This window comes from Peromyscus eremicus, chromosome 16_21 (genome assembly GCF_949786415.1).
Source record: "Peromyscus eremicus chromosome 16_21, PerEre_H2_v1, whole genome shotgun sequence".
NCBI lineage: Eukaryota > Metazoa > Chordata > Mammalia > Rodentia > Cricetidae > Peromyscus > Peromyscus eremicus.
In genome coordinates this window covers 37,658,219-37,730,307 of record NC_081432.1, presented here as the reverse complement: position 1 = coordinate 37,730,307, position 72,089 = coordinate 37,658,219, and the positions used below count along the sequence as shown (strand labels likewise).

At 46.0% G+C, this 72,089-nt stretch overlaps 1 long non-coding RNA gene and 2 pseudogenes across 4 annotated transcripts; 1 reads left to right on the top strand and 2 right to left on the bottom strand.

Annotated features, from left to right (window-relative positions):
• Positions 1 to 42,171: 42,171 nt before the first annotated feature.
• LOC131926118 (small ribosomal subunit protein uS5-like) lies at positions 42,172 to 44,142 on the bottom strand (annotated as a pseudogene).
• Positions 44,143 to 47,379: 3,237 nt separating this feature from the next.
• Positions 47,380 to 47,460, bottom strand: LOC131893997 (small nucleolar RNA U3; annotated as a pseudogene).
• A 3,992-nt stretch (positions 47,461 to 51,452) lies between these two features.
• Positions 51,453 to 54,875, top strand: LOC131926476 (uncharacterized). Of its 4 annotated transcripts, none has more exons than XR_009383495.1 (3): positions 51,453 to 51,611; positions 52,740 to 52,840; positions 53,506 to 54,875. It is a non-coding gene; the product is annotated as an uncharacterized LOC131926476 (long non-coding RNA). The 4 variants fall into 4 exon arrangements; XR_009383493.1 differs by having other exon boundaries at positions 51,453 to 51,916; XR_009383494.1 differs by having other exon boundaries at positions 52,740 to 54,875.
• Positions 54,876 to 72,089: the final 17,214 nt, after the last annotated feature.

Sequence of the window (72,089 nt, the reverse complement as noted above, 5' to 3'; positions counted from 1 at the left end):
TTTAAATCCCTCACTGGTGTCCTGGGTGGAGGACCGGTGTTGAAGAATGACTGCCTGAGGACATCTACTGACAGAGAGAGCTGCTGTGAGGGAACTCCGGGCTCACCAGAGGCCCACTAGAGTAGAAAGTATGGCTGCAGAGGGCTGCATACCAGGCCTGCTCGCCTGTCACGCCTGCATTCCTCTGTGCACAGGCCCTTCACAGCCATGGCAGCCCAGTCGTGAGGGGAACACCGCGGAGCTTCCTCACTCCCCTGTGCCTGCCCGCTGCACGTCCCAGGACGAGGACTTCAGTACCTGTGATGGCTGATCTTGATCAGTTTGACGGGATCTAGAACATTGGTTCTCAAACCTTCCTAATGCTGCGACCCTTTAACACAGTTCCTCATGTTTTGGTGACCTCCCCCACCTCAACCATAGAATTATCTATGTTGTTACTTCTTAACTGTAACTTTGTTACAGTTGTGAATCGTAATGTAAATATCTGTGTTTTCTGATGGTCTTAGGTGACCCCTCTAAAAGGATCATTTGATCCCCCAAAGGGGTCGAGACCCACGGGTTGAGAACCACTCATTTAGACCCCCCCCTCTAGGAAATAGGCCTCTAATGTGTCTGGGAAGGAGTTTCTAATTGGTTCAACTGAGGCAAGATTATTCACCCCGCCTGTGTGGCAGCACCACACCATGAGCATCCCTGGGTGCATAGAAACGAAAAAGCAAGCCGAGCACCATCCTCCTTCCCTCTCTGCCTCCTGGCCCTGGAGGCGACGTGACCAGCTGCCTCACTTTCCTGCTACCTGCCTGCCTCACCATGATGGCTGTGCCCTCGAGTGCTGAGCCAACAGTCAGCTGTGTGTGCATCCTCATAGGTGTGCATGAGTCGTGTGAATCTTCACACGTGAGTGGATCGGCACAGGCGTGTCTGTGTGCACGTGGACAGGTGTCCGAGTGTGCACCCTCACAGGCCTTCTGTGTGGTTGTGCAGGCTTGGTTGGTCCAGACACACCATGGAGCGTTCAGTCTCCTCTGTATGCTCAGGACCCCTGGGTTTCTGCAGCCACAGAGTTAGCCTGCACAATGTGCAGCACCTGGGAAGATCTCAAAATGTCTTTAAGGGTGCTGGGAGCATACATAGCTCAATTGTTAGAGTGCTCGCTTGGCATTCAGAAAGCCTGGAGTTTGATCCCCAACAGACAATTTACGCCAACAAAATGATGCGTTCGTTCACCTACTCACCCCCAGGCGCTGGGAATCTAGAGCTAAGCCCATTTGCACAGACATTCTCTCTCCTTTTTACAATTTATCTTTTATTTAGCATGTGTGTGTGTGTGTGTGTGTGTGTGTGTGTATGTGTGTGTGTGCATGCGTGCGCTGTGTGTCTGTATGTGGGTGGTGCAAGCGTCCCACAGCACACATGTGGAGGTCAGCAGACAACGGTCCTTGTCAAGGCAGAGCCTCTCATTCTGCCCCTTTGTGTTCTCCAGTCTATACAGCTGACCCACAGTTTTTCTGGGCGGTTCTAGCGTCTCTACCTCCTGTATCAAAGTCGGCATCCTGCAATTCCAGCTGCTCACCTGGCTTTCTATGGGAATTCAGGAGGTTAAGGTCAGGTGGTCAGGCTTGTATGGTAAGTGGAGTTTTTGTTGTTGTTTATTCATTTATTTGTTTGTGTTGGTTTGGTTTGGTTTGGTTTGGTTTGGACATGGTCTCATTGTGTAGCCCTAGCTAGAAGCCTAGAATTTGCTGTGTAGACCAAGCTGAACTCATAGAGATCTATCTGCCTGTCTCTGCCTCCCAAGTGGTAAATCCTTTTATTTGCTGAACCATCTCACTGGCCTCAGATGCAATTAGTATGTTCTCATACATAGGAGTACGGTGTGTGTGTGTGTGTGTGTGTGTGTGTGTGTGTGTGTGTGTGTGTGAACAGACAACCTTGGTGACATTCCTCAGCCATCATCTACCTTGTGCTTTGTTTTGTTTGTTTTAGAAATGGTCTCACTGGCCTAGAGCTGGTCAATTCACTCAGGCTGGCCAGGGATCTACCTCGTCTATTTCGCCAACACTGAGATTGGAAGTACATTCCACCTGCTTTTATGTTATTTTTTAATGTGGGGTCTGGGGATTAATCTCATGTCTTCGTGCTTGTGCTGAAAAGGGACTTTACAGACTGAGCTATCTCCCCATCCCCTTGGATGTTATTTTTATAATAAAAACACCAGAGAGAAAAGCTTTGAGAAGGAGGTAAGACTGAGGGGGAACTGTGGTTGGTATGTAAAATGAAAAAAATTAAAATAATAAAAAAAGAATACCAGGACTCCATTTTCTCCCTGTTTCACCTTTGCTAACGGCACAATAGGCAGTTTCTAAATATCAGAGGTGACTCCACGGTGTGTGGAATAAATTATGCAGTAGGTGGAATAATCACAAGGCCACTCCTCCCTTCACACCTTAAAATGCATTCTGCCAGGGATGCTATGTCAGAGTGATCTAAATGTACTTGGATCCGTTATCTAACTGCTCTCAACCACAGAAGACTAATCCAAGCCATTTCTGCTCATCAGCGCAGGGTCTGAAACGGTCGCCGGACAGAGGTGGCGGGCCTGAGGCAGCTTCCGCTGCACCTGCCACTTAAGCTCCTATCTCTGCCACTTTACCTCCGGGAAATGATGCAGCAGCTCTGGGGCCCCAGCCACTGGACAGCTACGCACCTCCTTGGCAGACCTCAGAGATGTGGGGACAGCTTTTTAGTGGCCATCTCAAGGTCCTCAGAAGGCAGCATTTGCCTGCGCAATAATATAACACAAAAGAAGGTCTCAAAATGTCTTTGAGGGTAATGAGAATGTAGTTCATTTGGCAGAGTGCTCCCCCAGCATTCAGAAAGCCTTGGGCTTGATCCCAACAGAAGGTGTGGTGGTGGCATGTGCCTGTTATGCCAGCACTCAGGAGGCAGCAGCAAGAAGAGCATAAAGAAGTCCAAGGCCATCTTGGCTATGTAGAAAATTCAACAGAAATCCGGACTCTGCCTCAAAAAAATAATTGATTAATTGAGTGTGCTCAATCTGACTCACATCACCTTGCTACAAAGCTATTGCATAACGGCTCTCCAACAACAGAAGCATGGGAAGCAGGTGATGCCCAGGTCAGAGACCTGCTTCTGGCCAGTGATTGATGCATTTCAGTAAGGTTAATAATCACAGCGGGTCTCACTCGGAAGACACCTGCAGCGTCAGGCAGAACTGCCCTGTCTTCTAATAGCTCTTGGCTTCCTTGGACCTGATTTATTATCCCTCAGTTACCTCGACTGTGAAATGACAGAAGTTTGTATTGGCACGGTTATGTTAAGGAGTAGATCAGCTCATGGGCCAAGGGCAAAGTAAGATAATAATGAAAACAGTAATGGTGATGACGGTGATGATGATGTTGATGATGATAATGATGACATTGATGGTGTTGATGATGGTGATGGTTCTAGTGATGATGATGATGTTTGTGGTGGTGATGATGATGAAAACAGTGAAGGTGGTGGTGATAACGATATGTGATGGTGATGGAGGTAGTCATGATGGTGATGGGAATGGTGGGAATGGGGAAGGTAGGCATGATGGGAATGATGGAGAGAAAGATGTTGCAGGTGATTGGGATAAATAATAGGGAGATGATAAGCATAATGAGAATGATGGGGAAGGACATAATAGAGATGAAGGGGGTGATGGGGAGGGAGATGGTAGAGATGATGGAGATAATGGGGGTGATGGGAAGAGTAGTAGAGATGATGATGTGTAATGGAGGTTGTGGTGGTGATGATAATGGTGAGGATGGGGGAAAAGGGGTGATGGAGATGATGGGGAGAAAGATGGTAGGATGACTGAGATGAATAGTGGGAAGATGATAAAAATGATGGGAATGATGAGTATAGAGATCATGGGGGAGATGGGGAGGGTGGTAGGGATGGTGGTGGTGGTGATTTGTACTTCACAAAGTCCAAGATGCTGAGACCTGCAGGGCTCTAGGAATTGACCTAAGTGGAGTAGCACAGGAATGAAGAAATGACAGACACACAGACAGAAAAGGTGAGATCGAGTGGTATGTTTTCTGTTAGAGAAGCTGCTGCCCATGGAAGCTTAGTTCTTTTTTTTTTTTTAACGTACAGTTGAACAGGAAGGCAAGATTGTTGCATACAGATAAACAAGGAATTTTGGTGGTTATATATAGCTGAACAAGGAGGCGGGTTATTATATACAGCTGGACAAGGAGGCAGGGTTATTATACACAGCTGAACAAGGATGTGGGGTTATTATATATAGCTGGACAAGGAGGCGGGGTTATTGTACACAGCTGAACAAGGATGTGGGGTTATTATATACAGCTGAACAAGGATGTGGGGTTATTATATACAGCTGAACAAGGAGGCGGGGTTATTATACACAGCTGAACAAGGAGGCGGGGTTATTATACACAGCTGAACAAGGAGGCAGGCTTAGCTACTCTTGGTGGGCTCAAGTCTCTGTTGGGGAGCAGTTTTCAGGCCGGAAACACATGGAAAGACAACACAGTGGTGGATATTTCTTCGCACACTGTCAACCCTTGAACTCAGACCCCTGAGGAAGGCTTGCCATCCCTCTGAGCCTCACCCAGGGAAGGTTTTGCCATTCGCGTGTGGCAGAACGGTCCTTGGTGTGGCAGTGACCGTGCCAAACAATACACATTCACTCAGGACTTCACGCTCTCCCCACACACAGATACAAAGAATAGCAGCATGAAAGATCGGACTCATTCAAAACCCAGCCTCTTTCTACATACCCTATTTCCTCTTCCTGATTGTCATTTCAGTGCTCAACATGTTTCTCATATCCTATTACTGTCTGGGCAGCTTGACACAAGTCCTCCCCCTGCCCGCCATGGTTTTATTTACTCTCCTTTTGTTAAGCACCTTTGTATCTGACCTCCACACCACCCCAGATGATGAGCTGCTGCGAGGGAGACGCGCTGGTGTGTGAATAACCAGAACTGCTCACATCCGCAACATCTGGCCCCACAGCACTCTGAGGAGCTAATGAAATATTCAGAGGCTGGCCGCTACAAATTGGGATACAGAGGTCCCACCCTCCCCTTGCTTTCAATTTCCTTTTTTCAGAGTTTAGTTCTCCAATATCAATTTATGTTGGTGATAAATATTTAAGCACTCTGCCTGCCAGGCTGGCAGCACAGGGATGGGGTGCTCTAAGCTGCCAAGCCCCAGAGCTTCTGACCACTCAACCAGCCAACCTGGACCCTGCACAGAGAACATTCCCAGGAGGGCTTTACCCTGCATTCCCATGCTACTGAAAAAGACCTCCCCCTTTAGCGCATCCTCTGTGTCCAACCAAAGACCATACCTCAGCCCTAACTCCTCCTGAACAGCTCTTTCTACCCAGCCTGGGACTCCTTCCCATTGCCAAGTTACCTGTCACATTGACTGAGATCATGGTCACTGGCTCCTTCGCAATTTCCATGTCTTTAATTCGCCCTCCCTCCAAGCCACCTTCCCCCATAATGTGGCAGCACATGCCGGGAAGATGGCTCGGTGAGTACAGAACTTGCAGCACAAGCGTAAGGTCCTGAGTTCGATCACCAGAAGCCATGGGAAAATGCTGTGTGTGGTGTGTGGATCTGTAACCTCACCACTGTGGAAGGAGAAACATAAGAATCCTTGGGGCTCAGTGGCCAGGCAATCCATCTAGCCTAGTTGGAAAGGTCCAGGCCAGTAAAAGACCCTATCTCAATAAACAAACAAACCAAGGATGTTGACACGTACATGATTCTCGCAAATACAGACAGACAGACAGACAGACAGACACACACACACACACACACACACACCCCAACAACAACAATAAATAAATAAACCTGACAGTGTCATTCCCCATCCATCTTGAAGCTGCCTCTCCATAATCTGAAACCCAAACTTCCCCCACTCCACGCAGGTCCGTTTAGCCTGGCCAGCAGATACTCCAGTACCAGCTTGCTGTAGGTCTTCTGGAGGCCTCCCTGCTCCTCTTTCATGGCAGGTCCCTGAGACGGGCTCCATCTCTACCTATATCTCTCATCACACTGTCCTCTACCATCACCCCTCGCCTAGCTGAAGACTGGTCCAGGGCCCAGCAGGATATCAATATGTGGTTATCAAAGCAGCTAGACCAAGACCAGCAGAGAAGCCTGTTGCAAGACCAGAGGAGTTAACCTGGGAGCTGAGGCCTCTTCTGAAGCCTGGTCCGTACTCCTTCCCTGTCCGTTTTCCCGCAGATGCTCAGGGCTCCCTGGTTTTACCCAGCCAACTCTGCTTCTCCTCCTCATCTTTCTACCTTTCCTCCTCTTCTTTTCAAAACAGGGTCTCATGTTTCTCACCAAAGCCTCAAATGCAGCACTATGTAGTCAAGGATGGCCTTGAACCTCTGACCTCCTTGCCTAGAGTCCTATGAATACAGATGGCTAGTAGGAGAAGGGGCATGCTTCTAACATACTTGTTGATGTGAGCATCAAATAGTGTGGAGGGAAGGACTGCCCCAGGTTTTTTCTCGGAGCCTCTGGAATAGGGAGATGGTCTCCACTGAGAGGAGTTTCCCACAATCCACTGCCAAAATTGAAGAGAACCTACATCTTCTCTCTGGGATTTTGTGCATCCCAGTGCATGCAAACCAAGGTCCCATCTGGCAGAAGCTGCTGTGGGACAGGGTCGCCTGGCCAATATCTGCAATAAGGCTGAAAGAAAACACAAAGCTCCGTAATACCGACTCTCGGCAAATGCTTACTTCTACTGCAAAAGCATGCATATTCCACACTTACTTTTATAATCAGCTTAGTGCTTTGCAACCACTGCTGAGGTGGCTGACACATACTGGCAATTAGCTGTATGCCCCGCCCCCAGGAAAAGGCAGGCAGTCCACGTGTGTCTAACACATCTTGATAAAGCCATCTGCAGTCAAAGGAGAGTTTACACAGGTGTCAACAGCTGCACAAGCACCCAAAGACACCCTAAAGGCAGGTGCAATCACCCATCACAGGGGTGCCTGTGTGGATGTCCCTGAGGGTCCACAGCTGGATGAACAAAGAGAACCATCACCATCAGCCAGATGGTGTGGTCCCCAAGCCATGTGCTGCTCACATGGCCAGGGCAGACCAGGCAAAAAAGCCAGGAGCCTACCTGCCGTTGCTTGACTTCAACTGGACTGTAGAGCTCCCCAAGGTCTGCTACGTCCGTCTGAATCTTCACAGAGACCCACAGTCACTGACCCCTTTCCAGATGTTCTTGCCTTTCCATGGTAGAAGAAGTGCAGATGCCGCCTACAAGGCAGTGGAAGCAGGCTCATTTTTAGGGCTCAGCCCTGCAAAGTCTCCCTTGGACACTGTTCTTTTCTCCTGTTTCCATTCTTTTATCCAGGCCCCTGGGAGCTGGCCATTCTGCCGCCATTCGGGGACTGACTTTCAGCTTTTACAAAAGAATTGCCCTGCTGTTTATCTGCCCACTTTCAGGTCTCCAGGGCTCTCTGGGCTTCGATTGTCTAAGGCCATGGCCTCCTGGGTCCTTGATGTCCTTAGAGGTTTAGACCTTTCTGATCCCTGTACTTGCCCTCTGTCAATGAAGTCAGGGACAGAGCGCATTTCCTTGGTCACCCACAGTGGCCCGAGGAGTCCCTTTAATCTTTTAGGGAACTTGACTCACATAAAACCATATCCTTGGCCGTGACTAAAAGCAATTTCTGAATGGGCCAGCAGGAAAGAGAGTTGGGGTTTATTAAGAGACATTTTTAAAATGTGTTTTAAGCATGAAGGTTGATAGAAAAGGGCTCTTGGGAAGAAGTGATGGTGTACCCAAGAGCATGGAAGAGCCCCGATTCAGGCCTGAGCAGCTGTCACCCACACCGTTTTGGTGGTTCTCCGGTTACTCCCCAAAAAGTTGCCGGGAAACTTTCTTGCATTCACCCTTTCCCTTTAGATAAATGAGATTACGGGTGGGTCTGGAGATGCCTTGGATGGAATTACACCCTGCTAAAGTAAAACCAGGAGAATAGAGTTGCACCAGGGAGATAAGACATGGCCTTTCACTGTGAAGGTTTTTGATGAGAATCCTAGGAAACTGCCATTTTCAGCTGGAGAGGAAAAAAAGACCTTAAAAGTTGTTAACTGTGGCCAGGCGGTGGTGGCACACACCTTTAATCCCAGCACACGAGAGGCAGAGCCAGGCAGATTTCAGTGAGTTTCAGGCTTCCTGGTCTACAGATCGAGATCCAGGACAGTTGCCAAAAACTACACAGAGAAACCCTGTCTCGGAAAACCAAACAAAAGAAGTTGTTAATTGTGCTGGAATTCATGAGTCTCAGCTGGTGAGATGCCTCAACCAGACTTCAAGGTGAGGGGATCGGTTCCTTTCTCATGTCTCCCTTCATGTCCCTTGTTTTCTTTCCTGCCCCACTTCAAGCAAAATGTTAATAGAAGACGCCATACTGGCTGAGTTCAGTTTCCTGAATTTGGAAGGGATACATCCCCTTCTTGCCCCTGGTAGCATCTGTGGAGAGCATCCACCCATGCGCCCAGCACACGTATGTCAGGTGGACAGTGGAAGCCAAGCCCTTAGATCAGATACCAGGGGACTCAAGGAGAGACCAGAGGTAAGGCGACTCATCCTGGGGAGAGCAGATGGGGACATGCAGCTTAATGTGGCAGCTGTGAAGGGCATCATGTAATACAGACCCTGCCCCTGGCTCCACACTGCCAAACTAGGGCAGTAAGGGCCTACCAGACACGTCCGATCTGCAGCCCATGGGCTGCATGTAGCCAATTAAAGCTATGACCATAAACTCACTTCAAGTCTTATGCGATTAGTTCTTGCAATGATTTCTTTTTTCAGTTTGTGTTTGTTTGTTTGTTTGTAACTCAATTGAATGGCTCACCAGTGTCAAACTGTAGACAGCCATACTGTATCAAAACATCAAAAGATTGGCATCCCTGGGACTCGCTCCTCCAGATAGGGAAACTGAGGCCGTGATGGCTGCCCAGGCTTGGGTCTTTCTCTCCGGCCCGTTGACTTGTCTGTCTCTTGTTGCTCTGAGAACCCTCCCTCTCTTCCTGTGTTCTCCGCCCCCTGCATCCCCTCATCCCCTCCCTGCCCTCCATCAGCAGAAGGTGTCTGTTCCTACTAAGTCAGACCTGGGACACACTATCTGGTCAGCCAGAGGCCTGTCCTGGTGGCCTGTAACTCAGACATCCCCTCCATTCTGTCCTGCGTCCATGTCTGACCAGGAGACCTCCAGGGTGGTCCATCCTGGGGAGCCTCTTGCCAGCCAGCCAGCTAGCAACGTGAAGGCTGCCTTCCTCCTCCCGTGCCCGGATGTCAGCTGGCTGGTGGTGCTGGTTCCTCTGCCCACCTTTCCTCGGTTCACCTTTCTGAACTCTTCCACCTGAGCCTCTGCCTCAGTCTCCCACTTATGCCTTCAGATGCTGCCTCCCTCTACCTTTGGAAGAGAGAAAAAAAAAAAAAAGGATCTGTAGGCGTGGAAGCCAGTTTCTGTGACGGCCTAGGCAAAATGCCTGGGCCGCCTGTCACATTTGATTTCAAAAGATAATTCTATTTTGAGCGAAAGAATAATGAAAAGACATCCCCAGCTGTCCTGGAAAGAACCCTCTTCCTTCTCCCCAGAAGCCTGCGTTCCCCAGGCACCCTCGGTATCCGTGTTGCCACAGCACTGTGCCTTCCCAGGTATTAGGCTCCCATTGTTGTGTGCTCACACCTGAGCCCCTGCCAGCATGGACTGTCCCCTTGCCCTCAGTGAGCTCCTGGGACTCCCTCCTTCAAGAAAGATCAGGTCCTGTCCTCTTAGGTAACCACACAGAGGCCTTTCCTTGAGACCCAGCCTGCTGTCTGTCTCTGTCACTGGTCTTAAGGCTCTTCTGGGCTGGCACATGCAGGGCGGGCTGGTATATGGACACACACAAGCAGCATTCACCAAAGGAATGAGCCTGTAAGTGGACTGACTCACACCAGCCCTGAAACAGGGAGGAAGGCAGGGCTTCTCATTGGTGGGTTAATAAAGAACAGAAGCTGTACATGGATGGTGGATGCTCTGCTGGGAGTTTTCCCTACAAACCTGAAATGCAGGAAGAACTCAACATACTGTACCACAGTGTATGCTAGGGGACTTGGAGCCACTGGCCAGCCACTGACCACTCCCATCTCTGAACTCAAGCCCCAGCTCGGGCTGCTGAGGATGTGTTTGCCAGAGGAAGTAAGATTCCTTCCATCCAGTGTGCACGGCAGGAACCGAAAGCTGTGGGAAGGGCTAAGCCATGACTCCGCCCTCAGGGCACCTGTTCTGGCCATTTTAGGTTAATTTGACAAAGGTAGAGTTATTTGGAATGAGAAAATGCCCCTACTGGATTGGTCTTTGGAGCATTTTCTTGATTAATGATTGATGGGAGGTAGCCCAGCCCACAGCGGGTGGTGCTACCCCTAGGCCTGTGGTCCTGGAGACTATAAGAAAAGAGACTGAGCAAGCCACTAAGCTGAGTTTTCCCATGGCCTCTGCTTTGGTTCAGCCCTGACTTGACTTCCCTCAATGATGGGATATTACCTGAACTGAAAGTTGTCCATTGAAATAAGCCCTTTTTCCCAAGGAGAGCTGAAGTATATCACATAAGGAGAGCTTAGGTGACAATACAATATGAAACTTTGAGGAAGAGGGGACCTGAGGAGAAAGCTTAATCAGTGAAACACTAGCCATGCAAGCGTGAGGACCTGAGCTTCATCCCTGGGACCCACGTAGAAAACAGCCAATGCTTGTAATCCCAGGACTGGAGACAGGCAGGCCCATGGGGGGTCCCTGACAAGTCAGCCTAGAGGAATCGGTGAGCTCTAGGCCATTAAGAAGGCTAGTCTCAAAGGCAGGTGGATAGCACCTGAGGAATGACATTTAGATTGGTCTCCAGTCCCACATGCATGCACACATGTGTATGTAAACCTTACATTTACACATGTGCACACATACCACTTTTTTTTAATGTTAGGGCCTGGAGAGACAGCTCGGCAGTTAAGAGCACTGGCTGTTGTTCCAGAAGACTGGGTTTGGCTCACAACCACCTGTAACCCCAGCTCCAGGGGATCCAGTGCCTTTCTCTGGCCTCCACAAACACCAAGCATCCACATGATGTGCTGACATACATGGAAGCAAAAACACCTATACATATAAAACAATTTAAAAAAATCAAGAAGAGGAAAAGGCAAGGGTGTATTTTTGCTACATCCCAAGAGCTATGTTCTTTGATTTAACATTTTGGACAGAATGCATGAGTTTGGTAGGTAGAAACTAGAGCATTTTTGATTCCTTGTTTATTACAAATTATTTATAAAAAAAAATTCAGCAGCTGCATAGCACCTGCCTACACAATTTATTTAAGACGTGTTTAGCTAGACTTTTGTGAGTACTGAACTGGAAAACTAGAATTACTTTCCAAGGGATTTAGATTTATCAACAACTCTTCCCCAAAATAAGAGAGACACTTGCCAGAAATGCAAGTTACAAACAGTTAATGATGAGCTTGAGAGTGGGTGCCATAAAAAGACAGTCAAGTTTGCTTTTTAATGTTAGGACAACTTTATTATTTTTCTTTTTCTATTGTTCTAAATTGTTTATGTATTCATTTAAAGAAGTATGTATTTCTCCATGTGTATATGAGTGGGGGGCGGTGATGTGTGCCACCTCTGACATATGAAGGTATAGGTGCAAAGTGTTGTTCAGCACCCAAGAGAACCTCCCTGTAATGGTGCTGGTGCTGAATGGAACTCAGTGCTCAAGGAAGTCTCTGGTAATGGTGTATGTGGAGAGTGGAGTACAGTGCCTGAGAGGACATCTGATAACAGTGTGGATGGTATGTCAAGCAAAACAAACCTATAAAAACATCGTTCTTAATGGAGAGCATGAATACACTCTCCAAAGATCAAAGAACAAGAGAGATGTTCATTTAGCACTTCTATTGGGCCGGGGGAGCTAGTCGATGCAATAAGACAAGAAAAAGAAATGAAGACACACAGATGGGAAAGAAGGAACTGAGTTAATTCTGTTCACAGATACCATAATTGTCTACGTAGAAAATCCCACGGGGAGAAGATTCTAACAACTAATGGAGTAAGTACGTGTAGTAAGTTCTCAGGTTACAAACAAACCAAGGCAAATGTGTTTCTATAAATCATCAACAGGTGATGGAAAATAACATCATATGCTTGGAAATAAATCTGACCAAAGATTTTGAAGCTATAAAGCAATGCTGAAAGAAACTGAAAGAGACATCTCATTTTTACTAGCCTGAAGACCTGATATCATCAAGATGTCAGTTCTCTTCAAATTCATCTATGGATTCCTAACTATTATTGCAGGCAAGCAGACCTATTTGTATATGTTGGCAATATGGTTCTAACATGTATGTATAAGTGCTCATAATCTAGAATGCCTAAGACATCTTTGCAAAGAAAGACCAATCCTCCTTGATATGAAAGCTTACAGTAGTACTATAGTAATTCTAAGACAGGACGGTGGGTTGGGGAGATGGATTCATCGTCAAGTACTTGCCGTGTGTCCTTCTTAGTTTTAACTGTCAGCCTGACACAATCACCTGAAAATTGACTAAGAAGGTAGTCTCCTCAATTGAGGGATTACCTAAATGAGTTTAGATCATGGGCATATCTGTAGGGGACTGTCGATTGTTAACTGACTCAAACCATTGACATCATTCCTTAGGCAGGGGTCCTGAACTGTGTGAAAGTAGAGAAAGCTAAGAACAAACAAGCAAGAGAGGATGTGTTTAATCTCTTTGCTCGTGACTGGCTACGACGTGACTATTTGAGTTTCTGCCTTGACTGCTCTGGAGTGATGGACCTGGGACTTTGAGCCATATATAAACTCTTTCTTTCTCCTGGGTTGCTTTTTGTTGGGATATTTTACCACAGCAAAAGAAATGAAGCTAGAGCACTGTGTAAGGACCCGAGTTGGATCTTCCAGAAGCCACATGAAAAAGTCAGGTATGAAAACACGAACTTGGAACAGCTAGAGGTGGAGACAGGAAGATGCTTGAGGCTCACTAGCCAGCCAGCCTGGCTGCATCAGCCAACCCCAGGTAGAAGTGAGAGGCCCTGTCTCAGAACCCAAGGTGGATGATGTTAGACTGGGACTGGTGGGGATGATGGGGAAATAAAGAAAGCAGACAGGCATCTCCAGAAGCAGAATTGTTCTTTTAATCTGAGCAGTTCATGGGTGGCAGGCTCTCTAAGGAAGTAGAGACTGTGCACGCATGATCTGGGGCATGGTGGGGTAGGGAATCTCAGGGTTTTATAGGATGGAAAAGAGGAAACGTTGGCGACAGAGAGTCCATCTGCAGATCAGTTCCCCTGCAGTCCAGAAGTGGTAGATACAGGGGTGGTTGGTGTGTAGATCACCAACCACAGGCTTCCTTCCACAGGTGTTAATGGAGTCCACCTCCCTGTCTAGAGTGTCTCAGTCCACCTGAGGCTTGCAGGTAGTTTACCCCTTCAGATTGCATTCTGAGAAGCATCTGTGGTTGACCTCTGTCCTCCACACACAGGCTCACAAATGTGTACAGGCACCCAGCACCCATGAATATGCACACACACACACACACACACACACACACACACACACACACACACACGGGGTGGGGAGTATTTTAATGGAAATAGAAAACTCAAACTTCTTCTTGCTCCACTTCTTCCTCTTGTTCTTCTTCTCTTCCTCCTCCCCTAACTCCTCCTCCTCCCCTAACTCCTCCTCCTTCTTTCTTGATACACATCCCAACCTAGCTTCAAAATCTCCATCCTAATACCTAGTTTCCAGGGTGCTGGTTACAGCTGTATGCCACTGTGTCTGGCTCAGATAGGACCCCTTAAACAACTTTAGACAACTCTTTTTCAGTGGGACAGAGAACAGCTACAAGCCATTCCAGCCTCTGCCCCTGTGCCCCTAACCTGCTCCTGTAAGCCTCTGATCCTAGAGCATCTCTAATAGCTGTGTCCTCCATGAAGATGAACCCTTCCACCCAGAGCATCCCCAGGGGCCAAGGTAGCCACTGAACATCCCTGCCTTCCATACTGAATGGTCACCTTCCCAAGGACCCAGAAACATGACTTCTGAGAGTCACTGAGACGTGACTGGTCTACCCATCCTCTGTGCTCAGATATCCAAAGGCTTGCCATGGCAAACATGTGCTATGGTTCCAGGAAGGTTAGTTAGCATGCCTGGAATGCTAGAGCTCCTGAGGCAAGTGTAAGGGTGAGCAATGGCTCCCTCCCCAAAGGACCCAATTACCAAAGACCATGAGGACATTTCCAGGAAGAACTAACTAAGGGAAGAAAGACCCCTCCCCTAGAGTGGGCAGCACTTTTGGGCAGTGGACCATGGATGTAGATGTCCAAGGACAAAGCCGTGCTGCTTGCTTGCCTGTCCTCATCTGGATCTGGAAGGCAACCAAAAGCAGTTAGACAGTTAGACTCTTAACTGTTACAAGCTAGGCTCAACTACCCATTCCCAGCACCTTAATTAAAGAGACAAGTAATAGGGAAAAACAGAGAAAGGGGATGTGTTCAGTGTGGCCACATAGGAGAGAGGAGCTGTTGCCCTCGGGTCTGTCTTTGGAACATGAGGTTTAGGCTTAAGTGCCAGAGGCAAGCACACCTGAGCAGATCTGTTGACCATGGGTGTCCATCCATCTTTGAGCCATCTGTCTTGTGAGATGGTCCAGTAAGCTGTCAGAAGCCTGTGGAGTCTCTTCCTGGAGGCAAGTTCTTTCCCTGACCAGCACAGAAGGCTTCTTTCTCCCAGTGTGAGATTGCTGGGGAAACTTGAACTCTTTGGAACCCACTGTTTCAAGACTCTGACAGCCGAAAGGAGGGATCAACTAACGCTCCTTCCTGAATCTTTTCTCCCACTAGGGTGGTTGCACAAGGAACGTTTCGCATTTCCATCTTCATTTTTTATCTGCTTCCTTCTTTTAATTTTAGGGGTGGACTACAAACAAAGGAGCTGCAATTTAATGATACCGGCCTGTAAATTTTTTGTGCAAGCAGATACATGTGCATGCCGCTGTGCATGTGTGAATGTCAGAGGACAGCCAGGGGCAGTCCATGCTCTTCTCCCACAGTGTGGCTTCCCAGGATCAAATGCACATCATTTGTTTCAGTAGGAATCACCCTCACCAAGTGAGTCCTCCCACTGGCCCCAGGGTATCACATTTTGTGCGGGTGGTGGGTGGAAAAATGTCCTGTCCTGCCCCACCTGGCCCTGCTTCTCTCTCTTTCTTTCAGACAGGGACTCGGTAGCCCAGGCTGGCCTTGAACACTATACAGTGGAGGATGACCTTGAACACTTTGTTCTACTGGCCCTGCCTCCATGTAACCTCCTTTCCTTTGTTACCTGCTTGCCTCCAACATAAGCATGTAAATTGCTTCAGACATATCTACCTAAGTTATCTTCCCCCCCCGCCCCCCCCCCCTGTACAGCTTGAAGAACAGAAATGGGTCATTATCACATATATATTGTAAGAGGAAGTCAAATATGAATGATATTTATGACAGAATGAAAGAGATTAGGATCTCCTGTCTACATGATGCCTTTTGTAAGCCACTCATTGGAAAACTACAGCTTGATTTTATAACCACCAAATTTTGCTGTTAACTCTTCAGTCCCTGTATTTTAACTAGGCCTGCCTGACCAAGATAAACACCTGGAATAACAGAATTTTCAAAAGATGTAGTAATGATGAGAGGCAGGGGAAGAGAACATAGATTAAAAAGGCAATCATACCTATGTGTTAATATATTAACACTATAATTCCAAGTTAAAAGGTCACCCTGAAAATGTTTATAATCACACACACAAACACCAGAGAGAGAGAGAGAGAGAGAGAGAGAGAGAGAGAGAACATAAATCTTGAATTAGATGTGCCAAGAATAGTAATTTTTAACATATAGTAAATTGTTTTTAAAACCGTAAAAATAAACTGACCAAAGAATTCCTACTTGGTTGTTTTTAGAAATTCTAGAGGCATATTTAATTTTTCTCTCACATTGTTTTAGAAGCAAAATTACATATAAAAACAATTACACAAAACCAATAATCATGAATAAATGACTACATTAAGTTAGGTACACTCTTGGTAATAAAGAAAGCAGAGAATTTTCACTCCTGTATCTTTGAGATGTAAGAAAGCCCCAGTAAAAGCAAAATTTTATGAAAAGATGAAGCTTATGTAATTTTTGGTTAATATTTTCCCTGTTTTAAGAGCTGATTATCAGGGAGCAGGGGATGGTTAACAGGCAGAAAACTCCACTTTGTATATCAGTAGAGTGATCTGAAATTCTTTACCAAATCTCAGAGTCCTGATAACTCAGGAAAGCCCACACTCAAAACATTTTGTTTTCATTTTTATCTAGGGCGTGAACAAGGTAGGAGATTGCCTCTACCTCTATGTTTTATCATAAAGGGGGCTGGGAAAGTCTTTTCTTTTGACAGAGAGCCTTGCCCCTTGGGAACTCTTAGAGAATAGGGACGATAATAAAAAGGGAAAAAGAGGCAGGGTCAGAGACGGCCAAATGAAAGTGGGAGACTGATGAAGTTAGATCCCACACTCTGGTCAGCTCTGGTCACACAGCTCCTGCACAACCTAGGGCAGATCAGAAATTCACACCTGACACACCACCAAAGAAAGAGGGCCACATGCCCAGGTCACAGCGCAGAACTACAGCTGTGAAAGGTCAAGACAGTGTGTCCGACCTCAAACCCACCAGTCCTATAGAAACGTTCTCCAATGAGAATTAAAATACCCAGGTTAAAACCAGGACACATACTTTAATAGAACAATCATGGATTTTATCAAAGGATTTATGGTGTTTAAAGGTGACACACAAAAAAAGCAGGTCTATTCACCTAAAGGGGATGACAATAAATGCCTGAATGACAGCCAAGAAAATGCAAATATGCATATGGTTGAAGATTATTCCGGGTTTGGAAACTGAGTTCAGTAAGGAGATAAAAATATTGAAGAGTACTCAAGACAAAATGAAGATCATATTGAAAAACTCAGTAACCTGATTAGAACACTTGGGGGAAGCCTTATGTGTATAATGTGTCAAGTAGACAATCATGATGTAAAGACAAGATGAGTTGGAACACTTGAGTAAAGAATATGAAATTTGAACATAACACAAAAGAAACACGCAACAACTTTGGAACATCATGAGAAGACCAAACTTTCAAAGCATAGGTACAGATGAAGGAAAACAGCCCCAGATCAATGGAATCGACCAGATCTTTAACAGGATCAGAGAAGAAAACCTTCAGTCAACAAGGAACCACACACCCACACAGACATAGAAAACACACAGAACACCCAGTAGACAGGACCAGAAAAGAAATCCCCTGTGCCATATTAAGTTAAAACATTAAATATACAGAACAAAAAGAAGGTTTGGAAAGCAGCAAGAGGGGAAAAAAACCCACAAGTCACATATAAAGGAAACCCCATCAGAATAACAGTCAATTTCTCAACAGAAATTTTATTAGCCAGAAGAAACTGTAGCAATGAACTTGAAGTTCTCAAAGACCACAGATGCCAGCCTAGACTACTCCAGCAAAACTCCCTGCCGTAGTTGAAAGAGAAAGAAAAATTCACTGCCATATAAATAGTCTAAAAGAAATCGTGTCCACCAAACCAGCCCTACAGAGAATACTGAAGGCAACACTTCAGACTGAAGAAAGGAATTAGCATGTCTGAGAGACCATAGAAAGTAAATGATTCAAACTATAATTACTGAAACACAAAATAGAACTAAGAACACCAACAACAACTGCAAAACCACAGCAGTCAACACACGCCTTCCAATAATAAGTTTAAGTATTAATGGTCCCAACTCTTCAGTCAAAAATCACAAATCTGTTGAATCGGCTAAGAAAGGAAATCCATCTGTCTATTGTCTACAAAAGACTCATTTTACCTTCAAAGATAAGAGTCAGCTTTAAGAAAAAGGATGGACACAAATATTCCAAGCAAGTGGAACCAGGAAGCAAGCAGTTCTCACTAATACTATGTCTGGAAAAAAAGATAGACTTTAAACTAAATCAGTTCCAAGAGATAATATCAAGATGACAACCAAGAAAACAATATAATCCTAAACGTATGTGCACCAAACTCTGGCACACCCAGTTTTATTAAAACAAAAGAAAACAGAACAAAACAAAACAAATAACAACAAAAAAACCCCAAAACATACTATTGGACTTAAAGACACATGTTAAGTCCAACTCAGTCATAGGTGATTTTAATACTCCAATTTCTCCAATAGGTAGCTCCAGTATGGATAAAAATATAAACAGAGAAACCTTAGAATTAACTGATGTCATGCACCAAATGAACACGACAGATATGTACAAGATATTCCATCCAAACACCAAAGAATATAAAGTTTACTCAGGAGCCCACGAAAGTATCTCTAAACTAGGCCACATGTTTGAACACACACACACACACACACACACACACACACACACACACACTTTATTAAATTCAGAAAAATTTTGAATACCTCCATGTATCCTTTCTAGCCCAAATGCAATAAAACTTAAAATCAATACTAAATGAATTCTTAATAACTACACAAATTCAGGAAAATTAAATAACACAGTACTGGATGATGAATGGGTCAAAAAAAAAAACCAACAATTCCCCTCCCCAGAATTAAATGAAAATGAAAACACAACACACACACACACACACACACACACACACACACACACACACACCCTCTGGAACACATTAAAAGCAGTCCTAAGAGGGAATTTATGACTCTGAGATCCTCTATTAAAATACAGAAACGGCACAGATGAATGACTTAATGATGTATGCAAGAATCTGGAAAAACAGGAACAAACCAAATCCAAATCCAGTAGATAGACAGCAAGGAATAAATACATAAATAAACAAATGAATGAATAAATAAATAAATAAAATCAGAGCAGAAGTCAGTGAAACAGAAACAAAGAAAACAGTACAAAGAGTCAGTGAACCCAAGGCAGTTAGTTCCTGGAGAAGATAAGGAAGATCAGCCAACTCTTGACCCAGTCAACCCAAAGAAAGGAAGAGATGGCCCAAATGAACAGAATCAGAGGTGAACGCGAAACATTCCAACAGACACCAAAGAAATACAGTATATTATAAGGGGATACTTTAAAAATGTATACTTTACTAAACTAGAAAAATCTAAAAGAAATGGATGAATTCCTCAATTCATTCAAACAATTAAAGTTAAACTTAGAAGAGATCAATAACCTAATCAGACCATAAGAAATATGGTGATTGAAACAGGAGTAAAAAGCCTTCCAACTCAAGTACTCCAAGCCCAAATGGATTCACAGCAGAATTCTACCAGAGTTTCAAATATTTGCGACCAATACTTCTTAAATTACTCCAAAAAGAAAGAAAGGGAGAAAGAGAGAATGTAAGGGAAAGAAAGAAGAGAGAGAGAGAGAGAGAGAGAGAGAGAGAGAGAGAGAGAGAACAAAAAGAAACAGAAAGGTCATTTCCAAACTCCATGAAGCCAGTATCACCTAATACCCAAACCAGTTAAAGATACAACAGCAACTAAAATTAAAAACTATAGGCTAATATTCCTTGTAAATAAAGATTCAAAAATCAATAAAATATTTGCAAACCAAATATGGATACGAATTGAAAAGATTATCCATTATGACCAAGTTGGCTTTATTCCAGAGATGTAGGGATGGTTCAAGGTACACAAGTCAATAAATATAATAAATCACATAAATGGACATGAAGACAAAAATCACATGACTATTTCAATAGATGAAGAAAACGCCCTTCACAAAATCCAGCAAGCTTTCACAACAAAAGTTTTTTTTTTAATGACACCAGTCCTGATGACCTCCATCAGCTGCAAAGAGAAGGTTCTGTGGAACGCAGTTAGGAATTATACTGGTTGGATAAGGCGACAGTAGTCGATTCTCCTTTAAGATCCATGAGTTCACTAGACTCAGGTATTTGGTTCAGTTTCCAGTACCAGCATGTGGGTCGGGCCCAAGTCCAATCAGACAGCTATTGGTTACCGTCAAGATATGAGTGCACCTTTAGGAGTATCTTGCAGGATGAGTCACTGCTGTGATTGACAGGCATCAGGACTCGAGAGGGCTATTGATTGCTACCCCTCTTCAGCATCTTGCATCGCACCTTCCTATATACTATGAAAGCTCGTCTTCAGGAGGAGGTGCCTAAAGATAAGATGGGTTTCTTATAGACAACAGAAAGATGGATTTGGCAGCAGGGTTTATGGAAGCGGGGGCGGGGGGCACAACTTACCAGGCAAAGATGACTCAAGAACAAAGCCAGTTCACAAGCCTTGGTCTGGGGCTAGGTGTGTGGGTATGGAGATCTCCACTGCATGTCTCATTGCCCACAGCAAAGGCCACACAACATCTGCCATAGCCTTCTTACGATCCCACCCCGTGTGTGCTAACTTCAGGGGTTGTAATATGTTCTCTAGTCCATCAGCCTTTTGGGAATGTCCCCATACTTATGAGGTCAACTCCGTTCATAAAGGAGGCATAGCATCCTCTACCACACAGAGGAAGCTAGCTATCCTGGGATTTCATCTAAGGAAGCTTCACTCTCACAAATGCTTGGTGTTAGCTGCATATTCTATCAGTCACTCCAGGAAGCATACAACCATCACTACCTGCCATACCATATGGGGAAATGTAGCTCTATCAGGACTGCCCCCCCCCCTCTCTCTCTCTCTCTCTCTCTCTCTCTCTCTCTCTCTCTCTCTCTCTCTCTCTCTCTCTCTAAATCACCCTCAAGGGATCAGCCTCAGTTGCATATCTTATCATCCATCACAGGGGTCACGCAGCTGATCCTCCCGACTCATCTTTGATTCTGTTCATCTCTGCTTGAGAGCCAAGCAGGTTGTGTGACTTTACCTGGGGAGGTGTGAACAAGTTTATGCAACCAAGAAAGAATACAGACCAGGGGTATGCACATAGTTTAATGGACTAGTACATTGACTGAAGTCACTTACTGGAGTCTGGGTGAGCCAAAGACAGCTGCATCTGTAGGTAATGACTCACAGAAGCTGCATCCTCAGAGTTCACTGCACAGCTTGCAGGCAACTCTACCGGAGAGTCTCCTTCTCTAGAAAGTCTTTACTGCTTTTCTACGCCTATAGGGGGCATTTCTGAGGCATAAGACTTTCTGACCTTCCTGAGCCTTGTGCTTTTCCTCAATGTCTTAAGTTTCATGAGTCTCCTCCTTCCATCCAGGAGGGGGCGCTTCAGTCTAGAAGAAGTAGCTATGAAACAGCCACATCTCTAACATCTATGGTAATTCCAATGTTCTCTCTTTCCATGCTGTCTTTATGGGACAACAGGGCTGTGTGTCTGTGTGTGTGTATGTGGGTGTGTGTGCATATGAGTGCATAAGTCGTATGCCCACATGCAGAAACCAGAGGGAGACCTCAAGTGTCTACCTCCATTCCTCTCTGCCTTTCTATCTTGAGACAGGATCTCTAACTAAACTGTAAGCTCACCATTTGGGCTAAATTGACTAGCCAGCGAGATACTGGAGTCTGCTCATCTCTGTCACAGAGTCCTGGGGTCACAGGCAAGAGATGATTAGTGTTAATGGTCAGCTTGACAAAAGTCAAGAATCACCCAGGATATGAGTCTCTGAGCATGCCTGTGAGAGACTGTCTTGATTACACTGATGTGGGAAGACCTGCCCACTGTGAATGGCACCATTCCCTGAAGGGAATCCTAGATTGTCTAAATGGAAAAGGAAATTGAGTGGAGGCCATTAATTTTTTTCTTATTTTGACTGTCTACGCAATGTTACCAGCTGCTCCAGGCTCCTGATGCCTTGATTTCCCCCATCAAGACTGACTAGGGACTAAAACAAGTTCTTTCTCCCTCCAGCTTCTTTTGTTTGAGTATTTCATCACAGCAAAAGTTGTTTGTTGTTGTTGTTGTTGTTGTTGTTGTTTTAATTTAATACAAAGTGCATGCATCTATGTCTGAATTTTTTAATCTAGGTCCTGGGGATTCAGACTCAGGTGCTCATGTTTGCTATACAAGTACTCTTAGCCACTGAGCCACCTCCCCAACTCCCTCTCTGCTGCTGTCTTTATGGTGGGTGCATGCTGAAAACTATAAAGTCCTTGTGACAGAATGAAAAAAAAAACCAATCCTGCCCCAGAAGTCCCCATGTCCTGATTGCTGGACCTGCAAACGGTAGCTTATACACAGGCTACCTGAGCTAGGGAAGAATTACAGGAGAGAGGTTTACCTCGGTTCCAACGTCTGGAAGTTGAAGAACATGGTCAAGGGCACAGTAGAAGATGGAAGTGCAGCAGGCATGCGCAGAAGCAGCAAAGCAGAAGCGGCAACCTTGCATTACAACAACCTGGTCTCACCATGACTAACTCACTCTTACAAGAAAAACACAGAGGCGCTTCGAAGGTGTCCCATGACCTAATCAACACTCCCACGGTTCTGGCTTCCCAAGGCTACCACATAGGAATCCTACTTCAACCTGAGTCAGGGAAGACAAAAGGTTGCAATAGTGAGCTGACCCTGCAGAGGAGTGTAAGTAATGTTATTGACAGGAGAGTGCTGCCCTGGAGGATTCATGGGTTTCTATGCATGATCACTGGGTCCTTCCAAAAAGGAGGTAGAAGAGTCCAACCCTGGAGGTACACAGAATTTGGAGCGACATGGCCAGAGGCACAGAAGTATCAGCAGCTCCAAAATAAGTTAAGAGAGACTGAGTGCCTCTGCTCAAGCCCCAGGAGGGAAAAGCTGTACTCCTGGGACCTGCGTCTGAATACCAACAACTTCCTGACTTAAGCTCATGAGATGACCACTGTAGGCCACAGTTCCTACCAAGAGTGGGGTGTCCATGTTCCACACTCACAGAGCATCCTCAGACCCCAACAGAGTAGCTTAGGAGGAGTGGGTGGGACCACAGGAGGACCAGGCTGTTGAAACAGGTCCACAAGTATAAGTCAGGTGAGCTGCTGTGAGGCTTTCTTCCCACACAGACTGGCAGCCCTGTCCTGCTCCATGCTGACAGGGTGACTAGGCTGAGGTATCGGGCCCTTGAGAGTCAGGGCAGGAGGTGTTGCCACAGGGGAAGAGGGGGGGACATCCCAAACGGCAGAGCACTAGAGCACAGAGGCCTTTCAGAGTAGCTCCAGGGCAGGATGCTATCTACTGGGACAGAGTTATATTAATACACAGTGTTGTACCGTGAGGCTGCCTAGGCACGAGCTCGAGGGCTGAGCGCCAAGAAGCATTAGCATGTGTGTTTTACCCCTCCGGCTTTTGCCTCCAGTACTATGTGTGTAGTCACCCCTGCCCTGGGAGAGTATTTATTGGATGCCCATTGTGTGTTCTAGAGGACAGCTAGCCATAGTTGAGTAAGCAAAACATTCTCCTGACCATGTGACCTGGACCACATGGCCTTGCTCCCACCTGAGCCTACTAGAGGGCCAGACAGGATGAGAAGGGTAGACTTTTAGGGAATTTCCCAGGCCCAATGCAAAAGGCTCTTTACCTGTAAGAGCTCTTTTAACCACAGGCTGAGTTCTTGGTAGGAAAAAAGCTGAGGGTCACCTAATTCTGGGTACCCAGAATCCTCATATTGTCCCTGAGGAATCTTTTTTTGTTGTTGCTGTTTGCTTGTTTTTTGTTTTTCAAGACAGGGTTTCACCGTAGCCCTGGCTGTCCTGGAACTCACTCTGTAGCCCAGGCTGGCCTCAAACTCACAGAGATCCACCTGCCTCTGCCTCCTGAGTGCTGGGATTAAGGGTGTGCGCCACCGCTGCCTGAAGGAATCTGCTTTTATTATCCCAATGTTTGGGTGGAGAAAACCGAGACCATCAAGGAATGGTCACCCCTCATAGCCTAGCCAGACCCAGACAATTCAGAGGGACCTCACAAGATCCTGACCTCCATTGTGAGAGCAAACACAGACAGGGCAGCATGTCACACAAGAGGAAACTGAGGTCTCAAGAAGGAGAGATCCAAGTTGATCAACATTGAGCTGGGCCTAGATCTTGTGCCCTTGGCCTTGGGAACAAGAAGAAAAGCAAGATGCTCTGGTGGGCCGGGGATGGTCCTCCCGGTGAACCACACACAGGCTCTGCCCTTCCTTCCTGTCCAGTCAAGGACACTGCTTGAAATTTAAAAAAGAGGAAGAGAAGTTTTTTCTTAAACCCTAGAAAGAAATGCCAGTAGTCATAATGATCAGAGCCTGAAGGCCAGTAGCTTCCTTTGAAAAGGTAATGGTATGTTTAAGAGACATAGAAACATAGGGAAGTATCTCAGCAGGTAAAGTGCATGCTGTCCTCAAGCCTGAGGGCAGGTTACTTATGGGCTGTTCTGGGGCTCTGATAGGCCATACTCATTCAGTGGGCTTGGGATGATTCTGTGAGTCTTCATTCTTAATGCCTTGGGGGATATTCCCATGTGAGTGTCTTCAGAGAACTCACCCTGAAGTTCACATCTGCACAGGGACCAGTTTGGAGACAGCACAAAGACTTACTTCATTAGCGAAATTCTACAGCAGGTTGGAAGTGTGTGTCTACGCTTCAGTGGGAGTCCAAGGAGACAGTCTGGCCCATCCTGTATCCCAGCAGCTCACAAGTGCCTAATACCTGAGTTCTCCCTCCCCTTGACCCAGAAAGCCATCATCCTAGGTACTAGTGATTATAAATGTTGCCTGCCCCCCTTAAAAGAAGAAGGGTCCACAATTGAAAAACTGCAGGAGCCTCCCCTGTACCCACAGGCCCAGAACGTGGCTACCAGCCAGCACACAAAAAGGCCCTGGGTCAGCTAGGTGGTGGGGGCGCACGCCTTTAGTCCCAGCACTTAGGAGGCAGAGGCAGGCAGATCTCGTGAGTTTGAGACCAGCCTGCTGTACAGAGTGAGTTACAGGACAGCCAGGACTGTTTCACAGAGAAACCCTGTCTCGAAAAACCAAAGAAAAAAGTCCCAGGGTCAGAAGAGCTGGAGGAACGGTTCAGTTTCTCTGAAACTGCGGGCTGTGCAATGTATGAGGGCCTGAGTTCAGTCACTGGGAGCTCCATAAAAATTCTAGGCACGGTAGCACAAGCTTGACGTTCCCTCCGAGCAGAGACCAACAGATCCCTCGGGCTTGCTAGCCAGCCAGCCTAGCTGAATCACCGAGCCTCAAGGTCCAGCTAGAGAACCTGCCTCGAAACAAAAACAAAAGTAAAAACAAGATGTGTGGCTCCTGAAAAAAACGGAATCCAAGGTTGACTTCTGGCTTTCCACATGTCCAAACACACACACACACACACACACACACACACACACACACACACACACACCCCTGGGGTCTTGAGGATGGACAGAGACATGAAGGAAAGGACAAACCTCTCTAGCAAAAAGGACCCTGTTTACATCAAGCACATTCATTTTTGTGTATGTATAAATGTCCCACTTGCTAAGAGGAGGGTCTGGGAATGGGAGCTATGTCCAACTAACAGCCAGCAACTAAAAAAATATGAGTACGTGGGGAAGCTGCAAACAGTGGGTGTGGGAGGGGGTACTTCATAACTCAGAGAGGGAAGTGGAGTTCCCAGGTACCATGGCAGTGTAGACCCTGACCTCCTGTGGGGGGAAGGCAGGATGGATGATGTCTACGCGGCATCTCTTAGCTTCTTCCTCCCTTCGCCCCTCCTCCTCCACTCCAAATGGCGTCCACCAGAGAGCCTCCATGCTTGAAGGGGTTAAACTCTCCCACCCTCACAACTGAATTTAGGTTCCAGTTCTCTGAGAAGGGCAAACAGGTGTCTTTTCCAACAAAGGGCCGTTTATCTACAAGGCCCTTACATTCAGGGTCGAGGGAGGGAATGAACACAGAGGGTCTAAGTCAGCGTCACAGTGTCTCAAGGACAAACCCGGCAGCCCCCTTCTGAGTCACGTCCAAGCTTGTGCAGATGTGTTCAAAAAGGATAAGACTAAACCTCAGCAATTAAATATACTAGCCAACTAGGTAACTGTCCCTGAAACTCCCCTTAGCTGCGCATAAAAGAAGTTTGCATGTCCCTCTTGGGGTCATCACCATTTTGTACAGGTGAACAACCCACATGCACGTGGCATAATAAACACTCTTTGTTCTTGTATACTATTTGAGTCTGGGGTCTTCCTTCAGTGTTTCCTCGGACCCTACACACTGAGCTTCCGTCTACAGGAACAGTCTTGGAGAATTTATTAGGAGCTGAAGAAATGCTCGCACTCCAGTCTTTCCTGTCCTAGCAGGCAACTCAGAGCTCTCATTAGCCGGCCATAGGCAACAGGGGAGGGCTACGGGAGCAGCATGGGGCCTGCTCACAGAGTCCAGATCGCCGACACCCGGCAGGGGAGATGGCAGAGACAGACACGGCACACCGGGTGTTAACTGTACACTGTGCCTGCAGCACCGAGCAAGGCCTGGCCAGCCCAGGGTGGTCATCTGTGACGGACAGAGTGAAGAGAAGTGGGACCACCTGAGCAAGATGGGTCCTCTCACTCTCCAGCATCTGCTGCAGTTCATTTGCCCATTTTACTCCTTTTAAAAGCCTGGTGGGGAGTGCCATGTGAAAGAAAGGCTGTTTTCCCAAATCTGTCACCTTTTCTGAATCCCCTCTGATCTATAAAACAATAGTTTCTTGATCCTCCAACTTCCACCTGTGTTAATGTCTTCTTTTAAATGAGTCACAATCACCACGGTGTACTGCAGACACTGAGCAAACTATGAAGCAACAGGGTCACAGTGAACTACAAACACACACGCACACACACACACACACACACACACACACACACACACACACCGTCCATAAGAGGAGTCCTGTGAAGGAAGTGTTACAGATGAGAAATCCCAAGTTCAAAGAGGCTGAACAATGCTCCCCAAGTCACAGAGCCAGGAACCTGGGGCAGGGTCTGGATGTTATGAGCCCCACATTTAGTGACATAGGTGTGTTTATATATGTACAGACTCATGGGAAATTAACACCCGATGAAGTGAGCAGAGCAGCAATCAGCCCATTGAACAGATGTGGAAACTGAAACTCAGTGAGGCCCTGCCCACTCAGAACCTCAAAACTCCATGTCCTACTTCATGCTACACAACTGGACAGGATGACGTTTGCTCGTAATCTCAGTACTGGAGAGGAGGAGGCGGAGACAAGGGAATCCTTGGAGCTCACTGGCTAGCCACCTCAGCTTAATCACTGGCAAGCCTCAGGTCCCAATGAGAGAGAGGCTCAGTCTCAAAAAACAAAAAAGAAAACAAACCAAACAAACAAACAAAAATCAAGGCCGTAACTCCTAAGGAACATCTGAGGTTGTCCATGTGTGTGGGCATGTACATGGCCACTTTGTGCTCTTGCCCTAGGCCACAGGGTAATAAGGGTAGGGTTAGGAGTTCCATTCAGTACAGTCACTCTGACAAGAGCCAGGGAGCTGCCCCCTGCTCAACATCCCTGCCTTCTAGCGACAGAATGATCACTACAGCTGGGTTTGTCCACAGCTCTTGATACTAAGCAGTATTTCCAACACACGTCTTACAAATTGATTTGTAGGAGAAGGGGTGATGGAGCACCAGGGGAGGCTGCAGACGTGGTATCAAACACCAAAATAATCTAATATGCCCAATCTTGTGTTCCTTCCCTGCATTTAATGTGTGCAAGCAAATCACCGGCACTTCGGTTTGCGCATATATCTCAACGTGAAATGGCGAAACTGCGGTAAATAAATACGTTCTCTAGATAAACGGTTGCCCGTCAGAGTGAGCCATGAGGAATGATTTGTGTGCCCTAGAGCTTTTACAAACGGGAAAGCCACTCTCCCTTGACCCTTAGCTGTTGTCAGCTTTGAAATTCTAGAGCAGGGAAGACGGGGCAGGAGAACCTAGAATAGCAGGGAGGCAGGAAGGGGGTCCCAGGACTGCCAGGAAACGATATCACCTGTGGTGATGACGCCTGGGGCTCCGTGGTCCTGAATCCACCCTGGTTGCAGGCTAATCTTCAGTCTTTGCCTACACACTTGAAAATATCGAGCCAACCACGACAGCACACTCGACAGACCCCAGCCTGTGCCGACACCAGCCAAGCTCTGTGACCCATAGCATCTCTCCACCTCTCCCTTTCCAGTCCCAAGGTCACGTGTCCCCATGGGCACTGCTGGAGCAGTCAAGCAAGGATTCAGCCTCTCCTCATCTTCCACTAATCTAGCCTGCTCGGAAGTGCTTTCCATGGAGTTTCTCGGTGAAAGCCTCAGTGGCTTCCCTCTTCTACCCCTTTTCAATTCCAAAAACTTCCTCTTATGATTCCCTCTAGAACTCTCTTACCTTTGCTTTTCTCACTCAGGCACCTGTAAATAGGCTGTATGCTCTTTAAAGGCAGAAGTCTTATCTAATTCACCTATTTGTTTCTCAGCACCAATTATAGTACCTGGGATACTGGGATGATGAAGGATGATTGGATATGCAGGTGGAAAGTGGGTGGGTGTGTCATGAATGGATGCATAGATAGATGAGATAAGTCAATGGATGGCTGCATGCACGCATACATGGATGAATTGGTGGATAGATGGATAGATGACTGAATGGGGTAATGGGTAAGTGAATAAATGGATAGATGCATAGGGAGGATGCATAGAGGAATGGATGGATAGATGGATGCATGGCGAGTACAAGGATTTGTGGATGGATGCCTGGATGCATGCATGCATGCATGGATACAAAGATGGGTGATAACTGGGTGGTCAATGGTTCAGTGAGCAAATGGGTGCATGGATGGATGGTAAATTGATAAATGTGTGAATCAATAGTTGAGTATATAAAGAGATGATGGGTACATAAAAGGAAGGATGCAGTCAGATGAGTGTGTGAGTTAGGTGGTGGGCAAGCATCAGGAACATGGTTGGTTGGGAAAAGAGTAGAGTCAGGATCAGTATGAAAGAACAAAGATCCAACTCATACTTTTGGCATTAAATTCCCTGGGGCCCTGAGAAGTCTGTCCGCATTCTAAGCAGCAGAACAGATTTTATGTCAAGAGCACTGAGAAGATGTGTCATTCAGTAAAGTGCTTCCTTTGCAAGCATGGTGACATGAATGGGTCCCCAGAATCACCATCAAAAGCTGGGTACAGTGATGTGTACTTGCAATCCCAACACTGGAGAGGTGGGGATAGGTGGATCCCTGTGACTCTCCAGCCAGCCAGTCAAGCCAAATCAACCAGTTCCAAGTAAAAGGTGAGAGACCCTGCCTTAAAAAAAAATAAAGTGGATGATACCTGAGGAACAACACCTGTACACACACACACACACACACACACACACACACACACACACTTTATAAAACTATACCATGAACCTCTGCCGAAGCTCATCTCACATCATCCTGCTATGTCCAAGTCCATGACAAAACATGCTTATCTTCCACACAGCGCATCAGCCCAGGTGGTGTTTTCAGACCCCAATGCCTGGTTCAGCCACCATTCTAGGCTCTTTGGGACCTCCCATCCAACACAGTATCTCACTCTTGGAGCTCCAGCTGCCTACTGTACCATCATTCTCCTGGAGCTGTCATGACTTCGCTTCCGGAGAACATCTCAGCCACAGAGTCCTGCAGCCATGGTGTGCCTGAATCAAATGAGATTCCTCCTTCAAGCTGGGCCACGAAATCCCACTCCGTGCCCGTCTAATTACAATCGCCCTGGGTTGCACCATATTGCCATTTTGTTCATAACGGCATAATTGGAAATGTCAAATATTTTATAGGGCTCACAGTATGTTTGATTTAAGAGTATCTGCTCTTATGTCCTGATATCGGCCCAGTTTAAAAAAAAAAAAAAAAGGCACCATTGAAGTATGTCTCTTTTTTAATAAGCTGCACAGGCTCCAGCAACTGCCATGTTCTTTTTTAAATGTCCCCTCTCTGGTGATTCTTTGCCTGAGAATAGACGATCGACACCAGGATGCACACAGAAAAGCTGAATGACGTGTTTACGATCATATACAGCCTTAACAGCTTACTAAATTCCAAACCATAAACACCCACATTTACCTGCTACTGCTTCCTCTAAGTAGGACCCCAGATCCCAAGATGAGTCAGCACTTCCGGTGTCAAGTGAGGACCTTTTCTGGCTCTACAAGGGCAAAAATGATGACTATTCTACTTAGATCTGTCCTCATTGTAAAAGGGGACAGCAGCAACTCCCCCAGAGGGTGATTGAAACCATGAGGTGTCGTGCATGCATGCATGCATGCATGCGTACATGCATTGGTTGCTTTTCAAGTTGCTATGACTACATACCTGACCAAAAATGATTTAAGAGAGGAAGAACTGATTTGGTCACCATTCAAATGTAACAGCGCAGCCTAGCTGGGAAAGCATGGTGGCGGGGCAGGAGGCGGCTGGTCACACTGTACACAGAGCCAGGAAGCCGAGATGGGTAAACGCTGGTGCTCGGCTCACTTCTTAGTTTTTGTTCAGTCTGGGACTCCACCCTGTGGGATGGTGCTACCCACACTGAAGGTGGGTCTTCCCAATTCAACCCATTCTACGGAGTCCCTTACAGACGTTTGTTTCCATGGTGATTCTAAATACCACCGAGTTGACCATCAAGATTGAGTATCACAAGGTACATCCTACAGGTGCTCTTTAACAATGGATGACGTCTCCCCACTAAAAACTGCACATATGAGCAGAAAGTGGATCTGCTATGCCTCTGGTGCTCTACCCTAGCAGAATAGCCCACTGTGGAGCACTGTCATTTCTTCTCACCATCACATGGCTAACTAGGAGCAGCAGCCACTACACACTCAAGCATCGCAGAGGCAGACTACAGCCCTGTCTCCAGTGGGGAAACATCAAAATTCAGCATTCCAATAATGATTTCTTCTAACTATGTGTCGCTCTTGCACCTCTGTCCAGTCAGCCCCTCTCACACTGGAGATGTCTGGACCGGGACCCCGAGGTCCCCCTTCTACTCTGCGCCTTGCAGGAGGATGTGCCCCATCCCAGAAGAAGCCTGACTGTCTCGTGATATCGAATCTGAGAGTCTCAGACCAGGCACGGCCCAGTGAAGCCCTGAGCTATTTCTGAAGCTGTCCTATTGACTGTGCGCACTACTGGAATTTGGATCTTAGCTATCCCCTGAAGGTACAGTCTTGGCTTGGTCCCCAGGATAGCACTAGTGGGGATTTGAAAAGGGAAGGAGGGAGCCATTATGCTGCTGCAGAAATCAGACCTTCAGGAAAACAAATCGAACTCAGAGAGCTGGAAAACTCATCTTTAATTGCGACAGCAGGCCCAGCTGGCAGACCCATCTGAGCCAATGCTCTGAGGAGCTGGGCCCTGATTCACAGTGTTTCACAATATTTATAGACTGTACAGCATCTTTTTTTTCAACCTTTTTCTGTCATTGGTGGGTTTAGCCTGTAGGATTAAGGACCATGATTGAGCATGTTTACAGAAGGAGAAATGATAAGGTTGGAACAATTATTTTGTAACTGTCCATTTAAACCAGAAGAGGGGGGATGAGGGAGGTTAGCTGATGCAGGAAGTGAGATTACAGAAACAAAGTACAACACGTGTGTCCTAGCCACAAGTGCAGCAGAAATTTCAACTCATTCTAATGCTCCTCATCAATGGTCATTCAGAATATGCCCTTTAAAGGATTGGTGGTACCCTAGCCCCTCCTCTTCCTGTGACTTTTTATTTGAGGGGTGCATGTGCTGGTACTTATGCACCATTATGTGGAAAACAGAACAACCTTGGGTTTCATTCCTCGGTAACACCGACCACCTTAGTTGTGAGGATGTCTCACTGAGACATGGAGTTTGAGCCACTCGTCTGGGCCAGCTGGCTGGTGAACCCCAGGTATCCACCGGTCTCCACTTCCCTAGCACACAGATTATAGGGGTGTCCCACCATACCTGGCTTTTTTAAAGTGGGTTCTGGGGATTGAATTCAAAGCGCATATTATTCATGTTTGCAAGGCAAGCACTTTACCCACTGAGTGTCTCCCTGCCCTTCCGGTCACTTTTGAATACTAGTCACAAGGGGAGCAGCTTTGCTCTGTCACGCTCTCCGCCATGTTGGGCTGACTCATCGATCACAGGCAGAACCGGCAAAGCTTGAGAGTGCAAGGGAAGCTTCTGGCTCCCGGGTTAGCTAGCTGAGGAGACTTCCTTCTTGACCAAGAGAAAGAGTTGACCTGGAGAAAAGACACAAAAGGAGAAACACAAGGAAACATCCCAGCCCCTGTGACAGCCTCTGAGGGCTGAGGGACAACATCATAACCGTGAAACTAAGAAAGAAAGAATAATATTCCAGAAGAGGAGAGTCAACGACCACTAAGGACATCTGAAAAGGGGAGCTATGGTTGTAAAACAATAGAAATCCTGAAGTGGCATGCCCAGACACCTCAAAGAAAGAAATAAGAAACACAAAGAGCTAAGAAATTGGGGTACAGAAAACTGTTTTTAAACAGGGGACCTCTCTGTGCATTGATAGCACATAGCAGCCTGCTGGTTGATGGACCACCCTGACTCTAAGATTAGAAACCATCTTATTACAAGGTCAAAATAAGTCCACTCCTATTTTTCTATAAAACTTGGGTTTGACCATGTGTTGACCCATTTTCTGAAATTTGACATCTTCCACACCCTACCCTGACCTCCACACTAATAAAATAAGATGTTCTACCAAATAATTTTGAGATGTTCAGCCAAGTGCCTATGTAACTAAACTTCCACTGGAAAACCCCAAACCCTTGAAAACGCCTCCGGTCTTGCAGTTTGGGTGTTATATAAACCCCATTGTCTCAACTTCACTGCTAATTTCTCAAACCCTGCTTTGGGTAGACAGCCCTGTCTGATGGAAAATAAAGCTTACTTAATTCAACTGAAAGAGTTTGGGTAATGGTCTTTATTCTTGTTTGGTGGGATTAACAGTGTGTCCCATCTAATTGCCTTGGCCTCAGGCTCCCCACTCCCCAGTACAACAGCACATTGATCCCAGTACTGTGCCATCCTTCCTTTCTTCCTTTCTGTCTTTCTTTCTTTCTTTCTTTCTTTCTTTCTTTCTTTCTTTCTTTCTTTCTTTCTTCCTTTCTTCCTTTCTTTCTTTCTTTCTTTCTTTCTTTCTTTCTTTCTTTCTTTCTTTCTTTCTTGTGTGTGTGTTGGGTGGAGGCAGTGTACGACTATTGTGGAGGTCAGAGTGCAACCATGGGTGTCCTCCCTCAGGCACCATCCACCTTGATTTTTGAGACAGAACCTCTCACTGTACTGGAACTCACCTAACACGCTAGGTTGACTGGTCAGCTAACCTCAGGGATCCACCTGTCTCTGTCTCCCAAGCACTGGACTACAGTCACGTACAATCATGCCCAGCTTCTTTGTACCCACACAGAAGCCAGAAATACTGGGGTTCCAGAGCTTCTGAGTAGTGTTTGTGGATGACCATGGCTTCAGGAGTCTGAAAGGTTTGCACCTTTGTGTTAGTAGGGAAATTCTCAAGCTACATGCTGAATTCTTGACAGGACCAGCTGAGGCCCCTCCATAGACTCTGCCTGAATCCTGTCATCACCCTGTTCACACAATCTTGACCTGCTTTTCCTGCAGTCAACACACTCAGAGCTTCCTCTCTAGGTCTGTTCTTGGGCCCTGACCCAAGAAGTGTGGATATACAAATGATGAGAGTTTCAGGGACACCCCTCCCCCCAAAAAAAGAACACTGAAAATAAGAGGTTTTGAATACATTCTCCTTTTACCCCTAAGAACAGTAAAGCCAACTGAAACAGGGAGGCTCTTAAGACTCAGGAAATAAACGAAATCAAGTAATTAAAAAAGAAGAAGAAGAAAAGAAAACTGAACTGGGGATTTCTAGACTGAACTGGGGATTTCTAAGCTAAAGAGTCTATTGAGTACCAAGAGATGATAATATTTCAGTCCCATGGGACCTCACTGTGACAGTTCAGACCATGAGACTAGAACTAGACCCCATGATCTTCAGGAAGTAATGAGGCCATGAGCTCCAGATTAACACTTGCAAGGAGTTTTAGCTTCCTGGAAGTACACAGGAACCCGGAAGAGATAGACTTATCACTTCCTACTGAGGTTCACCTCCCAACTCTCTCTCTCTCTCTCTCTCTCTCTCTCTCTCTCTCTCTCTCTCTCTCTCTCTCTCTCTCTCACACACACACACACACACACACACACACACACACACTCTCGTTTACCCACCAAGAGGACAGAATGGAAACACAGAAGCAGGTGAATCCCAACCGGTTATCCCTTACCTTCTTTCTCAAAAGACCCTGAGAACAAGTCATTAGCTTGAAGGAGCAGAAGCCAGGATTCACTAGCCTTTCCCACAAAGGGAGCAAAGAGGGTGGGGCTAGCAATCTGATTTTATCTGTGGTGGCCCTGCCTACAGAGAAGTGAAGATGGTTCTCTTGAGTTGGCTCAACTGGGAAAGGGATGCCAGAGGATCGGGACTGAGATGTCCCAGGAAGGTCATAGTCATCATTGGAGATCAAGAATCTAGCTGAACCGACCCCACTGCTTTGCCATCAGGGTGGAGTTGACAGTTCTATTCTAGACATGTAGAAACTGGGACCAAGGGAGTTGAGCTCCCAAGCCTGGAACCCCACCACTGATGATCTGTCGCCACAGACACATCCTACAACGCCAGTACCAGAAAGCTTCAGAAGCCATTTAGATAGAGTGAGGGGTGCTTTACATAGCCATCAGGGTGGAGGAACACAGTCTGTGTTCCAGTCTAGGTGCTACAGACAAGGGTGCTGTTCTCTTGAGATTGGGGCTAATGATGGAACCCAGAGCCCTTTGCATGCTAAGCTGCACCCCTAGCCCAAAATTTATGCTCAATGCTTCTTCTTCAGCTGTTTCAGAGTAAGAGAGGCCACCTTCAAGCCACCAGAAGCAGACGTAGAGCTGCTTGGGAAGTTCGCTCCCTCTCTATATCCCATCAGTTCCCTGGACAGAAATTAGGAAATGGGAGAAGCTGGGCGTGACACACGCCTTTAATCCCAGCACTTGGGAAGCAGAGGCAGGTAGATCTCTGAATTCAGGGCCAGCCTGATCTATAGAGAGAATTCCAGGACAGCCAGGGCTACACAGAGAAGCCCTGTCTCAAGGGGGAAGAACGGAAATGGGGGAAAAAAGGACAGAACTCAAAGTAACTGCCTTGGGAGAACTCCTCTAGGATTGCCCTTGTCCCCCTCCTCCCTGGGTCAGGGAGGGGAGCTTCTGCCAAGGGAAGTTGTCCTGTAGCTACCCACCACCAAGCCAACTGAAACAGGGAGGCTCTTAAGACTCAGGAAAGAAATGAAACCGAGAAGCCCCGGGAAATAAACAAGCTTCCGAGTCTCAGGACTCCCCTGGCAAAATGGTTCTGGGAGGCCTCTCCTTCTGCCTTCCCCATTCAGTCACTAGACTGCAAGTGGGTTGTGAAATAAATGGAAGATCATTAGCGATAGAAGTCTCTTGCAATGCCATGCTGACCCGAAACAGTGATGGGACTGCTGTGTTCTGAAGGGTCCCGACATCCCAGAATAAAACATCCTTGGCTAACAGCTCAAAAGCTGGGCTCTGCGATCAGGCTCTTAAAGACGCTGGCTGACAAATCCGGGCATGAAAGGCTCTCTTGCCCCATGTAGATCACACCATATGCTTGCTTAGTCAAGATCTCCCTTGCAAGTAGAAGCAGACACACAGGCCTGGTGGAATCAATAGATCTTAGCTCCAAACTGCCATTCTCCCCTGCCCAGGCTACACAGAGAGTCTGGCTGAACACACAGCACAGGACCCATGCAGGCTGTGTCCCTCCATGACTGTCTTCTGAATTCCAGAGACCCCTATTCTTTTCTGCACACGTAGGCTTTACAGACTGCATTCTCATGATGATTCGGTTATGTTTGCATAATTGGAATGCACTGTTTCACTTACAACATTCTCCTTTTACCCCCCAAGAACAGTAAAGCAAAGTGACTTCTCCAAGGTCATGAGTGGAAGAGCCAGAATCTGAACCCGGGAGGGGCTCATCCTAGAACCCAGGATCTTCACACCGGGCACACTTGTGGTCTCCAAACAGCCTGTAATGCTGTGACCCAAGCTCACCCTAACCATGGATCTTGTCAAAGGCACATTCTCAGCACAACAAAAATTAGACTCAAGACAAACCCTCAGAAATATGCCAAGCCATCAGCAATAGGGCTCCCAGACCGTGTCCTAGCAGTTTGATGGGTGAGAAACATTTCCAATTTTTCTGTTAAAAAATGTCTGTTGTAGAAAGATAAGGGAATTCTGGCACACAGCATAGCAGCTCCTGATCTAGTTCCTGTAAGAACAGTGTGTTTATTCTTACCCTTGGAGTAGGTATACCTGGTCTGAATCAGCAACCTGGCTAAAACTGGCCAGACAAACTCCAACTCAGACCCAAAAGTCAGCAAGGCCAGGACCAGTGCCTGGCAAGAAATGTGGGTGCCAGGACCCTTAGGACCTACCTCTGTGGCGGGTTACATTGCTACAGGAGCCGTTGAAGAGCTTTGCAGAGATCCAAGCCCTGGGAGCCAGCAGGCTTGTGGGCCTCCCAGCAGTGAGAGAGGGCATAGGCCACCCTCTGAGACGCCTGGAGATTGACTTTGGCACTCTGTACCCCACATCTTAGTGCCTGCAGGGCCATGCCTGCCCTGTGACCTCATATAGCCCTCGGCTGCCAGGTATGGGGGACAGAGGTGAGATGAGTCCAGTGGTCAGAGGCCATCAGATAGAGGTGAACCATTCTGTAAACGGACATGCTAACATAAATTTAACAAGATCTGGAATCACCTAGGAGACAGGTCTCTGGGCACACCTGTGAGAGAGTTTTCTGTAGCAGGCTAAGTGAGGTAGGAAGACACACACTAACTGGGTATACGCCATTCCATGGATCACTGAACAAAAGGGAGAAAGCTAACATTCATTTCTCTCTTCTACCTGACAGTGATGTAATGTGACAAGCCAACTCACTCTCCTGCCTTCGGGACCTCCCCATCGTGATGGACTATATCCCTAAACTATGAGTTAAAATAAATACCTTTCCCCTGAAGTTGCTCTTGTCAGGGCATTTTGTCACACAACAGGAAAAACAACTAATAAGTGATTTAGTGGGTGGTCAAGTCAACCATTGTTCCATAACTCCTTTCTGGAGGTCCCATCAAATCTCTGTCCAGGCAGACAACGTGGTAAATGTATTAGTTCACTCTTGTTTGCCACTGTGAAGCCGTCGCAGGGTCTCTCTGGACACTATCAAGTGCCCCCTGGCTGGAAGAAGAAGGTCTAAAATGAACATCCCATGCTTAGCAGGCAGGGTAGGAAAAAGACTGGCTGGCTGTGTCCACTCAAGTGCCCCTAGGGTCCAGCTCAGCCATGCTGTCCACCAGTGAACCTTGAGCTCTATCCTGGTTTCACGTATGTTGCTGTGAGAAAATATTCTGACCAAAAGTAACATGAGGGGAAAGGGTTTGTTGGTCTTAGTTCATTACTGTGAGGAAGTCAAAGCAGGAACCCAAAATATCATGTCCATGGGCCAAGAGCAGAGAGAATAAATTTATGCTTCCTTCCTTCCTTGCTTGCTTGTTTATTCTTATGTTCATCTAGCTTTCTTCACTCTTACACAATTCAAGGCCTAGCCTATAAAAATGGTGCTGCACATGTTCAGGGCAGGTCCTCCTATGGACATGCCCATAGGCAACCTGATCTATTATAATTCCTCATTAAGACTCTCTTCCCAAGTGATTCTAGCTTGTACCAAGTTGAAATTAAAATTAACAAGATCAAGTTCCACTGACCCAGTTCAAAACCTCCCCTACCACGAGCCCTACCAAGTATATCTCCTGTCCTCTGGGCAGCCCACATGTATTTCTATATCTGACTATGTGCCTTGCTCACCATCCCAGCCAGGGAGTCCTGAGGACTCTCCTAGACAGTGTGAGAGTGAAGCCCAGTGAAACAGCCATGCTAGTTCCATCTGGGTTTCACCTGTGTCTCTGCTTAACCAACTGCCTCATCTAGCTCCTGCTATGGGATGTCATTCTGTATGCTGTGAATATGCGTTGCTCTGATCGGTTGATAAATAAAAATGTTGATTGGCCAGTAGCCAGGTAGGAAGTATAGGCAGGCAAGTAGATGAGGAGAATTCTGGAGAGAGGAAGAGCTGAGTCAAGCATCACCAGACAGACACAGAGGAAGCAAGATGACAAGGCAGAACTGAGAAAAAGTACCAAACCATGTGGCTAAACGTAAATAAGAATTATGGGTTAATTTAAGTGTAAGAGCTAGTCAGTAATAAGCCTGAGCTAATGGCCAAGCACTTATAATTAATATAAGCCTCTGTGTGTTTACTTGGGGGATGTGAGTGGGAGAGGTTTGTCCCAACCACCAGCCGGCCGGGACACAGGAAAACTTCCAATTACAAGCTCCATCATTTCAGACTAGCTCCACGGTGCAGTGGGCTCAGAGTCTCTGGTGAGTGGCCTTTCCTGGGAACTTCTCACCTCATCTCCTGCCTCCAGGCTTGTCCTCTGAGTCTTCACCTGAGTCTGCAAATCTAACTTCTTGCTGCAGCACACAGAAGCCCAAGACGTTCTCCTCTCTGTGTGATCCATGTTTGGTGGCTTCGTGCCTAGGCCTGTCCCTACAAACTGTCCGGAGATCATCTGTCCCTGTGTACCCTACCTGAGACTTTCCCAAAGCATCCTCCTTGGGGACTAGATCTCAGGAGGATGGAAGGAAAGTTAGTATGGAGGCAGCCCCCGTTCTGTGAAGAGGAGCTGTGCAGGCAAAAAATGGGAAGGGCTTCCTCTTGACTAACCATGTCTCTAAGCATCCGTGTCCCTGAGTAGACGGGAGGGAAGGTCATTGTGAGATGGGAACATTATAAGCACCCTCACAGCAGAGAATTCCTGAGTAGAGGCTGCCTCCATTGAGACTAACTGCAAGGTCAAGGGTGGGCTATCGTGCCAGAGAGTCACTATGTTTTGCCAAACACCAAGGAGTTCAAGAAATCTCTTAGAAAATGAGCCCCATTCTGTAATGGAAATGGAGGAGATAAGAGCCGCTCGAAGCCTCCATAGTCCCTGGTTAACTGGGTCCAGTTTGCAGTGGTAGTGAAAACTTCAAGCCCAGCTCAGACAGGGTATCCTCCAGGGGGCTCCCAGAGCCGACACAACCCTGCTTTATGATCCTCGGAAATCTTTCCCCGAGAAAATGCAAAATTCATTTACCCCAGGGAAGCCCTTGGCAATGCATTCCAGCCCATCGATATGAGGAGCTGGTAATCCAGCCAGCAGCCTCAGCCTGCCCTGAGCATGACTGTGACAAATGGGGGAGGGAAGTGGATCTGAGATATGATTTCTGATTAACACAATTACAGGGAGCATGGGCTTCAGTTTCCGGTAGACAAGACAATAAATTAATTGCACCCTAATACGGAAAAGATTGCATCCCTGGATCTCGGTGCCCAGCCCCACTGCAACTCGTGGATGTAAAGAATAATTGTACGGTATTGTCAAGAGAGTCGTGGCAGGGATTCAATTACACTGTAGAGTGGCTGGCTGTGAGCATCGCCAGCGTCCGTCTCATCCTCTGATCTTACAGGATAAAACGCCGCCGCTTTCTACGGTCCTGTTCTCAGCACCAGAGGCTCCAAGAGTCAGGCTGTTGTTCCATACTCCTTGTGCAGCAGGAATACTTTCAAGGTCTCCACTAGCAAGAGTTCAGCAAAATATACTCAGTGCCTGGAGGTGACCCCATCCACAAACGTGACCTGAGGCCTTCATCCTTGTCCTGCAGCTGTTAAGAGTTCCCATTCCCACTGCGGCCCTGTCCCCGTGGGATCCATCAGTTCTATTGGCCTTGTGTTAAGAACTATTTGAGGGCTGGGCAGATGGCTCAGTGGTGAAAATGCTTGTCCTGCGAACACGAGGAGCAGTGTGCAGATCTCCAGAGCCTCCATAAACACTGGCATTGGTGGCCCGCCCGTAATTCCAGCCTCGGAAAGTGGAGACAAGGGATCTCCAGACCGAGCTGGCCAGTCAGCCAGGCTAGACAAATTAGCAAGCTCTGGGTTTGATTGAGAGATCCTACTTCAATGAATGAGGTGGGAGAGCTATTAAGGATGATTGCTAGCATCCACTAAGGCTTCCATATGCACACGTACCCATATGTGCATGTGCCCAACACATGTAGACATACATACATATATATGCAACACGCACACAGAAGAGAAGGGAGGAAAAAGCTATTTAATATGAAAGCTCTTCCTACTCAGTCTCTGAATGGTGTTCTGTATTTTAAGTATTTTCCTTTTATCTTCCCAGCAATAAGTATTTCATATCTGTGTCTGTGTGTGTGTGCATGAACAGCTGTGCACCAGAGGTAAAACTCGGGTTCTTCAACACAATCCACCTTGCTAATTAGATAGAGTCTCTCCCTGGCCTGGAGCTCACCAAAGCAGTTAGGCGGGCTGGCCGGGGAGCAGCGGGGGGTCCTCCTGTTTCTGCCTTCCCAGTGCTGGGGTTACACGCATGCACAACCACACCTGGGTTTTCGTTTTTGTTCTGCTTTGTACATGAGTTCTGGGGGCCTTGTGTGGTAAGAATTTTACCAACTGAACCATTTCCCCAGCCCCTCCAGCAATAAGCGTTTCTGAGACATGTTTAATAGTTCAGATTTAAAGCACAGATGAGTTGAGACTGGAGACATTGGGGAACTGTTCGGTTCAGGTAGAAGGGCCATTTTCACAATATTAATCCTACAAATCCACGAGCATGGGAGGTCTTTCCATCTTCTGATACTGTCTTCAATTCTTTTTTCAGGGTCTTAAATTTTTCATTGTACAAGTCTTTCACTTCCCGGTTTAGATTTTTTTTTCTTCCAGGATTGTTTTGTTGGTGGTGGTTTGGTTTTGTCTATGTGTTGTTGTTGTTTGTTTGTTTTTTTGCTTTGAGGCTATTGTGAATGGTACTGTTTCCCTGATTTCTTCCTGCAAGTGTGTATTGTTCATGTATTAGAAGGATACTAATTTTCGTGTTCATGTTGTATCCTGCTACTTTGTGGAGTACATTTACCAGCTGTAGGAGTTTTTTGGTGGAGACTTTAGGGTCTTTCATATATAAAATCAGATAATCCACAAGTAAGGATACTTTGACCTCTTCCCTCTCTGAGACTTCAAGTACTATATTGAACAGGAGGGAGAGTGGGCATCTTAGTCTTGTTTCTGATCTTAGTGGAAATTCTTTGAGCTTCTTTTCATTTGTCAAGATATTGCTGTATATGGCTGCCTTTGTTATTTTTCTATCACCATGACAAAATACCATGACCAAGGCAACTTACAAAAGAAAACATTTAATTGGGGATTCATGGTTCCAGAGAGTTAGAGTTCATGACCATCATGGCAGGAAGCATGGCAACAGTCAGCTGCCAGACATGGTGCTGGGGCAGGAGCTGAGAGCTCACATCTGATCCACAAGCATGAGGCAGAGATGGATATAGGGGCAGGGAGCAATAAGTAGAAAAGCATGGGCTTTTGAAACCTCAAAGCCCACCCCACTGACACACCTCCTCCACCAAGGCCACACCTCCTAATCCTTCCCAGACAGTTCCACCACTCAAGGACCAAGCATTCAACATGTGAGCCTGTGGAATCCATTTTCATTTAAACCACCACAATGGCCTTTGCTGTATTGAGATATGTCCTCTATATTCCTGGATTCTCTAGAACTTATATCATGAAGGGCTGTTGGATTTTATCAAAAGCCATTTCTGCATCTAATGAGAAGATTATGTGGTTTCTGTCTCTGTGGTCATTTTTTTTTAATGTGGTTGATTCTAGTTGTTTTCTTTAATAAAGTTGGAAACATCCCTGAATCTCTAGTGTGAAGTTGACTTGATCATGATGCATAATCTTCATCACGTGTTCTTGAATTCAGTCTGCAAATACTTTATTGAGGATTATTTAACAGACTTAATTCATTATTTTTCCTGTGTAAAAACCCTTATGTGGGGGCCACAGCTGGAGCCTGGGTCCTCTGAACAGAGACTCTGGTGTGGGTTTTCACAAGATGGTCAGTGAATTCCTGATAAGAAGACTTGGTGAACACAGTCTCTTTCCAGATGTCAGGGGTCAGGTAGCTATAAGTCTTAGAGATGGCATCAAAGGTGGTCTTGGCAAACTTGCCCAAACTTGGCAGTACAGCCCCTGGCTGATGTGTAGCAGTCATCAATACTGGCCATCATCAGTAGCTTCTTGGGCACAAGAGCAGAGACGATGCCAGTGCCTCTGGAGGAGGGGATAAGACGCACCAACACAGAGCCACAGAGTCCTGCACGGAACAGTGTGGGGCTTGCCGATCTTGTTCCCCCAGTAGCCTCTCCACATAGGGACAATGGAAAACTTGGCCAAGGTGATGACCCTCAGATGGCAGTGCCTACCTCCTTGGAGCACTTACACCAAGACCAGCATTACCATTGTAGTCTTCAATAGCGACAAAAGCCTTGAACCTGGTCCATTGACCGGCCTGAGTCTGCTTCTGCACTGGCATGATCATTAGAACCTCTTCTTTCAGGGATGTGCCCAGGAAAAAAAAATCAATAATCTCAAGTTCCTTAATGGGCAAGGAGAACTGGTAAATCTCCTCCAGGGACTTGATCTGCATGTCCTTAACCAGGCAGCCCAGCTTGGCGATGTGGATCCAGTCCCTGCATTGGAGATATTGGCTGGTTTACTAAGATAATTCAGTTTACTAAGAATTTGATGTGCCAGCTATTGTCTTATGTGAAATCCCATCATGTTATAGCTGCAGGTTAGCGAGGAATAGACACAGAAGAGGCTATGGGCACCATGTGCTGCATTTGAATCAGTGCTTGGCACATTTGAGCAGAGTGGATGGGATGAGGGAGCCTGAATTGGTGCAGGCAGAAAGTAGGTTCTAGTTTCAGGTAGCGTCACCAGATCATATCAAAATGACAAAGTCAGCTGTGGAGAGGCTTGTGGGCAGTGAGGGAGGCAGTCAGGTAGGTATCTGGGTCAGGGAGAAGGACTAGCCCCTACACAATCCCTGAGACAGGAAGTACCTCAAGTGTCCTCAGAAGAGCAAAGGGATCTATGCATCTTAAAGCAGACTATAGGATATCGGTAGCTAAGAGAGAAGCAACGTGTCAGAGAGCTTCCGAGCTCTTTGTTGAGATGCACTCCTCATCTAAAGTGGGAGCTCTGGGAGGGCGAGCATAAGAAACCACACCTGCAAACTTTATTCCGAAGGTCCTGTGACTTCTGTATATGGAAACATGCAGTTAGGAAGGCTACTGTAGTAATCCAGGTGAGACACCGTGCTTCCTGCCAGGGCTACAGCAGTGCAAAGAGCAGTAGTTTTGGAATCTCTTCTGCCTGGAGATCTGTGAAGATTTCCCCCAAGCAGAAGGGGAGTACAAGAGTGAATGAACTCACTGTAGCCCAAAGGTCTTGTCTTGAGCAGTTGGAAGAATATAACGGAGTTGGGAAAGTTGTAAACCAAGCAAGCTGGAGGAAGAATGGCAGTTCTGGACCTCAGTGGCTATGTTGAAGGTGCCCATGAGGTATCCAAATGGCGCTTCCCAGATTCATCAGCATGTTAAGAGTGGAGCTTGTTAAAGAATTTAGACTCTCTCACCTTGCTGTTGAACCTTCTATTGTTCCATAATGATTTTCTTCTCCTAGTCATTTGAGAGCTACAAAGCAGAAGACTACTTATGAAATAAATGTAGTATTTTCTTTGGGATTTAGCCAGAACTCCTGTGTCTCAGGAGACCTTTCATTGAAAGCCCTGGGTGAGACCAGCAGCTCCTATCATGGTGCTGTATCAACTGTGTGCATTCACCAAGTGTGTTCTGTCCTGTCTGTTCATGCCTCTCTCCTCCTTCCTCTAGATGGGCAGAGTACTTTGTGTTCATCTGTGGACTCTTCGTGCTCCTGAGGTAACCTACTCCATGATTGTCATTCTTTTGATGTTTCTCTTTTTATGAATGGCTCATTCATAGTGTTTGCCTGCACCCCCCTACACACACACACACACACACACACACACACACACACACACACTTGATATTGTGCTGTCTTTCCCTTTTTGATTTGTGGGAATTCTTTATATAGGTTGGCTACTTAATTTTTGTTATTAACAAAATGGTTTGTGCTTTTATGTTGTTTTAGTGTCTTTTACAAATACAAGTATTGAATTTTTATTATTAAAGATAAATTCAACTTTTTCTTTGAGATTTTTTTTCCCTTTTTGTGTTCTTTGACCAATTATTGATAGTGAGACTATACAATAGTCTTCAATATTCTAAAAGGTTTTACTCTTTCTATTTTTAATTCACTTTGTACAAGATTGTCCTAATTAACTTTCTTTTGCTGTGATCAAAACCAAGCTTGTGCCCAACAAGCAGTGGTGGGATGAGCTTACAGTGTAAAGCCTTTCATTGAGGCAGGAACTCAAGCAAGAGCAGAAGCCTTGGAGGAATGCTACTTACAGCCTCACTCTCCACGGTGTGCTCAGCTTGCTGTCTTCCAACCCAGAACTACCTGCCCAGAGGTACCATCATTCACGTAGTCTGAACCCTCCCACATCAATTAGCAATTAAGAAAATGCCCCCACAGACATGCCTACAGGCCAAGCTGACGGAGGAAATTCCTCAGCTGAGGTTTCCTCTTCTCAGGTGACTCTAGTTTGTGTAAATTGACCAAAACTAACCAGTGCAGTCACATGCAGAAAGGATCTACTTTTGTTTTTTGTTTTTTCCCTTGAAGACAAGTGCTTGTCTTTCTATCATTTATAGAAGAATCTGCCCCCATCCCCCGGTTTCCTGCTAACCAATAAAACATTATTTGCATACATACCTGGGTCTATTTATGGGTTCTCTTTATTCTGTTATATTCCTACTGAGCCAATGTCACACTGTTTTAACTACAAGATTTATTAGATTTCCAATGTATCAAAGGATCACTAGTCCCCATCAGTTTTCCAGAATTTTAGTTGTATTCTTAGCCCTTAGTTCTCCATATACTTTGAAATCACCACTTTGTCACATGACATGAAATAATACCTTGTTACATTTTAATTTGAATAGCAATGAATTTACAACTTAATTTGGGAAGAACTAATATCTTTATATTGATGCTTGTTATTGTTAAGTATAATAAAACTCCCTCCTAGTTCATATTTACTTTGGCTTTTTCAGTGATGTCTTAGAACTGTCTCTAAGGAGGCAGAGATGTCACTGTGTGAGTCAGTTGTTGTGGTCTGTGATTTGACTACCCCCGTGTGCAGTACTGGTCAGGCAGAGCCACCTCTGTACATGTCTCATACATATTTTCCTAATGTTATGCCCAAGTATATTATAGTGTTTGGTATTGTTAGAAGTTGTATCTTTCAAAACTTTACATTTAAAATTTTTTATGATGTTGCCCTGAACATAGTATCACCATTCTCTTGACCTGCCTGTGTCAGGCTGAGCTCTCTATTCAACTAAACAGTCTTGAAGAATCTTCTAGATTTTTCTATACATTAATCATACAACCTACAAATAGTGAAATGTGTTTCCTCCTTTATAATCTTCATACTCCTGCCCTAGTACACAGGTTTAGACCTCAGGCACAATAATGAGCAAAACATTTGTCATTGTCTTTGATTTTAAACAAATTATGCAAATGTTAAGCATGACATTTCACTGTGTGCATAAAACTCACATTCGTTGAGTTAAAGGCACTTCCTCTGTTCCTAATGTGTTAAATGTTTGTTACCAACTTTTTTTAATCTGTAGTAAAATGATTAATTTTGCCTTTTGTCTTCAGTATGGCTTTTATTGCTATGATAAAGCACCATGACTAAAAGCAACTTGAGGAGGAAAGGGTTTATTTTACTTATATTCCCATGTAACAAAGTCTATCACGGAGGAAAGTCAGGACAGGAACTCACTCAGGGCAGGAACCTGGAGATAGGAACTAAAGCAGAGGCCATGGAGGAACACTGCTTACTGGCTTGTTCAATCATGGCTTGCTCAGCCTGCTTTCTTATACATCCCAGGACCACCTACCCAGGGGTGGCACCGCCCACAACATGCTAGGTCCTCCCACATCAATAACTAATTTAGAAAATACCACATAGACTTGCCTACAGGCCAGTCTTATGGAAGCATTTTTTCAATTGTGGTTCCTTCTTCTTAGATATGCCTAGATTTGTGTTTTATAATGTCAATCCATAGTGCTTTCTGAGGAGCAACTCAATACATTATATCATTTATTCATTACTGGAGTTTGTGTGACATTTATTTGTTATTTATGTTAATGAGTATAGTTGACCTGTAATTTTCTCTATTTGCATCCTCATTTATTTTTTATAACAAGATTACACTAGCTTCACAAAATGAGCCAAGAAACATTCTCTGTATTCTTTGGGATAGTTTGCAATACTATGGGGAGTATCTGTTCCCTGATTCTTTTGAAAACCCACCCTACAGTCATCTGGCATCTCCTACCACCCCAGGCCACTGGCTGACACTGTCTTTATAAACTTTTTTGGCATATGTATGTGTGAGGTTGAGTGTGGGGGGAGGGTTATACATGTACATATGTGAGTATGTATGTGGAGGCCAAAGGTTGATGTGGAGTCCAAAGGTTGACACCAGGAGTCTTCCTTAATCTGTTTCCACTTTATATTTTGGGGGAGGATTTCTCACTAGAACCTAGAACTCACTGACTTGACTAGTCTATCTAGGCAATACCCTTCAGGGATCCCCTGTCTCCGCCTCCTTTGTGCTGAAATTATGGATGGGCCACCATTTCTGCTAAGTGGGAACTGAGGCTCTAAAGTCCAGTATTTGTGCTCTCACTACACACGGGGCCATCTCTCCACCCTCTGCACATGTAAACACCAATTTCATCCTCCTGATGACTATGTGTCTATTCAACTTTTCTGTCTCATCATAAGTCAGTTTGGGTAAGTAATATTTATCAAGAAGTTACCTAAATTGGCTGTTTGCACAAAGTTGGGGTTTTTTTTACATTTTTTGATTGGTTAAAATTGCAGTCCCACTTTTCATTTCCTCTTTCATTGATTTCTGTTCTTTGTATTTTCTTCTTTCTACTTCCTTGGCTGACATCCTATTTTTCTCATCGTTGAGTTAAAGTCTTACTCATTAATACATGCAAAACTGTAAGTTTCTATTTAAATACAACATGTTGTTGTATCCAGTACTTTTATCATAGTTCAGATTTAACAAACTATAGAAATGATCCCTGAAAGTATAGTCTTTCATAGTTCAAATTTAAATGTCCTATTAACATTTTCTATTTCCTTTTAACCCATAAAATATCCTTATATAGATTTCTATATCCTCAAATACATGTCTTTTGTTCATCTGTTTCCTGTTGGGTTTTTTCTTTTTCCTTTTCTGTTCCTGTTTCTGTTTCATGTATGTTTGTGTGCTATGGTGTGTGTGTGTGTGTGTGTGTGTGTGTATGATGTGAACATGTATAGAAGCCAAAAGAGGCTGTCATGTGTCCTATTCTGTCACTCTCCACCTTGTTGTCTTGAGACAGGGAACATCATTGAACCTGGAACATCAGCTGCCACCAAGCCCCGTCAACCCTCCCATATCCTCCCTTCACAGAACTGGGTCACAGACACATATAGCCATAGCTGGCTTTTTCCGTATAGATTTTGGGGTTCACACTCAGATCCTCAAGCTTATTGAGCAAGCACTCTTAGCTATTGAGACATCTTTCCAACCCCTTAAGTTATTTATTATTGATTTCTGGTTTGTTTGCATGCTATAACATCTTCGCAATTCATTGAGATTGGCATTTGGTCTAGCAGATGATCAATTGAGTGCTAAAATTCCACATGTTACTGAGATCTGTGTACTTTCTTTGATTGCTATGCTACATAATTCTCCAATAAATTTAGCTCGTTAATTGTGAAGTTCAAATTGTCCATGTGTCCTTCCAATATTTTGATAGGGTGTCACCTGAGAGATAATAGACTGTCTTATGAATTTCTTTGCTTATAACTATGTCTCTTTTGCTTTGTAAATATGAAGCTGTGTTTTTAGTTGCATATAATTTAGGATGTTCTAGTGAGGTCATTTTGCCTTTTTTTTCAATTATAAATTTTTTTTTCTTCATAATGCTTTTTTTTTTTTTTTTTTTTGCTAATGTTTCCCTAGGGGGTGTTTTCATGTTAATTTCCAGTGGTTGATTTGTTTGTTTGGTCATGTTTTGGGTGTGATTCTGTAAACAATCTAAATCTGAATTGTCCTTCTAATCCCGCTATTAGTTGCTGTTTCCTGTTTTATGCAGGAAAGCTTGGCCACTGCAGTTCTTGTGCTTGCCCATCCGTTCAGGTTTCTTCTCAACCCCTTATTGCATAGTATTTTGTGCTTTCTGTGTGATTTGCTTTTCTGATTAACTCTGTTTTCTCTTGTAATGTACTGCCATGGTTGACTTTCCTTGTTCCTGCTTTTTCATTTGAAATCACACTTTTCATGTCGTTTACAGCTACACAGAAAGTTGCCTGCATGGGTGTTCATGTGCATGTGAGTGCATGCATGCATGCATGCATGCATGCGGGGTGTGATGTGTGTCTGTGTGTGTGTGTTAGTGTGGGTTTGTGCATACTCGCATATGTGTGCATACAGAAGCCAGATGTCAACCTTGAGTGACCTTCTTCAGATTCCACCATTTTTAAAACAAGGTCTCACTGGCCTGGGACTTGCCAAGCAGGCTAGGCTGGGCAACCAGTAGACCCCCAGGTATCAGCTACCTGTCTCCAACTCTGCAGCGCTGGGATAACCAACCACCTCTGGGTTTTGTCACATGGGGTCTAGGGCATGAACTCAGGTCCCCATGCCTGCAAGACAATCGTTTTGCTGAGTGAGCTACCTCCGGTCCCCACATAAAGCTTATAAAGCCGTTTTTTTAACACATACATTTTTAACACTTGAACTTAACAGACTTTAAATGTCACCAGCCACGCTCTAGTTCCTGGACTCTGTGCACTCCAAGAGTGGTTTCTGTTTGCCACCTCTTTCTGCTTACATCTCTGGCTTACTGCTTCTTATCTGGCTTAGTCCTGTTGATTTCCTGCTTTTGGGTAAGTATTTGCCTTGGAAAAATAAAGACCCAGATTTAAGCCCCTGAGCTTAGGTTATAACGATAATAGTATTAATAATAATAATAATAATAATAATAATAATAATAATAATAAATGCTAGGTGTGGTGGCACACAGTAGTTGTAAGGTAGTTGGGGAGGTAGAGACAGGCGGATCCCTGTGCCTCATTGGCAAACCAATCTCGTCTGCACGGTGAGTTCAGACCCATGAGAGACCCTCTCTCAAGAAAGCCAGGTGGACCTGAGGCTGACTTCTGCCCTCCCCCGACACACATACACTTTCAAAATTATAAGCTAAAATAAGTCTTTCCTCTTCATCAGCTAATTATCGCAGGTGTTTGCTACAGTAATAAAAAGCCGACTCCCACAGGCTTCGCCCCTCATTACTGCCTGCACTTTGACAGTCCCCATCAGAAACAGTGTCAATTAGGCCCATGGGCAGGCCATTAGTGCTCCCAGGCACTGGAGGTTAGGGAAGGGAAGCATCCCAGGACTGCTTGGCTTCTAATGGACCAGAAGGCAGTCTATGGCCTCCAGGGACTCCGCTTCAGGCCATTTGCAGAGGACACGATTAGAGATTCTTGGGCGAAGGCCTATGTGCGTTCCTCCTTGAAGTCAGGGATGATTACACACACTCCTTCAAATCTCACACTTTCATTCCGTGTACAAGCACTCAGCTCAGTGCTTGTCCCAAACACTATAATCTAGCAGAACAGGCATCTGCCCCTAATAAGACCTTGTCAGACTGTCCTGTGTGGGATGGAATTTTCCCAAGTCCTCGGTTTATAGTTACTTTCTCTCTAATGAGTAACGGCATCCTTCTTACACATATAGGCACCCTCTTCTATGAAGCACCTACCTGTGTGTGCTCCCCATTTCTCTCTAGTATTCCTTTCTCATTTTCATGAAACATTTGGGATTTGTAGTTCTTTGCTGAAGGCCTCATCGACTGCCTGTCTTTTCTACCAGTTTCTGTGTGGCCATGCAGTTAGCTTGCTCCTAGAATCCACTTCCAGTCAGGCTGTGGACGGCCACACCCCTTCTTCTGACTGGAGGAACCACACAGGTCCCCGTGTGAACAGTGCAGTGCTCTGGGATTCCAGACAGCCCCCTCAACCTGTTGGACTTTCTCAGCTGTTTCAGCTGCAGGAGGAGGTTAAGAAAGGCTTGCTATGGCTGGGTCTGGGGGACCTTTCCTTTAGATTCCCAGGGGAGCTACAGACACCCCGCCACCTGTTTCTGTATGTGAGCCCAAGCTCCTGTGTTTTAGCACAGAACATTTCAATGTGCATTTTCAAATTTTTCAGGTAAACATTTCTAAAAGTTAATGGAATTTTTAAAAAAATGTTCTCAAAGGGGTCTGGGCAGATGGCTCAGTGGGTAAAGTACTTGCTTTGCAAGGCTGAGGAAATGGATCTGAGTTCAGATCCCCAGCACCATTTAAGAACCCTGTAGCACAATGATGGACTCCTGTAATCTGCCTACATACAGAGGAGACAACATGGCCCCTTGGACTTGCTGGCTAGCTAGTCTAACCAAATCACAAGCTCCAGGCTGAATAAGATACTGTGTCTCAATAAGGTGGAGATTAATAGAGGAAGACGTCCAGTGCCAACCTCTGGCCTCCACATATACACGTGCACATGTATGTGAGCCCCCATATACACATACAATGTATGTACATGCACACACATACACACATTATATTCTCAAATTATGAGTGTTTGAAGTTTAAAGCATCCGATAACTATACAAGTTGGACAAACAGCTATGCCCTTGATCTACGCCATAGCATGTGACTTCCCAGAGGAAACCGTTCGTTTGAAGTTCTATTTATCAGTTTAAGGAACTGCGTTCAGGGTTAACTCTGTTTTTCTGGGTGTAATCCTCATCCCCACACTGGAAGGAGGGTTTTTCTCTCTTCTCGAGGCTTCTACTCCCCAGCAGTCAGCAGGACCACACACAAGTTACATAATTCCCAACTCTCATTGTCAACAGCACAGTTACATCCTAATTCTGGAGGGACTGAGAACGCCAAAGTTCCCACACTCCTGGGAAAAGCCCTATTGTGTTGTAGCCATGGAAACACAGCAGCAGAACCAGCGCTAACCCCTTTCAATGGCCCCAGGGAAGATGTTTTGCAGCCAACCAATCAGTACCGGCGCTGTGTGAAATTCAGCCAATCGGGGAGCAGACTCCCTCTGTCCCCAGCCTCAGTGGTTGGCGGATCAGCGCTCCTGCTGCTTGGCGCCCCCCTGGAGACAGCCTGAACCACAGAGTCCTGCTTGCTTGAGTGAGCACGGAATCCAGTTTTGCTTTTGATTTCAGAATTGAGAGGTCTCGTTGTCCTTGATGAAGTCATCATTCAATGTATACATTCAATGTATACATTGTGACTATGTTAATTAAGACTTTCAGTCCCAAGCCTTTCGTACACAACTTTTCAATTTTCCCTGTAGTTAATGTTTGCTTAGTGGTTTTCATCTGCTTCTTTTTCTTTTCCTGGCGTCTTTTGTTGTTCGTTTTAACCAAACTGCCTAATGATTCTGCATTACATCTGTTTCTTTCTGTATAAACGGAGGACATGACCACTCCAAGGTATGATAAGTGGAAGATTTTTATTGTAGTTACGAGAAAGAGCGCAGCCAGAGGCATCGGGAAGAATCCAGAGCAAGGAGAGAAAGTAGTAGACCGAACATGGTCAGCAGACTGGACTGGGCCCTGAGAAGAGAGAGACAGGGAGAAAGCAAAGAGAGGAAGACAGAGAGAGGACTAAGTGAGGAAGACAGAAGAAGGAGCATGGCCGGGAAATAGCGGGGTTACGTGGAGAGATGAGAAGCTGGGGCCATGAGCTGGAGTTTAGGATAATGGGCCGGGTGAGAAGAGCTGGGATGCCAGCATGGATTCTGAAGTGTGTAACAGGCCCGAGGGATCCTGGAGTCCAGCATGTGCTTTGGTACGCTAACAGTCATCACAGACAGCCATTTGTCCCTTATGCTGGTGATAAGGGAACTGGCCCCTTCAGTAGTTCCCGAGGAATGCTTGCTTTTGTCTAGCCACCAGAATTTGGGGAAGTGTAAGTTTCCTTTGGACCTGACAATTTTTGTCTGTACTTGTCCCAAAATTATCCTCAAACTCCTTGAACCCCTTCCCTGTGGGTGTAAAATTTATTTCACTTTATTCCACCACAACAGCTTAATCCATTCATTTCATTGTCTGCAAAATCTCCCTGGATGCCCCTGACGATTCCATCTGCTCAGCCTAGGAGAGGTTCCCCCTCACTTCTCTTCTGGGGAGCCTCCTTAGCTATCCATCTCCTTGTACCCCTGTTTCCCACAGCCTAAGCAGTGACATTTTGGAAAAATGTGCACATCTGGAAATGTCTTACATTCCCACTGATGATTATTAACTGATGTTACAGACTCAGTTATGTCTACGGCAAATTCCTGTGTTGACGTCCTAACTCCACCATCTCAGATTCTGACTATATTTGGAGACATGGCCTTCGAAGAGGTAATGAAGGTAAGATGAAGCTGTTCGTGGAGCTTTAATCCAGCTGGGCACACAAGAAGACCTGAATTTGGATCACCAGCACCCATCTAAAAGCCATATGTAGCTAGGCATGCCTGTGACACCAGCATTCTGGGTGAGGGGTGGGGAAAAAACAGGAAGATTTCCAGGGCTTGCTGGTCAACCAGCCTAGCAAACAATAATGATAATGGTAATAGCAACAACAATAATAATAATAGTGAATGGTGAATGCCAGGCTGGATGAAAAACCTGTCTCAGGCAGAGAACAATAAAGGAATACATCCTATATACTCCTCTGACATGCACACAGGCACACATATGCACACATGTGTATGCATGCATATACGACATATGAGTATAACACACAAAAAGATAAATTAAACGGAAGAAATTAGGAGACAGATAATGCAAAGTGACCTTGTAAATAATGAGGGTGTCTGAGTGACCGTCTCTGAGGAAGGAGAAAGACCCAGGAAGAAATCAAGAAATCAGCCTCAGACTTACATCACCCACAGATGTGAAAAAGTATGTTGTTTGGGTGAAGCTTCTGGGTCTGTGGCTCTGGCAGCAGAGCAAATCCACAGAGCTAGTGTAGTGTGGCCCAAATCAACACAATTTTCCTTCAGAATGTTGAAGACATTGCTGCTTCCTTTCAGCCTTCCGAATTACAAGAATCTTCTACCACGCGATTCTTGGGCCATTGCGTCTGACCCCAGCCACCTGATCTGAATGTCCCTCAGAGAGTGGTGGCACTTCTGCCTGCCCTGGTGCTTTGAAATCTGAACCGCAATCAATCACAACAACCTCCATCCTGAGTGCTTTCACATTAAACCCCAACCCCCTCCCCCAGCATACTCTAGACTCCGGGAAGCCAAGGTGCTGGGAAACTGAGGCAGGCTTTGGAGACAGAACTAAAGGGGCCCTTTTTGCTAAGTATGTCTGGCACAGGCTGGTGCTGGTAGGTGCCTTCCATCCTCCCTGGCGTCTGATGGGCCATGTTGGTCCTGCCAATCTGTGATCACCCAGCACCTGACGCGTACTCATGAGCCCAATTCTGCAGCCAGCACTGGAGTAGCATCGAGCTGGCATGTCCTGCACCTGATAGCTTGTGGGTAGGAACTCAGAAGCAAACCCCCAGGCTTGGTGAGGCAGAAGCTATTGCCCCTTAAAGAGACTCCTAATATCCCTTCAAGTCGGTTTTTGGTTTCAGAGAAGTCATTCCACAGAAAACTCCAGGGGGCATTTAAAGGAGCCCAAATCATGGAATCATTCTTCTGCATGATCTGAAGTAAACGTGTTCATTGTAATGCTAAATTCTCTCGTCCACGGTCTGTGAACATATAGTGTGAAACAGCATAATCATCAACGGAGCATGCTAAGGAAGATGCCTGCCTCTACCGTGGGATGACATCTGTACAATACGAATGTGCATGAGGTTCCCCAGAAAAAATCATCTCATGTCCATGTTTGGTGATACCTTGCCTTCAAATTATCCCCATGCTGTCCTCACAATGGAAGACTTCTCCTTCTACCATCATCTCCCCAGACTGCTTATGGCTTTATGGGCACCAAGAGTGAAGCCATCATGTTGGGAGAGGCATCTTCTGTGGGCCCACACTGTCCTAGGTCACTCTGGATGTAATGAATGGCTCACTATGCCCATGATCCTGACCAGTTATAGTGGTTGATAGTACTGGTCAACCTAACACATAGGAGGCAGAGCTCTAGGTAGACCTGTGAGGGATTATTTAGATTAATGTTAGGCTCTGAGAATGTCTCTGAGGGGTGTCTTGATTATGTGAATTGATGTGGGGAAACTCGTCTTAATTATAGGTGGCACCATTCCCTAGGCAGGTGTGGGAATGAGTGGAAATACTGACCTGAACACTAGTATACATTATTCATTGTTCTCTGCTCTTGACTGTGGATATAATGTAACCAGTTCTCTCAAGTTTCCAACACCGTGACTTCCCAGCCATAATATTATAACTTGGAAGTGTAAGATAAATAAAACTGTCCAAATAAATCGCTTTTGTCAGAGTGTTTTAACACAGCAGCAGGTAAAGAAACTAAGACAGCATTCAGCCCGACAGCCTTCTGGGAAGATGGTGCAGTTTCAAATTATTGAGGTTAGAATAAGGGTCAGGTTGAGGTGTGTGTGTGTGTGTGTTAGAGTTAGCTAATCCCCTCTGTCCCTCTGTTCCATTTTCTGCTGAACTAAATTGGGCAGTAATTGCTTAATTTGATCTTTTAAATTTTTAACAAGAATAGTTATCAAATGTTTGCTGTTGTAGTTAGTAAGGATGTTTTTAAAAACCTAAAAGCAATTGCAATGCCTTGACACCACACTGCTCTGGGCAGAGAAGCAGGTTATCCTCTCTCTCCACTCCCCTCTTCCTCCCTCCCTCCCTCCCTCCCCCTCCTCCTCCTTCTCCCTGTCCATCTCCCCCCTCTCTCTGTTCACATGGAAGGGTGTGTTTGTGTGGATATGTACACCTGTGTCTTCATGTATGAAATGGACATGTGTAGTGTGAATTTGGAGGCCCAAGGTCAACGTTGAGAGTCTTTCCTCAGATGCTGTCTTAGTTAGGGTTTCTGTTGCTGTGAAGAGACACCATGACCCCGGCAACTCTTACAAAGAAAACGTTTAACTGGGGTGGCTCACTTACAGTTTCAGAGGTTCAGTCCATTATCATCAGGATGGGGAGCATGGCAGTGTGCAAGCAGATGTGGTGCTGGACCTGAGAGTCCTACATCTTGACTCAGAGGCAACAGGAAGTCAACTGACTGTCACACTGAGAGAAGCTTGAGAAAAAGACCTCAAAGCCCATGCCCACAGTGACACACTTCCTCCAACAAGGCCACACTTCCTAATAGTGCCACTCCCTTTGGGGGCTGTTTTCTTTCAGACGACCATAGACGCCCACCTTGTTTTTAGATGTTTATGGCTAGGGGTGCCAAATAGTCATAGTCGCTAATTAGGCTTTGATCTTGTGCCTGTTCACCACCAGTCCAGCTTCCCACAGACCAAAGCGACAGTCAACTTCAGTGTCAATAAGGGTTTTGTATACTAGTGGGGGGTCAATGACTCGTGAGATCAACATAAAACCTCCAGTCATCTGGAGTCCTCCCTAACTGAGGACCTTGGCTTCACCCCTAGAATATACTCAGCCATGGAGAGAACCCCATGTGAGGCCCAACATACTTGTTTACATTTAGAGAGATTGTCACATCAAAACACACTTAACAATGCACCCAGCCTTGGCGTGGTGGGAGAAGTTCTGCCCCTCAAGGCCTACTGTTTCTAGCACAGGGCGGCCTCCACGCTTCTCAAGGGCACTTCCTCCAAGAGAAACTGTTTCCTTTGGTGAGGCTGGCATGGTTTTTGTTGTTTTTTTGTTTTGTTTTGTTTTTTTTTTTTTTTTACTATCAGACTATCAGTATGAAGTACAAGTAGGTGGTTTATTTACTCATAGTCTCTGGCCATTTGCCAGCATTGGCCCATACCAGACATACTTTGGCTATCAGCCAGCTCATTAGCAACTGTTCTCCCCAGTTTTGTGGCCTTGGGACCTGTAGGCACTTCCTTAAAGAGGGATGGGTGGTGATAGAGGTCAGTTTCTCCATCTGTTCCGCAGTTAATGAGACATTCCTCCCCCTTATCCCAGAGGTTCAGCAAGCAGGCAGGGACCGGCTCCCCAGGGCTCCGTCTGCGCTCTGTTCCATTTGATAAAAGGGACTTAATACTCTAAATCACATACTGAGGTTTTCGCTTGGCTCCCAACTCATACTTTGGCTTCTCACTGCAAAGTGTCTTCGAGGCCAGCTTTCAGCACAGTCGAAACATTCTTGGCCTCCATCTGCTCCGTGCCCAGCGATTCAGGGCTCTAGTCCACCTCTTCAGGATCCTGCTGACTCTGCCAGATGTGAGGTCCAGGTTACGATGCAGGAGAAAAAGGCAGACTGTAAGCCAAGAGATTGAAGAGATAGATGGTAAGAAAGTGCAAGTAAATGAATATGTTTCACTCACTCTAAGCAAAGGCCACCAGGCAGGCAGACATCATCAGGCACCCAGGCACACACCAGCACACTCATGCCACACACAGGCAGGCACAGGCAGGAGATCAGCACGCAGGCTGCATAGAGACAGACACACAGGGCCACAGACAGACACATACAGGCAATCTGGCAAAGGTTAAAGTGAAAACCTAGGCCTTTGGTCCCAAAGACCATATTTATACAAAACTCATACACAAGTGACATCTACTAGTCAGAGTTGTTGATACTTTACAGAACTCTTTCCTTTTGGGTTCCCCCAGACATCTGGCGACAACTATTTTGTTCTGACTCATAGCCCCCTGCATGTCCAGTGTTAGACATCTTGGAGCGTTCTGGTTATCCGTAAACTGGCCCGTATTGCCCTCTGTTCCCAGTACAGGATCTCTCACTGCCGTATAACTCACTAAGTGGGGTAGCGCACGACCCAGTGAGCACCAGGGATCTGTCTGTCTGTGTGTCCCCACACTAGGATTGCAAGTGTGCAACACTGTGCCCAGCTTTTAGGGTTTTATTTTGTTTTCGTCTCATTTTGTTTTTTGTTTTTTTAATGAGTGCTGGGAATCAAAACTCAGTACTTTACCAATTAATCTATCTCCCCACCTCCATCTCTGTTTTGCCTGTTACTTGTGATGAAAAGCTCTAATATATAAGATAGATAATAGATAGACAGACAGATAGAGCTCTGATAAGATATATAAAGTCTCAGCCGGGCGGTGGTGGCGCACACCTTTAATCCCAGCTCTCGGGAGGCAGAGGCAGGCGGATCTCTGTGAGTTCAAGGCCAGCCTGGTCTCCAAAGCGAGTTCCAGGAAAGGCGCAAAGCTACACAGAGAAACCCTGTCTCGAAAAACCAAAAAAAAAAAAAAAAGATATATAGTCTCATTTTTCCATTCTATGTGCTGAACCCAGAGCCTTGAACAGAATAGGAAAGTCACTGTTACTAGTTTATACTCCCAGCCCTTGTTTTTTTGTTTGTTTGTTTGTTTGTTCTTTTTTGAGACAGGTATATCTCTAATAGAGTAGCCTGGGCTGGCTAGAACTTGCTATCCTTCTGTCTCAATATCTTGAGTTCTGGGATTACACAAGTGTGCCAACATGTCTAGATACACTGATATATTTTTCCATGTTACTTTTACATTTTGTGTGTGTGTGTGTGTGTGTGTGTGTGTATGTGTGTGTGTGAGAGAAAACAACCTGCTGGAGTTGGTTCTCTCCTTCCACTACATGGGTTCTGGGGATAGAACTCAGATTATCAGGCTTGGAGGCAAGCCCCTTTACTTGCTGAGCCATCTTGTCAGCCCTAATTTTACATATGTGTGTGTGTGTGTGTATATATATATATATTTAAGGTGGAAAATCACAGTCTGGTACAGTCCCACTGGTATAACTTGGGACAGAGTATAGTGGCTGAAGGAAGAAGATTATATAAGTAAATTGTCTTTTGCTGAGCTGGGAATCTAACTTTTGGGCTCATGACTGCTAGGCAAACATTCTAGTAACTGAGCTGTATCTCTAGCCCATCACTGGTTTTTATAAAGCGACTTGACAAGGTTAACTGTCTTAGCCTTTGAGAAAAAAAAATTGTAGAATGTAAACATTTGCAATTAAATAAAAATTATCCAATTCAGTGTTCAGTCTATCCTTTCCTCCAGAACGGTCAAGCATGTTTGCTTTCCTCATTCCCAACACACACACACACACACACACACACACACACACACACACACACACACTCGCCACAATCCTTTGCATTCTGTCAGTCCTGTCCAGCTCAGACAACAGGGAGGTAGAGCACCAGACCTTCAGGGGACAGCTACCTTCTAGGCTCCATCTGCCTCCTTTTCGTCTTCTTCCCTGACTAAAATATGGCCCCTCGGGATGTTGAAATCTGTTGTCCTATCCCGACAAGAGTGTCTTTATACTACATAATATGCCAAGTCCTCTTTCAAGACCTGGCTCGGGGTGGGGCGAGGGCTTATCTGATGACACAAGCTGGAGTCATCTGAGAAGAGGGAGTCTCTCCATTGAGAAAACATCCCATAGTATCTGGCTTAGGCAAACTTGGAGGACATTTTCCTAATTAGGGGCCCAGCCTACTCTGGGTTGAGCCACCCCTGGGGTGGTGGTCCTGGGTTCTATAAGAAAGCAGGCTGAGCAAGCCAGGGGAACAAGCCAGTAAAAAGCACCCCTTCCATGGCCTCTGCATCGGCTTCTGCCTCCAGCTTCCTGTTCTGCTTGTGTTCCTGCCTCAGTGGACTGTGATTCATGACATGTAAGCCAAATAAACCCTTTCAGCCCCAAGTTGCTTTTGGTAAACAACTGGTCACATGATACCCATAGTCAAGAGCAGAGAGCAATAAGTGAATGCATGAATGCCAGAGTTCAGTCCATTTCCTCCATTCTTATATAATTCTGTATACCCAACCCAGAGACATGGCGCCATCCACAGTGAGTGGGTCTTCTCCCATCAATGAATGTAATTAAGATAATCCTTCACAGACATGCTAGGAGGCCCATCTCCCAAGTCCTTCTAGATCGTGTCAGGTTGACAACTGACACACACCATCATAGCCTCCTTTCCCACCTGGACAGTGCCTATGGCACATGAGGAGGGACACCACTGCTCAACTTCCATCAGCCGGTGGCCCCAAATCGGGACCCTCCGGCACCATCCACAAAGAAAAAATATGCCATTTCCAGAACCGAGCCAATGCTAACCACCATTTCAGCCTGCTGGTGGCCCCTTTCCCCCACAACACTCTTAATGCAGCATAAGCACTGTTGGGAGGCAGATAAAAATAGCTTTGGATCAAAGAGGTAGTTTCCTCATTCTGTCTCTGAAGACAGATCAGTGGGCTGGGTGCATGTGGGCAAATCCATTTTTTCCCCCTCTTGGCAGGAGCTTTCACATATTCTCTCCATGAGCACAGAAAAGCCTGCCAATGTTGACATCCGAGGCTGAGATCATAGGCTCCACTTTAGCCGGGAGCCAACCCACTCCCAGCCGGCTAGGTCTGTGCTAGTGTTTTGCAGACAGGCGAGCTAAGCTGAGGCAGCAGAAGCTGCTGCTGTGGAAAAGTCCACCTGCTGAGATCAATGCTGGTGACTAATGATAGCAACCTCCGCTGTCAGCCCTGCTACTCTGCGGATCAGGGCACCACCTTCATTCTCTAAGTGGGGAAACCATGGCTGGGAGGGGCCCTTTCATTTCACCAGGAATCAGTGTACAGCTAAAAGTCTAGCCACCCTGTCTTACTCAGTGTTCTATTGCTGTGAAGAGACACCATGGCCACACAACTCTTACTAAGGGAAGCATTTCATTGGGACTGGCTTACAGTTTCAGAGGTTTAGTGCATCATCATCATGGCGGCATGCAGGCAGTCTTGGTGCAGGAGGAGAAGCTGAGAGTTCTATGTCCAGATCCGCAGGCAGCAGGAAGAGAGAGACTCTGGGGCTGGCTTGGACTTTGGAAACCCCAAAGCCCACCGCCATGTGACACACTTCCTCCAACAAGGTCACATCTGCTCCAACGAGGCTACATCTCCTAATCCCTCTGAAGTAGCACCTTTCCTTAATGACCAAGCATTCAATTATATGAGCCTCTGGGACCATTCCTATTCAAACCACAATACACCTCCAGAAGTTGAAGTCTTTTTTTGCAGCCTGAGGTCTTTTAGGACTACAAATCTTACATCAAATAGCTTGAGTTGACACCTGACTCCATCATTACAAGATTGCAAGTGTATTATTGTCCTTTAGTTTCTGCCCACAGGCATGGATGTGAGTGGAGTCCCACAGGCATGAGTGTGAGTGGAGTCCCACAGGCATGAGTGTGAGTGGAGTCCCACAGGCATAGGTGTGAGTGGAGTCCCACAGGCATGAGTGTGAGTGGAGTCCCACAGGCATGGGTGTGAGTGGAGTCCCACAGGCATGAGTGTGAGTGGAGTCCCACAGGCATGGGTGTGAGTGGAGTCCCACAGGCATGAGTGTGAGTGGAGTCCCACAGGCATGAGTGTGAGTGGAGTCCCACAGGCATGGGTGTGAGTGGAGTCCCACAGGCATGGGTGTGAGTGGAGTCCCACAGGCATGGGTGTGAGTGGAGTCCCACAGGCATGGGTGTGAGTGGAGTCCCACAGGCATGGGTGTGAGTGGAGTCCCACAGGCATGGGTGTGAGTGGAGTCCCACAGACATGGGTGTGAGTGGAGTCCCACAGGCATGGGTGTGAGTGGAGTCCCACAGGCATGGGTGTGAGTGGAGTCCCACAGGCATGAGTGTGAGTGGAGTCCCACAGGCATGAGTGTGAGTGAGTGGAGTCCCACAGGCATGGGTGTGAGTGGAGTCCCACAGGCATGGGTGTGAGTGGAATCCCACAGGCATGGGTGTGAGTGGAGTCCCACAGGCATGGGTGTGAGTGGAGTCCCACAGGCATGGGTGTGAGTGGAGTCCCACAGGCATGGGTGTGAGTGGAGTCCCACAGGCATGGGTGTGAGTGGAGTCCCACAGGCATGAGTGTGAGTGGAGTCCCACAGGCATGGGTGTGAGTGGAGTCCCACAGGCATGAGTGTGAGTGGAGTCCCACAGGCATGGGTGTGAGTGGAGTCCCACAGGCACAGATGTGAGTGGAGTCCCACAGGCATGGGTGTGAGTGGAGTCCCACAGGCATGGATGTGAGTGGAGTACCACAGGCATGAGTGTGAGTGGAGTCTGGAACTGCAGACCATGCCCCCAGAGGGTAGACTACCCACCTGACTCCACCAGAAGTGCTGAGCATGGGACCCTTGTTCCTTCCTCTGTAAGTTAGCCCTGATGCCCACATCCCAGTGACTGTGAAGGTTAGCTGAGCTGTTCCCAGTGTTGCCTCCAATGAATGTAACTAGAATCCTGGAGTTTGTGCCCCAGAATCCTGGAGTTTGTGCCCCAGAATCCTGGAGTTTGTGCCCCAGAATCCTGGAGTTTGTGCTGCTCTCACCACAAATATCAACGAGCAGAGACAAGCACTGAGTCTTTACATTAGGCTCTGTCCAGAGAGCTGGCCATCGGAGAAGGCAGCGTATGAACATCTTTTTGAAAATGCTTCACATCTCACCTCCAGCCAGCAGATTATATGTAGTTACAGGGGACAGAGTCAGAAGATCATTCCACAGCTCAGGATTACCCCTCTGGTCAGGTGATGTGACGGTTCATGTTAATTCTCAACTCAACAGATTCTGGAATCACCTGGAAGAGAGTCTCAGTGGATGATTGTTTAGATAAGGTTTCTGGGCATGCCTTCAGGGAAGTTTTAATATGTGTGTGTGTGTGTGTGTGTGTGTGTGTGTGTGTGTGTGTGTGCATATGAGTGCCATATCGTGTGTGTGGAGCTCAGAGTACAACTTGTAGGAGTCAGTTCTCTCCTTTGATCATGTGGATCCAGGGGATGAAACTCAGATCACTGAACTTGTCATCAAGGACCTTTACCCACTAAGCCATATTGCTCACTGCCCCCCCCCACATTTTTAAAATAATCTAGGAAAGGTTATCTTGCATACATCAGTTGAGATGGGAAGACCTGCCCACTGTGAATAGCATCATTTCATAAGAACAGAATCTTGTAAATGGAGAGAGGTGGGAGCCCAAATTACTCAGGGTCAGAGAATCTGAGCTTGCTTTACCTAGCAGGGCTGCATAAAAGGATGATTTGGCCAAGGGCATGGTTACCAGGTGTTTTGAAAGGGTCTACACTTGTCTGTGTGGTGTGCTTTGATCTTGCAAGGGGGAGGTCTTTTGCCTCTCCCCTTGGCATATTATAAAAAGCTCTTTTGAATAAAGCTTAGGTGAAACTGGGTATTGACCCAGGGCCCTCCCAAAGCTATCCTGTGTCTCTTGTTTTTCTTATTGTCTCTTTCTATCTTTCTACCTAATATTTCCTCATTCCTCTCTCCTACAACTAAGAAGCTTTCATAAGGTGGGAGCAGGTCGGAGCTGGACTCCCACAGAGAGAGGGAGCTAAAGGCATGCAGGCATTCACCATTTTCTATTCCTATTTATGGATATGTTATATAACATATGGATGTGACCAGTTCCCTCGAGCTCCCCAATATGATAGACTATAACCCGGAACTATGAGCCAAAAATAAACCTCTTCTCTCCTAAATTGCTTTTGTCAGCATATTTTCTCACAGCAACAAGACACTAAGACAAGTGGTGAGCCACATATCAGAGACGTGAGTCTCTCTCACTGTCACCTCTTGAACTTTCCCCTCATCCTCTGGATGTCTAGGCTCGGTCACTTCTTTAAACACTGAGTCTAGCTAGTGTCTGCTGGGGTCAACCTCGATTCCCCCAGAGCATCTATGCCATCAGAGTTTGGCTTTTATAATGTAGGTTCTGAGTGTCAAACTCCAGTCCACATGCCTGTGTGGCAAGCACATTAGCCTTGAACTCAGAGATCTGCCTGCCTTTGCCTCCTGAGTGCTGGGATTAAAGGCATACGCCACCACGTTCGGTTTCTTTTTTTTAAGATGGTCTCACCTGTTTTACCCAGTGAGCCATTTCCTCAGACCAAGGTCAACATTTCTAGATTCTACATATGAGTGATATGACTTCAGAGGCCTGGTTTGGCATTAGTCTTCCTATACCCAGAAGCATTCATTTTCTGAGGGCCAGCCATGCTGGGTCCATACCAGGTCATAGCCGGACAGTGTATTCTGACTTTCTCTTGGGGACCACCACCTCCCAAATAATGACATGGAGACTTAGTATTAATTATGAAAGCTTGGCCTTAGCTTAGGCTTGTCCCAGTAATTCTGATAACTCAAATTAACCTGTTTCTATTCATCTGCATTCTGCCAGGTGACTCAGTCACCCCTCCTCTGTACCTTATGTCCGACTTCTCCAGTGTCTCACTGACATCTCCTCTGTCTTCTTCCCAAGTCCTCTCTCTGCCCCAGAAGTCCTGCCTATTCTCTCCTGCCTAGCTACTAGCCATTCAGTTCTTTACTAAGCCAATCACAATGACACATCTTCACACAGTGTAAACCAATATTCTGCAACATTTCCCTGTTTGTCTAAATAAAAAGGAAAGGGTTTAACTCTAACACAGTAAAACTGTATCAGTAAGAACAATTATCAGGTAAGAATTACGTGCACAATGTCTAGTCCAGTATTTGGCAAATTTAGAGAAGCTAATCTATAATCTATCCTATCGTGATGAGTCCAAAGTTTTATACCTAAACCACTTTCTATCATAACTTGTATTACCATCCTAAAAAATATATTTTTAGACCTTAAAACATTTTCTTAGATAAACAACTTAAGCTTTTATGTTTCTCAACCTTGTAAACTTTACGTCTCTTTTGTAAGTTTCTTTTCTGAATTTGGTAACAAAAGAAATGGTGTAACTATCTAGTCTTCAGACCCCATCAGAGACCCAAAAATGACATTGCCTGAGTAAGCAAGAAATGCAGAGCAAACAACTTCCAAAAGTATAGAAATGACAGTGACATCTGGCTGCCTGGACAGTCACCCAAGGTTCCTCTGAAACACTGAGGCATTCATCTTCAGCCTACTGGTCTAGAATATCTGACAGACTTTTCTGTGAAGCAGGAATTTTGAAGGACTGTCCTACCTTGTCTTGGCAAAATGTGGCAGTCACCTTCTTTTGTGTCTTACTTGTCTAATTTGGACAGCATATTGTAAGATGTTGAGGTAAGGGTAGTTTCTTGCCCAGTGGCTAACTTTACCACAAATGAAAGCAAACTCCATATGGAGGGTCTTCAATGCCTGTCATCCTTTTTTGAAGTAAATTGGTGCTGCCAGGAGCAGACATGTCTCACTGTCATGAAAAGCCTCATGTTATTAAAACATCTTAAATGCCAATTCTGTAGATCTCTGAAGTGTTTGAAGACCATCTATCTAAAATATATCTTTGTTTGACCTTTAAAACACACCTAACATGACCACAAATTTTATTGTTAGATGACTATTAACCTGCATTTTTTTTTTTTTTGGTTTTTTTTGAGACAGGGTTTCTCTATGTTGTTTTGGTGCCTGTCCTGGATCTTGCTCTGTAGACCAGGCTGGCCTTGAACTCACAGAGATCTGCCTGGCTCTGTCTCCTGAGTGCTGGGATTAAAGGTGTGTACCACCACTGCCCAGCTAACCTGCATTTCTTAATTATCTTAAATAGTTTGTAATAATAACCTTCAAGGACTAGAACTTTACATTACATTGTTAAATGAGCTGCATAGGTAGACTACCTTACCCAATAGTAGAAACATATACTGTCATGAGTCTAGCCCTGACCTGTCAAAGGGTTCTTGAATGGAGGTGTGAGGAATTGAGAAATGCTAGATAGGAAATATGGATGTATATGAAAAAAAAAAAGACAGAGACACAGGATAGCTTTGGGAGAGCCCCTGGGTCAATACCCAGTTGCCTCGAGTTTATTCATGATGGGCTTTTTATATATCAGCAAGGGAGGGGCAAAAGACCTCCCCCTTTCAAGGTCAAGGTATAAAGTACCAACAAGTGTAGACCCTTCAAAACATTTGGTAACCACACCTTTGGCCAAATCATCCTATTACATACTCTTGCTGGGCAAAGCAAGCTCAGACTTTCTGACCTTGAGTAAGGCCTTACTAGGGAGCCTCTGTGGGCCCCCACAATATACAGCATAACAAAAATAACCTTAAATTTGTATCAATATTCAGAACCCTAAATGTGTGCTCAGGGAGCCTGGTCAACCAGAACAAGGATGAGGACATACCAGTGGCTGCTTGAGAAGCCTTTACAACAGGGGCTTCAAAGAACTGTCACCTTGAATCCCTGCAACCATCTCTAGAAGTTGAGTTGGAGTTGCCTGATGAAAGGCCTGAGTGAGATAGGTTTCTTCAGACCCTGAAGATGAGGCATGTGACATGTGGAAAAGAAGACACTACTGCTGGCCTCTCTGAGTTCACCATGGTGGCTGTGGATAAGGATCTTTGTCAGAGGTCTGGGTTGCCAGTGCCTGCTGAATGCACAAGTGAGGGTGTCCTGGAAATGCTAACTATGGCTGGGATGACAGAGTTAAGGGTGTCCATGAAGGTGTAGCTCAAAAGTGAATCTATTCACACCCTGGAGTGTCTGAGATAAGGCTGAGTACATAAGTGAGTTAGGAGAGGGCTTGACTAGCGTGCCCCTAAGGTCCTAAGTTCCGTTCCCAGCACAAACAGGACGAGAAGGCAAGGAAGAAGGGAGAAGAAGAGGTTGAGACAAAGGCACAGTGGGTGAAGTGCTTGCCACTCAAGCATGAGGACCTGGGTTTATATCCCCAGAACTCAGGTAAAGGAAGACACGGTAACACACATCTGTAATCTCAGTGCTCCCACAGCAAGGTGAGAGGCAGAACAGGAGAATCCCTAGTAGCTTATGATCCAGTTAGCCTGGTGTGGGCATCAGTGAACAAAGAGACCCTGACTCAAGCAAGACAGAGAGTGAGGACAACACCCAAAGCTGTCCTCTGGCTGCCACACATGTGTGCTATGGCATGTGTGTGCCTGCACACACAAATTCCAAAGTGGGGTTGGAGTGGGGGACAAAAGAAGGAGGAGATGGAGAGAGAGGAAGGCTGCTCTGTGCATGATCCTGTTCTTGGTGGCCCACACAAGATGCACTGTCCTGGGCCTTCCCATCTATGATTATTGACTTCCTCTTTTAAATACTTTCCTTGATGTGTGTGTACATGTTTGTGTGGGTGAGTGGGTGTGAGCATGTGTATATGTGAGTTGACTGTAGTCGGATGGTTTCTTGGGTCCCGCCAGGCCCCCGCAGTCCTGTGGCCTGCTTATAAAATAATCACTCAGAAGCTTATATTAATTATAACTGCTTGGCCATTAGCTCAGGCTTATGACTGACTAGCTCTTACACTCAAATTAACCCATAATTCTTATCTATGTTTAGCCATATGGCTTGGTACCTTTTCTCAGTTCTTCCTTAACATCTTGTTTCCTCTGTGTCTGGCTGGTGACTCCTGACTAAGCCCTTCCTCTTCCCAGAATACTCCTCGTCTGCTCACCCTGCCTATACTTCCTGCCTGGCTACTGGCCAATCAGCATTTTATTTGCCAACCAATCAGAGCAACACATATTCACGGCATACAGAACAAAATCCCATAGCCGTTGACCTTTTGTCTCCATACACAGGTGCAGAGGCCAGAAGTCAACATCAGGTATGTTGCTCTCTCACTCTCCACCTTATTTGTGGCTGAGCTGCCCTCCCAAGAGTGGTGTGTGTCGTACTCAAGAGTTTAGGGCAGTACCCTGAAGGGAACAAGAAACCAGCCAAGGCTGTTTTTAGACATTCAGAGAGCTTGATATGTGCAAATTACAGATGCTAATCGGGTCTGGTTTCCTAGTTTGCTTTGCTTTTGTGTAGAAATGCCTTCCTTGGTGGTGGTGTTTTCTTACAAATAACATATGCTAGTTTAGAAAAAAAAAAAAAATCAAGCCATCTAAAAAATGAGTTAAATGGAGAATAAATTTCTCCTTGAGGGAGAGAATTAAGTTCCATCTCCAAAGCTGACCTTTGCTTAGGTACATCCTTTACAACAATTTCTTTACATTTTATTAAATGTATTAAATGCATTGTTCTGTTCCCTGGCTTTCCTTTTGTGTGTGCATGTGGTGTGAGTGTGTGTGTGTGTGTGTGTGTGTGTGTGTGTGTGTGTGTGTACACATGTATGGAGGCCCGAGGACCTCAGATGTTGTTTTCAGCCTATGACTGAATCAGGGCACTCATTAGGTCAGGATGATTGGCCAGCATGCTCTAGGGATCCCTGTATCTCTGCTTCTCTGGCACTGGGATTACAGGCATGCGTCATTGTCCCTGGCTTTGCGAAGGGCTCCTGGGCTCAGGGTCTTGTGTTTATACAACCAGCACTTTATTGACTAAACTATCTCCCCAGCCCCTCTGATCTGTTTCTTATACCCAACAAAACCAGACATCTTCCCATTGCACACAGTGAGCAATTTTCATTATTTTAAAAAACCTCTGCAAGGTCTGCAGTGCACATTACAGGAGGTTTCCAGCTTGCTCGTCTGATACTCTGGGTGACACCGGGCTGAGATGCTTGTGCATATTTACCGCATTGACTCACAGGTAAATGCATTCTTAGAACTTCCATGACCGGGTTAATGGCAAGCACACTTGAACTGTTAATGACGACTTCCGCAGTTTCCCTTAAAATAATAATGCAGCATCACTGGCATTACATAAGAATGGCTTTCAGTTTTTTACCAAGTCAATAAAAAACATTGTTCCCTGTGGGGATGGTGATAGGGGGATGTGTATGTGTGGGATGGAGTAGATGGGGAATCAATCAATCTATTCATCTATTTATTTTACAAATCTGAGGCAGGGCCACTCTTGTTCCTGCTGCTCCAGACTACCTGGCCTGCAAGCTTCCAACCGGTTCTCCTGTCCCTGCCGCTCATCTCGCCAGAGGAGTGCTGGGAGGTCCACCACTGTGTGTGGCTGAGGGATTAGCTCAAGTCATTAGGTTTGCACAGTAAGCCCTGCACCCTCTGAGCCATCTCCCTGACTCCTCCTCTCGCCTTCTCAACAAACTGGGACTCGGGTTCTGTTGCTCCCTTCTTTTGCAAATAGGGAAACTAAGTCACACAGAGGTTAAATAAGTGACCCAAAGTCACGCAGCTTGTGAGAAATGAATCTGTAGTGTACAATACTCCTCCAGACCTTAGCCTTTTCTTTGTTCATTTTACGATGCCTACACCTTTCGTAAACAAATGAAGTTCCTGTCTCTTGGGGGACTGACAGACCTAAGAAAGAAAGCTTAGTGCTACAAAATGGGGTGTATGGAGAAAAAGAGCAGAGGACCAGGACTGGGCGGAGCAGGCAGAATTCAGCAGTGATCCGTGTTACTGGTGGCACCATGTGAGCAGAGACAGGAAGGAGATGGGAAGGAGCATTGAAGACATCAGGGTTCTAGAGTGTGGTCCCTCCAGCAAATCAGCCACCACCTCATCAGAATACTTGCAAAAAACCTCTATAGTCTAGCTTTTGGGCTGCTGATATTCTCCCATAGAAGGTGGCGAGGTCATGAGTCACCCCCTCCTGTACCTCACAGCCATTTGGATGTAATTCTGCCCTAATTGCCTGTGTGTCTCAGGAGGCACCAGAGTATAGAGGCTGGGAAAGGTCCACTGAAGGAGGAACTCCATCTATGTGTCTATGGGGACGCCATCATCTATGCTGGGTGGAGATTTTCCAGTATGGCTGCTTACTCCTGTAAGTAAGCTCTCATTCACAGTCTGTAAGTCAGCCCAATAAACTCACGGTTCCTCAAGTTGGTTTTTGGTAAAGTCATGTTTTGGTTTGTTGTTGAGGCCTTATAAGGAGCGGGTAGGCATTACTTTGCATCTTCCGAGGGAGAGCATTTGTACAGCAGGGAGCATGCAGTCATATTTTCAGATTCCACTGGACTGCCCTTAGCTCCTGTCCTTGAGTTCTCGGACTTCGCATGTGATCCTCTGTCCCCTTATCTGCAAAGATCATGGAGTCAGGTTGAGAAAGAGACTCCATGACCTTTACAGTTAAGCAGCCATACTGGAAAATCTCCATCTACCATGGATGATGGCTTCCTCATAGCCGCATAAATGGAGTCCCTCCCTTAATGTTCACAAGGGTCTCCTTGCTGGACTGGGATTCCCACATTGACTCTACAAGACTTGGTCTCACGACAGACCTGCATGGTTCCCGTCTCTGACCACTCTCAGAGGTGGTCCCTAGGAGTTCACACTTCTCAGGCCACAGCCAGGGGCTCAGGGAAGGCTTAGGTAAATGTCTCCTGAGAGACCTGCTAGGGTAAGGGGGGACAGCTATCTAAGAAACCAGCTTCTGGGCCATTCTATAGCTAAACTCCGAGGCTCTGCTTCTCACAGTGCCCAGGGCTATAAGCCATTCAGGAAGACATGATGGTCTAGCCCTTCCCAAAGACTAAAGACAAGATTAACCATGACACCAAAAACTTAAGTCACAGCTTACCTCGTCCTAAACCCAGTGGCTAGCATGTTGGTTGGCTCACACTTGACTCAGAAGAGCTGGCAGCTAAATTTCCAAAGACATATGAGTTAGTTGTTCAATGCGGCCATTGTTAAGAATTAAATTACATGTGTAAATCATATTAAACCCAAATCAATCATTGTTTTACCATGTGTCCTAGTTTCTGCAGCTGTGACAAAATACCCTGACCAAAAGCAACGTATGGAGGAAGGAGTTTATTGGGCCTACAGTTCCAGAGGGATCCAAGCCAGTAAGAGACCTGTCTTTGAAAAAAGTGTTGGTGGGGGGTCAGGGAGGTGGTGGCTGAGGAACAACACCTAAGGCTAGCCTTTGGCCTCCACACCTCCTTCTTCCTCTCAAGGTGTCCCACAGCACCTGTGTGGAATCTTGTGACAGGGTCTTCAAAAGTGTCATAAGCTGTAAAGCAGTATTAGACACCTATCACATGCTAGGAGTTAACTGGGCAGCCATGAGTCAGCGACACCCATGTTAGGTGGCAGTATAAACTTAGTGCCTGAGACCATTGCTCATCAGGACCCCGGAGGGCAGAGGCACCTTGGGAAAAAGAAGCCTGGAACCAATCTTTCCATGAAGCACTGCAGATTTCCTCTCTTCTGCAGTTCCCCAAGCCTGGTGATGAAGACTGTATGCATGACCCTGGGCTAACAGGGCCCCAAGTCTAAGGACTCCAGTTCACAGTGAGGAGCAGAGGAGGTCATCACATACCCAAAGAGAGAGGGGCGGAGGAGAGCAAGAAGCCCAGAACCGTGGTGGGTCCTAAGCTTGCAAAGAGCATGTCATTATCCTACAGAGTCCCCTCCCAGGCTCAGAATAAAGCCAGCATCGTGTGGCAAAGCTGCTGCCCATCCCACCTGTGACGGTCAACCTTGTCAACTTGACAGGCTCTGGAAACATGCAGGAGGCAAACCTCTGAGACGTCTGTGTGAGAGATTCTGACTGGTTTAACCGGGCTGGGAAGACCCACTTCGTTGTGGGCACCACAGTTCCATTGCTGGGTCCTGGACAGGATAAACAGGAAAGTGCGAGCTGAGCACCGTCGTCTCTCTGCTTCCGGACTGCGGATGCCATGTGACCCGTGGCCTCACACTTCTACTACCGTGCCTTTCCAGCATGATGACTGTCCCCTCAAGCCGTGAGCTAAATAAGCACTTCCTCCCTCAAATGGCCTTTATTAGATAGTGTGTTGCCTCAATGAGGAAAATAATAAACCACCCCCAACTCACTGCAGTGTAGAGAACCACCCTGCTGTGATGACATTTGCCTCCTGTTCAGAGCAAGGCAGATGCCTGCTTCCACATCTCCCCAACAGAGGAGACCCTTGGAGACAAGAGTGTGCTAGACAATGTCACTCAGAGCTCAGCCCTCTGAGGAGAAAGGGCTTATGGCAAAGCAAGGAGTTTGTGGTGGACCCTTCTGGAGAATAGGACTTGACTGGGACCAAGCAAGTAAGTTTATGGTCTCATGTGCAAGCCCCAGACCTTCAGTGATGGTGAGGCCTGGAATACTTCATGGTGGTCCCTCCCTAAAGATGTCCTGGTTATAGTGGTTATAGAACAACCTATCAAGGTTCTATTCTGCACCCAAATCAGTACTGTGTGTGTGTGTGTGTGTGTGTGTGTGTGTGTGTGTGTGTATGTGTGTATGTGTGTGGTGTGTATGTGTGTGGTGTGTGTGTGTGGTGTGTGTGTATGTGTGCTGTGTGTGTATGTGTGCTGTGTGTGTGTGTGTGGTGTGTGTGTATGTGTATATGTGTGTGGTGTGTATGTGTATATGTGTGGTGTGTGTGTGTGTGTGTGTGTGTGTGTGGTGTGTGTGGTGTGTGTGTATGTGTGTGGTGTGTGTGTGTGTGCGCGCGCGCACACGCGCGCGTGGTGTGTGGTTTCCATACTGGCCACCTCTTTGTATAAGCACCAAAGTAATTTTCTTCAGGCGATGTTAGGGCCACGTAGACAGTGATATCCCTGGCAGGTCTCTGTGAGCCTGCACACAAGTACATGTGTTCCTATGTCCTTGACTGAGTGTGGCCGATACAATGGTGAGTGCCTTGGTTACTTTCATCATTGTCAAAACAAAACACCTCATCAAGGCAACTTAAGGAAGAAGAGGTTTATTTTGGCT